The following is a 65799-nucleotide window of genomic DNA, read 5'->3' as shown; positions in this document are numbered from 1 at the left end:
ATCGGGTAGACTTTGAAGTAGAATTTCAGCACGTTCACCCGTCTCTATGTTATGCCCCATTGCTGTGAGCTGTGAAAATAAAGTGTTGAGGGTGTTGATGTGGTCTGTCGCTATAGTTGACTCCATCATCCGAAGAGTGTAGAGTTTTCTTCTCAAGAAAATTTCGTTGTGTAGTGATTTGGCCTCGTACAATTTTGTCAGAGTATCCCATATCTCTTTTGCTGTCTTTTTCTCCGCCACACTTGACAATACTCCATCAGCTAGTGCTAGGTGCAGATTAGCAATAGCATTGCCATTCATCTCGTTCTACTTGCCGTTGTCAGTGATCTCATCGGGCCTATCTCCAATTGCCGTCAAGCAATTATCTTTCCTCAAAATTGCTTTTATTCTCATTTTCCACAATGAGAAATTACTCCCATTGAACTTCTCTATTTCGTACTTCGTCGCCATTATTGAAGATGCCTCCTTTCCACTAACTGGATCTAACTGTAGCACGAAAAACGGCTATAAACCTGATGCTCTGATACCACTGTTAGGCAGTTGTGGTACGGGGCATACAATTACAATTGAAGTAGAAATGAGAAAGAATAAAAGAAATAATAAGAAACTCCAATTGTAGAAGAATTTCACTTATAGCAAAAGGATTACAATAATTTCTCTCTTGAATAAGGAGAGCACGATTGACAATACCCTCTCTTATAAAAGGAGAACACTCACTCTTTCTTATAAAAGGAGAGACAATATATAGGAGAAACCTTACTATTTTTCTCTCTAAAACTCTCTCTTTCTCTAAATTTTTCTTTCAAAATGGGATAGGTTTCTAAAAGCAAAAACATGTATTTATAAGAGTTAAAGGAGGTGGAAGATATATGGCGGAAGCAAGTGGAAGATGACGGAAGCAAATGTGAATGCAAGCTCAACTACTAGCCACCATTTTTGACCCATAAAAATCCATAAAAGTGGCTTTACCGCTACAACTTGGAATTTAGCATGTCCGGCCACATATTGTACGTATAAGCTGCGGCCAGTACTCATGCATTGTGAATATAATATGGGTGTTTTTTGTTGTATATATAGCAATATGTGCCTAGCTCCATCGAGCACTACTTCAACTGATAATTATATATATTTCATTTAATCTTGCAAACTTAATTTAAAAGGTCCCAAGAGATCGACAATATTGACATTGAATACGACAATATTAATCCAACCGATACATATTTTTACAATATAATATCTGACGATCCATCTCAATTAATTTAGAAATAAATGGAAACCAAATTTAGGTGCGAGTGTGAGGAGTGTATGGAACATTAATGTCCATGTTGCATGCAACTGAATACTGAGCTCATGATGCAGGGAGCACCTAACCTAATCGTTTTCCTTACAAGTAATAATAGATACAATTTTAGAATATGCAAATTTTATACATTTTTATATAAAAAAAAATGAACCCGCCATTATTAAAAAATAGATTTTTTTCATACGTAAGAGTTTTAAATTTATCTTTTTTTTTTTAATACGTGAGACTTACACATTAGCTTGAAACTGTACAAATCATTTTTTCTTCTTTATTAGCTAACATGATCCGTGTAAATTTTCTAAAATAGCTGCACAATATATAGTCAATATCACGATGAAGAGTGTACGTACTACGTAATCTAAAAGCTGCTTGAAGGTTTTCATGACTTGGTTGGTTACCTAAACATTTTCACATGCACTTTAATAATGGAGCACATGATGAAGAAACCCTAACCATGTGTATGAATGAAGTTCACGAGAGTACATACTCCAAAGTTCACGTGCATACAATAAGCACAAAAAGACGGCTACGAAGGTCATACTCCAAAGCCATTAATGGATCTTCCCAATTATTTGTATCATATTCACGAAGAAGATAAAAATATATATATTTTTTTTCAATTTAACTTCACGTAAATAGGGATATATGATGATAATTATTTATTTAAATTAAAAATATATAAAATGCAAAAATTAAGAAAATATATATGTGATCGAGGGTTATACGTACGTGTAACGTGACCCATGATAATTTCTATGATAATTTCAAATAGCTAGCTACGCTGAATATTTATAATTAATTATATTCATCATGTCACACCAACGAGATGTTATTACACAAAGATTTTCATCCTCTAATATTTCTAACGGTTTATGCAGCTTAATTATTAGTATCATTTACGTACGGTCGCATCCAAAAATGGCATCAACAATATTTTGGTTTTTGTACGCTAGCTGGGGCAGTAGTCAACAGGTGTGATTATTATAATTAATTAATATCAAGTACATATATATTAATATATATATATATATTTATATAATATCAGCGCAGAAAATAGACAATATATATATATATATATATATATGTATATGAGAGTACTCCTACATATGTCGTGCGTCCGGAAACAGAGACGTTCACGACAAATGCATATAAATTAATATTGCCTTTTAACTGTTTTTGCCAGAAAGAAATAAAGCAAGATTTATAAATTCTGATAAGGTAGGATAGTCTCCCATTTGCAATTAGATGTCAGCAGTGGTAAAAATTTTCTATTGAATTTTTTTTTTTTTCCTTGTAGCAGTTAGCAAATCACATGGCCCGTACAAATTCGTCATGGAGAATGCCTTTATTTATATATATATATATATTATAAAATTTACTTTTGTTGGGTTGTCTCACATCGTTTGTAGAAGGGGTTGATAGTCAGTTTATAAGTGTGAGAAAAAGTTCTACCTCTTGAACTAGTTTTAGAGATTGAGAGAGATTTAAAACTATCCAACATTGGTATTAGAGCTTCAACTTAAGACTCGATGTGTGAGGGAGTAATTGTGTAGGTTGTACCACATCGATCAATTATAGAAGGGACTAATAGTCAGTTTATAAATATGAGGAATGTCTCGTCCCCTGAGCTAGGTTTTAAAAGTAGAGAGAAGCCCACTTCATGCATTTATCTTTCTTTTCGCTTCAAGCCAGAATCTTAATTCTTATAATGATAATAATTTTAGTGATGATAAGGTTAATTTGGAAGCTCCCACGAATCAAAACTTGGGGATGACAAAGTACGTACATGCACAGACACGGAGAGTACTGATCAAAGGAGAATCGTGCATGTTCGATGGGAAATCTTGAGGGAAAGGGACTGGTGGAATGGAGAGGTCTAAGACTAGAAAGATAAACCTTGGTTTGTCATGGAAATAAAAGGTGTAAGTCCTCTTCCTCATTTATGGAAGACATCATGCGTACGTACGGCTGGCCTGATCATCATGAATTCAATAAGCTGAATGAACGAAACGGAAACTAACAGAAATTAATGATGTTTGCATATAGCAGCATTCCCACTATATTCTCGTCGTTTTCTTGAATTTTTTTTTGCCTGAGCATTTATGTCATATTCATCACAATTCGATTCTTTTGGGGTCGGATTTTCATCTCATTCATGAAGAAACATGAAAGAACTTATATAGACAAGCACTGATCACTAACCAAAGAAGTCATTGTGATCATCATTTTTGTTTCTATCATATAACAAGGTACGTACAAGGGGAGCATCTCCATATCTCAAGTTTGAATGTCCTGGTGTTTAGAGCCTTTTCCGAGAAGTGGATGGTAAAGAACAATACTAGTCTTTATTCCAAATCTTGTCATTTCATGATATATTTTAAATAGTTTTATATATGTGCCAATAACTCAAATGATAACCACTTAAAATGTGACACATAACAAGTGTGATTAGAGATGATAAAATATAAGATGAAAAACAACATTATACGTATATAAATGTATTATTATAAGAGAAATATCATTTTTTATCATTGATTTTACCATCCTAATTCACACTAACCAATTTTTAAGTAGCTTCATAGGTTAACCTTTTAAAATATGACACATAAGCTAGTGTGACTAAAGATAACAAAATTTAAGAGAAAGGACAACATTTGTCTTATTGATCACACTCATTAGAGAGTTTTTCCTTGTGGGTTTTCTTATATTTCTTACCCAACAAAATAAATAAATCAATCAATCAATGGTAAAATTGGCTTTTAGGCTGTGAGAATTCCTTCTTTGATCTTCAGTTTAGACTGAAGTTAGGAACTCCAACTCACTGACTGCAGTTCTTGGGATTGTGGGAATTTAACACAAACACTTTACAGGTACTTTGGTGAACAATTATTTTAGGGTTGATTCACCCAAATCCCAATTTTCAAAGCTGATGGGGTTTCCCTATTTTGCCATACCTCTCTTTTCATAAAGTAAAAAGTGCAAATTTTTTGAATGCTGCATCACAATGTTTTCTGTTTGTCCTTTCATCCTTTGTTTCTTTGTCAAAGGGTCACGTAGTATCCACAGGAATTAAACATGTGATCTGAAAGAAACCCATTTTCCCAAGCTTCTTTTGTGAATTAAATGGCAATTTAAGCCGGACACGAGGACACTTGTAGTCTTCCATTAATTATTACTACTCTACAGTACACTCATAAACCATAGATGTGAAATAGCATAACTATGGGCGCATGGAGGTTTCTTTCAAATCGTTTCCTTCGAGTACAAGTGCAAGAAAAGGAAAAAGAAAAAAAAAAAAATTTTTTAAAACCCTCATGGCCATATGTTCTGTTGGAAGACAGTTAGTTTCAGTTGCTTTTTACTCTATTTCTCTCTCTTCCATCATTGGGAAACAGGAATTTTTGATGGAAGAAAGGGAAAGGAGAAAGAGAAGCAAAGCATACCAAGAGACAGCCTCAAGTTTGTTGAAAGCCATACGGGAGCGGGTTAAGAGGACAAAGCACAAAAGTCCCAGCCCGTGAAGGCTTGCATGCATGTGACCGTATAGAGCTGTTATAATCAGTGCCGGCCCTTGACACCTTATAGAGCCACTCACGTGTCTCTTTTTGGATTTTACACCAGATTTTGGATTATTCTATTAGCACTAGTTAAATATGTTATTAAGCTATGAGACCTTGGAGGAAAGCCAAATAAATTAGGAAAGAAAGCATATTACTCTATTCAATACTTTCGAAACGAAGAATTTTAATTGTAAATCCGTTTATTGACACACTAAACACATTACTGCCGTAGAAATCTACAATATCAGTCAGTTAATTTCGCTATAAAAGACGTGGTCTTACAGTAAATGTTGTGTTTATACACCAACTTATGATGTAGTCTTACATGATTATTTTTCATAAATGGTAAACCACACCAATTTTCATAATGGAATGAGAAGATCATCTTTATTTTATTTTAAAGAAAGATTGTTTTATCTATGTTCATGTTATAGAAAGGAAAAGAAAACCAGATAGCAAAGGATAGCAAAGTTTGGCATATTTTGATAATTGATTGAGGACGTTTTTGGACAAGCAAGGCTGGACTGTGAGTCACAGACTCACATGCAACGAGGAATGCACAATGGGACCTATCTGGTAAGTAAACCAAATGCCAACCAAATTCACATAAAAGAAAACAAGATAATTAATAAATGAGAAGGAAAACAGAAAATGAAGGAAGAAGGATGAAACGCTAAAAGCCTACCAAAATATATGATCTGTGCTTATATGTCTGCAGCGTCTTCTGCAGCCTTGGAGTAGTACTTCGCTTCCTATATAAACCCAACCATCACTCATTTTGGCCATCTTAAGCAGCTCTCTCTCCATCTCTCTCTCTCTCTCTCTCTCTCTCTCTCTCTCTCTCTCTCTCTCCACAACAATTGCAAGCATGAGTGGGTTGAGCTACAGAAGCCTCACATTTATGCTCCTCATTGCTCTACTTCTTTGGTCATCAAAATTCGAGACTTGCAATGCAAGAAGAGGGAAGCATTGGAGGAGAAGTAGAGCTAGCTCAGGCTCTCTGTCTAGGAATAAACGAAAGAGTCACAGCAGTGGCAACGGCCACCACCATAGTAGTGGAGGATCAAAACCAAAACCTCCATCTCACAAAGCTCCCACAGTACCTCCATCTCCTGCACCAAAAAAGGGAAAACCGTCAAGCCCGCCGGTGCCGCTGCCTCCGCCGCCACAGAAAGGTCACAATGGCGGTGGGCACTCGGCAACCTTCAACGTGCTAGATTTTGAAGCCAAGGGTGATGGAAGCACCGATGACACACAGGTTATTCTCGAATTCTGTGACTAATTGAAGGGAAAAAAAAACATGCAAGGGAAAATGTCTTTTGTTGGTTGGCATTATATGGTTTACATGCAAAGATTCAAAATTATTCAGATAATTACAGAAAGTTCATTTCTTTTTTCCCACGAAAATTCGGGGAATGCAAGAATTACAACTGGAAAAAAATGTAGAAAAAATGTATATAATTCTTATGCCTAATTTGTTTTCACAACTATTTTCATCTTATTTCATTTAATCTAATTATTATAACTTTTTTAATTTTTCACACAAAATAAAATAAACAATATTTCAATTTTCACAAATCCCAAAACAAAAATAATATTAAAAGATATATTTTAACAATATCTTATTCAATTTTTAATTTTTATCTCAATTTATTTGCGAAAACAAACAAGATTGCATTGTTGAGTTAATTCATAATAAATATTCTGTTTTTCTTTTCCAAAATCTAAAAAAGAAAAAAAAAAAAAAAAAACGAAGGCACGAGGGAGATTAGAAATTTGAACTTGATCATATATAGCAACATTTGTGTCCATTGTCATTTAGAAAGCAATGCATGTTTTTCAGGACATTTTAAGGATCATAGGGTTACATAATCACAAATTAAAACGTTTGTTTGTAGTAACAAGATAAGACTGATCGAGCGTGGCTTAAAAAAGGGACACATTTAGTATAGATTACATCAAATAATTAGTTATACGAAAAAAGGTAGATGACAAAAGAAAGAACTAGCCAAGCAGTTGGTGACACCTGCACCAATAAAAATAAATAAAAAATAAAAAATTGATTCCCTTTACGGCAATTGAGCCAGTACGGTTCCAACAATTATTGTGTACAGTGCTGCACAAGCCAACACTAACCTTTCTTTTTTTATTACGAAATACAGTTGCTCTTGTACAGGTAACGATGCACTTATAATTAATATTTTATAGTTTAATCTGTAATTAACTAATGTAAATGTGTTATTACAATAAGATTAATTTTTCAGTGAATCGCAGGCATTCCAAGCTGCATGGGCTGCTGCGTGTAAAGTGGAGGCATCAATGATGATCATTCCTTCAAATTACGTATTCCTTGTGGGACCCATTTCGTTCTCTGGTCCATACTGTCAACCAAACATTGTATTTCAGGTATAAGTTGATCATTTAGATACAAATAACAAAGTCAGAATTGAAACTATTATCGAATTTTACAATCCGAAGTTGTTCAGGAACAATTCATGGGAGGGATCCGGGTTGGGTTGTTTGAATCTTGTATGAGCAGAATAATTAAAAGGCTAACAGGAAATGTCAACTCAGAACAATTCATTGTTGTAAAGGTCTGGAATCTGGATGTAATTTTAACTTAAATACTGAAGTGATGCTTTTTCTCAGCTGGATGGCACAATCATTGCTCCAACGAACTCCAAAGTTTGGGGTAATGGTCTGCTACAATGGCTTGAGTTCACAAAGCTAAAAGGAATTACCATCCAGGGAAAAGGTATCATTGATGGAAGAGGCTCAGTCTGGTGGCAAGATGCCCCTTTCGATGATCCTGTTGATGATGAAAAAGAACTCATTGTCCCATTAAATAGCACTGTTGAAAAGAACCTGTCAGCACCGGTAACAATTCACCTCACCTTGTATTTTCCCCTGCATTTACATTCTCATTTATCTGAAACTGATCATAATCATGATTCGCCAATAACTGGGTGGCAGATAAGAAGCCAGCTAGGGAGGATAATGCCAAGCATCAAGCCAACTGTAAGGACCACTTCGAAACTTGAAATTGGCTGCATACTTCATGGCCAAGCCATCCTCTAACAGAATTGCTGCATTCTCCTTGCACAGGCACTTAGGTTTTATGGGAGTTTTAATGTGACAGTCACAGGCATAACAATTCAAAGTAGTCCCCAGTGCCACCTGAAGTTTGACAACTGCATGGGAGTGTTGGTCCATGATTTAAGTGTTTCATCTCCTGGTGACAGTCCCAATACAGATGGAATCCATCTACAGAACTCCAAAGACGTTCTAATTTACAGCAGCAATCTTGCCTGTGGTAATTAATTACTTCTAGAATTTTTCATTTGACAATTGATTAGACACTAAGTGGTCACGAACTGAGCAAGAATCAAGAACACAACCTATAGTGTCATAGATCAAAATTACATTATTTGAATGAATATAGAAATAGCAGAGAGGAAAGATTTCTTAATTGAGATAACTGTGTTTGGGTAATGAAAACACAGACACAATCTTATCCTGCCAAAGCCTTATACCTCGGAGCAACAATCTCTGACCATTTACAGTCTGACACAAGGCTCTAGCAATTATATGACGTGTGTCATCTCTGGAATCACTAGTGGCACATCCAGCGGAGGATTAGGTCTTAACCCCGTAGATAACAAAAACACTTTGTTTTTTTCTTCTTCCTGTAGTTTCTTTGTCTTCATCAGCAACTAGAACATCTTCTTCCCAATCCTTCTACCCTTTGTTTATTAGTACTTATATAAGGGTGATGTAGCTAATATAGCATGAACTTTAAACAGGTCCATACATTTAGTATAAGCTAAATTTAGTTCTAGCTCCTTGGAACAGTAAATGACTGCATTTATATAAAAACTAAAAGCTCAAATCTTCTACATAAACAACGTGAAAAGTGAGCAGGGAGCACTAACCTTGAAATAAAATGTGACAAGATAAGCTGGCTACAATTAACAAAAAACAAAGGACTTGAATTTCTCATGGCACGTGCAGGAGATGACTGTGTTTCTATACAAACTGGATGTTCAAACATATACATACACAATGTGAACTGTGGGCCAGGACATGGAATCAGCATTGGAAGTCTAGGAAAGGATAGCACCAAAGCCTGCGTCTCTAACATTACTGTCCGAGACGTCACTATGCAGAACACTATGAATGGTGTCAGAATCAAGACATGGCAGGTATTGATACCATTTCTAATTATATGATTGAAAAAATCAAAAAGTTAAAAGTAACAAAATCAGGAATATCGTGAAGGAAGATCAAGTTCTTATTTCTAATTGCAAGGCATTCACGCACTTGGGATGCTTAAACCTGATCTCATCCACTATCCCCCAATATTTACGGGGTTGAAATTATCCTTTGACCGGAAGGCAAACATTGATATCTAAGCACTTCATCCTTTGATTGTTACTAACTTTGCCCAGCCAATGGTTCTCTTCTTTCAATATAATTCAACATGTCCATTTTGATTTCCAAAAGAGTGTCAACCATTTGTACTGTCTAGAAACTAATTTTAAAAAAATACTCACTGTCGTGAATTTGACCCAGTTCAACATATGGTTTCTAGGATTTCAAAAGTTTCTAAAGAATTTGGAAACCTTGAAAAGAAGTTTTGATGTTAACCAAAATACTAGAAGAAATCAAATCAAAATTTGAAACCTAAAGAACCCAATCTGAGTAATTATATCACAATGCATGTTGTTGCTAATGAATTCAAATACTAAATCTGCAGGGAGGATCAGGCTCTGTGCAGGGGGTACTCTTTTCAAACATTCAAGTTTCTGAAGTTCAAATCCCAATTGTGATTGACCAATACTATTGTGACAAAAGGACATGCAAAAACGAAACATCAGCTGTGGCTCTATCAGGAATCAACTATGAGAGGATAAGGGGGACATACACGGTCAAGCCCTTGCACTTTGCTTGCAGTGACAGTCTTCCATGTTTAGATGTAACACTAACTGCCATACAGCTAAAGCCACAGCAAGAGAAGTACCACATGTATAATCCCTTCTGCTGGCAGACTTTTGGAGAGTTGAGGACTCCCACTATACCACCAATAGATTGTTTACAAATTGGCAAGCCATCGAACAACGGCGTTCAATCATATCATGATATCTGTTGATCCTGACAATTGTAATTCAATGGTATAGAGAGTTGTGTGGTCGGCAAGACAGTCGGACCCCTTTCACACCATTAGCCAGTTAGGTAAAGCGTCCATATTATGATAGTCCTACTTTATAGGAATCATTCTCTACCAGCATTATATCCATTCCGTTTGTGAGAGAGTATACAGGCATTACTTTTATTGAGAGTGCCTTAATTGTATAAGGCAAGCTTGATTGTTAGCAGATTTCCCGATTATGAGATAGCATACAAATGCGATATAAAAGAATATCTTCTATACATATCCAGAATCTATGCATTACAACCAAGAAAGAGCATAGGAGGGCATACGCAGATCTGTGGGACAATGAATTATGAATGAGAAACATGTAATGCCGAAGCAATTTCCATGAATCATGCATAGAACACAAAGCAAGCAAATTTTGGTTACCGACTGAATAGCATCAACAAGCAACATCAAAGATGAACAGAACCTAACATAGAGCTCATAAAAAAATGTGAATCTCCGGCATTATAGCTCTAGCAAGTTATCAGGAACTCTGGAATCAAGAATGGTAATCAAAGCACACAAACTATGGGCAATGTTTAATTTAAGCAACTATTTAAACCTCAGAGAAATTATCAAAGCAGCAATGTTTACCGGTTAAAGCAACTAAAATGAATTAAACAAGTGATTTGAAGTATCGAACATGTGAATCGAGAAGAAGATTATGTGACATTTTTACTCTGTTTTCACTTCCCGGACCGATGCTTCAGCTTGGCTTCTCAGTGCTAGTAATCCCATTTTGCCTGGACTTCTGGAAGCGCATCGCCGCAACGATTCGTGTCTTTATCATGTTAGCGTTTTTCATCCACAATGAATGGGTTTATTTCTCTTATTTATTATCAATAAATCTCGACGGAGACCGTTCCCTATAGCACGCCGCACATCCCCTAACGTGGCAAATCGGATCTAATTCCCACGCTACGGTTCCTTCTGAAATTCTCTATGTCTCCATTTGAATTTATAAAATTATCTATCAATTTATTTAATACATTGGTTAGATGTCAATTTTATAATTATTTAATAAATCAAATATTTAAAGTAAATAAATAAATTTACATAACACAAAGATTGATTACGAATGAAAACCTTTTAAATAACTATTTAAAAATAAAACTTTACAAAATAGCCAAATCCTGAAAATTTATTTGAAAATCAATTTATAAGTAAGTTCTCAATTATAAAACATTTACTAATTGACTCTTTTACTTAACTAGACAAATAACCTATTTATCTTCTACTGCGGAAGCAGCCAGAACATCTAGTGTTATTCAAATATTGTCTCTTCTCTTGGAACTTCAGTGGCTGAGATCTAATCAACGATCTTTTTAACTTGAAGCACGATCACACTTAAGGAGTGATGAAAATTCTCAAGTGAATTTTCTCTCTCAAGCACTTTGGAATATACTCTCAATAATTCCTAGCTAAAACTCCTTAAAGAGTTATGAAACCGAATCTCTTTAAATAGAAAGCTTGGAAAGAGTTATAGTTGAGGTAGGACTTTGCTGACGGTTAGAATTTGTCGTGAAAACGTCTCCTGACGAATTGCTGACACTTTGCGATAACTCTTCTCTACAATAATTGATTTCTATTCAGCTTCTATTCTGGATAAGTGCAGATCCTTATGGACTCAAATTTCACATAAATAACTTATCTAAATAACTTTTAAGATTTCTAGATAAACTCAATGTTGTTATAGATAAAATCAATAATTATTTTACATTCATCCAAAATTACAAATATAATGATCAGATAAACTATATCATTTAGTCACCTAGTCTTACCCAAACTCTTGTATTTACAATCTCCTCTTTTGGCAAATTGGTGACGAAACTAGCTTGATGAATGTAAATTTCCTGTAACCATTTCAAATAGCAGACCTAGAAAAAACAAGTAGAAAATTCTGGACAATTGTAATTCAATAAACTGACTTAGAAATCAACTATACTGTCAAGGTCAATCAAGTTCTAAGTACAAGTTAAATGAAACATAACCAAATAAAAGAAATTATGTCTATCATCCTAATCAAAACATAACCAAATAAACATAACAAATTGTATTTGAATAAAAAAAGGGGAAATAAAAGTAGGATAACAAAATAGATTTTCTTCCAACAAAATAAATTTTCCTCTGTTGATTGCTGCAACTCTCCCCCTCTTTTGGTATTGTTGCTCTTGTCACTCTCTACTGCTCCCCCTCAGACTTTTCTCCCCCCTTTTGTCAGCAATTAGTCATGGAAGTCTATTGCACAGCATCTGAATCAACCACATTCTCCATGACTTGTTGCACATCCAAAGAGAGTTGAACCAATCTATCATTTGCTAATACACAATAAGAGCATACAACTGCTCTTTGCTGCTCTATTTTGGATTGACTCTCCTTCCATTTAGCTGTAAATACATCAATCTTTTGAGACGAAAGAGTGATTTGCTCAAGGACTTGAGAAACAGGTATGGTGCGCTCAGGGGGTGAAGATGGAGACTCAGTAATTTGGGACATCTTTTTAGTGAGCACTGCCTCAGACTTGACCACAGTTAAGGCTAAAATAGAACTAGCCAACTTCATCGTAGGCTCATTGTTTCGAAGAGGAACAATGGCTTTTATAGCCAACTTAGTGATCAAGTCTCCAAAAGGCAGATTCAACTCTTTTTCCACGTGAGATCGATGGATGATGTCGATAACATGACGTGGAAAATCAATAGATACCCCAGTGGCCAGAACATACATAAATTAAGCTTTCCCTAATGTGATCTTAGTGTGGCGGCTAATGAGCCATAGATTTGTGAGCACAATTTTGGCAAGTAGCCTAACTGAGAGAGCATGTGATTTAGAGGCAGTTTATATGTTTTGATAGTCCATTTGGGCCATCGAAACCAACAAAAAGATTTCGCATGATAGTCTTTGTGGGGGCCACCATGCCCTTTTATGGGTACAATGGTGCTTCTACCTCAGGAAGATTAAACAACTCTCTAAGGACAACCGAGGAAACTTCAATTTGTGTTTCCTGAATGATGGAAATTATGCTGTGATCATCAAAGTTGTAGTGTGTAATATTTAAGTAAAATTCCCGGACTACTTCAACACGAGGTGTGGGAGAGGCATGAGTGAGTTTCTCCCAACCTCGTTCAGTGAATATCCGACGGATGAGCTGAAAGGCATCCATAGGGAAATCATTTATGCTTACCTCACGTTCACCCAAAACAGGTCTTTTGGTAAACGTTGTCCTATATGCAGGTTTGACTTTAACATTTGTGAATTGTTCAAAGGTAGCTCCTGGTGGTGCAATCAAGGGTGGTGGAGGAGGAGTTGATGTTTCTCCTAACTGCACAGGTTCTTGTATGGGCTCATCCTCACTTGAGGAGCTCTCAGAAGGCACTGATGAAGTAAACTTATTTCTCTTTGCTCGTTTCATGAACCTCATCTTAATCATCATATCAACCAAATCAGAATAAAAATAGTCAAAATCAGAGTTGAAAGAATGTGATGACAGGGAAGACCATGACATTATCACCCCTCTATATTAGCTCAAACTCACACACATAGCACTCACATTTATGTTCTAGCAATATGGGTCAATAAATCACAGTAAATAAACACAAATAGGGAGTGTGAGTCAGTTTAGGAATTAACACAAACACTTGGTGTGCAATCATGAGAAACCGAAATTAAGAACCTCGCAACCCACACAAAAATGTCCTCAATACATACATAAGAAACTCTAATATGATCAAATACATCAATGCTCTGTCTGCCCACCCACAAATCCAAGCCCAAACTTCGCAGAATCAAACTCCACAAATGAATTTCCATAAATACATGTCGAGCCCTAGACTTAGAAAAGGAAAGGGATTTGATTTAAATAGGCTTACCGTGATGTTGAATCGGAGACTAGGATTGTTTGTTCTTAATCTAGAGAAAGTCAAAACCGATTTGAGTGATGTGGGTAAAAATTGAAAGTGAGTAGATGTGAGAGTTCCGTGGGCTGGGTTATCTCAAGGAAGGGGGAACTAATATCTGGATGAGGGGTTGGGCGCGTTTCAGAAGTGATTTAAGTCAAGTCACTTAAGTGACTGAAGGCTGTGCGAGGCATGCGCTAGAGAGTCCCTCCGGGATTTAGCCTGGTTATATTCTAGTGTCTTATTGGGATTTAGGCAAAACCAGTGTCACAATATCACCTAGACTTGTACCAATACCCAACACTTACCCAATTTTTTTTTAATATTTTCATCACTTTATTTATTTTATAAAATAATAAGTAAATAAAGTAAAATTAAAAATGATAAAAAATAAAAAAAATTAATCTTTTTCTTATTTATACAAACAATGAGACAAGTAACATGCTTAGATACATCTTAGTTCAAACATAGTATAGTTTCACAAAATAAATTCAATAAATTACACTCTCTTATTTGCAAAAATCACTATGAATGTTCATACCTCATAAAATCATCAATGTCAAAGTTCATGTGAGTGTGTGAGTGAGTAAACATATAATATTGTACTTTTTCTTTCTTTCTTTCTTCAATATATTTTTAATAATATCATTCATGAGTATTTACTTCTCATAGATGCTCACAAGAGTTTGTCACTCACCTCAAAAATCAAACTTTATTCTACAGCCTAAATACATGAGTATCTCCTCCATACACTAGTATGCACAAACCTTTTACATATCTATTTTTGTTGCTTATATTTTTTTCACAATAATTAGAGTAACGATTCACAATAATTACAGTAACGATTCTTTCTATAAAGATTTAAGGGATAGATCCGTGAAGGGTATTTGTCTTTTTCTACAATGATTTAACACCGACTTTGTCTATATGGATCAACTATTTTTGTTTAGCAAGGCGAGGTCTCTTTATTATTGCACTAGATTCAACTACTATTAGCCAATTCAAAGCATAAACTCCCTCTATGATGAGCATCTTAATAAACAATATCAACTTTAATTATAATATGTATATATATAAGTTCCTCATAGTATTTTGTAAATGAACTTTGCCAAGATGACCCATAGGGTTAGTATGCACAAAGTGAACTATACAAAGTTGAAAAATGCATAAGTTCAAGAATTCATTAAATCATAGCACACATGCTCAAAACTTTGACATATCAGACATGCACTTTGAAAAAAATATTTAAACCAACCAAAATACTTTGTATATTATATTTTTCTTATTTAAACAGAAAAACAGAAACAAAATAACAATAAAACAGAAAAATAAAATACAAGTCCTAGACTAATAAAATGAAATACCTCTCACTTGATATCACACACACCAACTGCCTTCCTTAAGAACTCAAACCTTAGTCCATTTAAAGATTTAGTAAACAAGTTAGCCAATTAATGTTTAATAGGTACATATTCCAAAGATACTATTTTAGACTCAACCAAGTCTCTAATAAAATGATGTCTAATATCAATTTGCTTGGTTCTAAAGTGTTGAACATGATTTTTTGAAATATTTATAGCACTAGAGTTATCACACTAAATTGTCATAGTATCTTAAGAAAAGCTATAATCTTCAAGCATTTTTTTCCATCCACAATAGTTGTGTACAGGAACTCCCTGTAGTTATGTATTCTGCTTTAGTAGTAGATAGGGAGATCGAGTTTTGCTTTTTAGACATCCAAGTTATAAGATTCCCACCTACATAAAAAATCTACCAGTAATACTCTTCCTATCATCAGCATTTCCAGTCTAATTAGCATCCGAATACCCAGCGAGTATTAGATTAGTGTCTTTAGAATATCATATCCCATAATCAATAGTTGCATTAAGATATTTTATGATTCTTTTTACTATTGTAAGATGAGATTCTTTAGGATTAGCTTGAAATCTAGCACGCGCACACCAACACTAAAGGTTATATAGGGTCTACTTGCTGTGATATATAATAGATTTTCTATCATGCTTTTGTAAAGAGTTGGATCAATGTTTTTACCTATAAGATCATTGCATATTTTTACTGATATGCTAATGGGAGTGCAAGCATTGCCTTTTCCTTCCATTCCAAACTTCTTAACAAGGTCTCTTGCATACTTAGATTGTGAGATAAACATTTTTTCTTTACATTGTTTTACTTGAATACCCAAGAAAAAATTTAACTTACCAATCATGCTTATTTCAAATTCAGATTTCATTTTATTTGTAAAGTCATATGCAAGAGACTCAAGTGTTGCTCCAAAAACAATATCATCAATATAGATTTGAGCAATTAAAAGTTCTTTACTTGATTTTCTTTTGAAAAGAGTCTTATTGGCTTGTCCTTTAATGAAACGATGATCAAGTAAGTAAGCTGTCAACCTTTCATACCAAGCATGAGGTGCTTGTTTTTAGTCTATAAAGAGCCTTCTTTAAACTATACACATATTCAGGATATAGGTGATTAATAAACCCTTTAGGTTATTCAACATATATCTCTCATGGTAATAATTTATTTAGGAAAGCACTCTTGACATCCATTTAATATAATCTGAAGTCTAGATGGCAAGCAAGTGTAAGGAGACTACGGACAAATTCCAAACGAGCCACGAGGACAAGTGTTTCATCAAAATCAATCCCCTCTACTTGTGTATATCCTTGTACTATCAGCCTTACTTTATTTCTCACAATGGTGCCATGCTCATCGGACTTGTTCTTGAAAATTCACTTAGTCTCAATAATTTTGTAATTTTTTGGTTTAGGAACTAACTCCTATACAATATTTCTAGTGAATTGATGGAGTTTTTCATGCATGGTGTTGACCCAACTTTCATACATAGTGAAAAGGTATGTGAAAAGTAATAATAAAATATTGAATAGTTGTAAAAAGTAATGAATAGTAGTAAAATGTAGGTGAAAAGTAATTATAAAGTAATAAATACTAATGAAGTATGTTGAGAAGTGTTGAAGTATCCTCAACACCCAAATACAACCTTAAGGGAGGGGAGAATGTAGCCGATGGTTGGTGATGGGCATAGTTGGCTGGTTGTGGTCAGAGATGGCTGTCAGGGGGAGGGGAGGGGAGAGGAAATTTAAAGTTAAGACACAAACACCAATACAAACTCGTCAACGACTCACCGCCATTCAAAAGACTCTTTGGAATAAATATATGTGCACGTAAACATATGCATACGCAAGGCACGCGTATGTGTAGGATCAAGAAGGAAAAATTAGGGAGAAACAATACCATATAGGCACCAACTTCGAATAAGACAATGGAAGGAACGAGTGTGATAGTTTGGACTTAGCTAAGTTTTCTCTATTTTTCATCACTAGTTTATGTTTAATTTTTGGGCCATGCAACATGTGTAGAGTACTTAACAACCTTGGATCCTATTTGGTTCTAATGCATTAGACATCTAAGCCCATAAGATAGGCCTTGCAAGGCCTTAGGGATTCGGCCAGTCCATTGGGTTAAAGCCTAAAACCCTAGTGGAACAAGGGAACACACGCCTAACACATCAAACATTTAGGCCGCTTGTTACACATTCAAGACCCATTGAATCTAGACAAGATTGTGGGAAGAAGGATTAAGAGACTTAGGGTTTCAGTAACCCAAAAGCCATAGCATGCCAACCAAGACAAAGGCCACCTGTTTTTGACACTTGTCACACATGTAGAAGGGTTCTAGAAGGAAAACAATCATGAGACACCAAGGGAAGACAAGAGATCACTCAGCCAATGCATCCACTCACCAACCACCTACATTTCTTGCCAATTGTCAAGGCCATGTGGGTTCCAAGAAGATTTGCATGGGAAAGTGGCACATGTGGGAGCTCAAGAGGCTAAGGCAGATTCCACCAAGAGATTAGGGTTTCGGTTTCAAGAGAGGTTCATGCCTACCTAAGGGATTCCAACCACATTTTTACCAAGTGTAGTTCATGCAAGGGATTTTCTAGAAGATGGATATGATTAGAATTGGAAGAGGAGCATGGGACAAAATAAAACCCTAGTCCCTAAAGCTAAAGGATACTAGAGCTTTAGAGATCCTTGTGGAAAGGATACTGGAGCGGGGTAGCACTTAAAGTTAGTGGGTGCAACATGTGTTATAGGCAGTGAAGGTGAAATGGCGAATTGCGGCATAGTTAAAAACTATAACGTAGTCACCTCGATCAAGTGGGCTGTTAGATGATTTAGTAACTAGTGGGGAACCAACGGTACATAGGGGAGCCATGAGGTATCCAAACTACATGTTACAAGAAGTAAATAAGACAATGAGTTAAAGCTGTGTTATATGTATATTTGTCCAATGTGAAAAAATGGAAAATATGTTTTATGGAAAAGTTAAATTGCATAAATCAAGTTTTGTGTCAAGTACATATCCATGCATTCATTTCATGGTTTGCCTTTATATGTCTATGTTATATGTGGTATGTTATCTGTTTACATACTGAGATTTCAAGACCAGGGTAGTTTCCACTACCATTTCTAGCCTGGAATTGTAGAAGTTGTTACAAGACATGAGACTAGATATGAGAAAGTGCAAGAGGCCAGCACCCTGGATAGTTAATGAGGTCTCGAAGAGCCCCGAGTTCTCGATAGAGCCATCCTTATTGAAGAGGCTAAAAGCAGCTGATCAGTTCATAACTAAAGTGTTGCAGCTCTTTGAAGAGCTAAGGAAGATAATCAACAAAGACAAGGCAAAATAAAGAAGGCCTTGTAGGATTTTGAGATGGATCTTAAAAAGTTGTAGTCAAAGACAAAAGAATTATGGTTTAGTTTTGGAGATCCCTCATGTTTTTGGGAGATTTTATAACACTTTATGATTTGAGGAAATTTGAACAATGAAATCTTTTGGGATATTTAGTTTCTATAGTACCATGGTATTTTGTAAAAATTGCTCTAAATCTTACTAGATTTATATATATTTTGTCTTGCAATTTATTACATATTGATAGAATACAATAGGTGCATTATATCTTAATTGTCATGTACATGGGTATGTAGGTTTGAGTTACATATCCCGATGCTTCAAACACCGTCTAATCCCAAGTGGGGGCTAGAGGTGTCACAACGAGCAAAGAAAGAGATTGAAGAAAAAGATGAGAATCACTTTTAAACCTTTTCACAAGTAGAGGCAACTGTGGAAAAGAAAAAGTGGAGGAGTTAAAAAGGGGAAAAGAAGAGGCCACACACACAAGGGGATTTTTTTTATAAAGATTTTGGTTAGTGGAAGGGTAGTACTTAGCCACACGTGGGGAGATTTGGGGGAGGGTAGAATGTGGTCAATGATTGGCTAAGGGCAGAGATAGTTGGCGCCGGGGGGGGGGGGGGGGGGGGGGGAAGATGAAATTTGAAGGGGTAGGAGGAGACATAATGTGTGTTTGAAGTTAGAGAAAAAAAAAAATTAAACCCACGATGGTAAAGCTTCTCCATTAAAGGACTTATTTTCAAAAAATCTAGACAAAGGCCAATCCCCCATAGCACAGCACACAACACACTCCTCTAACATGAAAAACTGTGTCTAACTATCATGTCACAGTTCCTTCCTCAAGGCCAAACACAAAATGAAATATCTCCATATTGTTATGCTTTTAACTTTCTCTCAGGTTGATTGTCTAAGATTACCCTGTTGGTAATGTGAAGACCTATAGAATAAAATAGATTGATCTTAGATTTATACAAGGCAATATAACCTACATTCTGTCATTCATTACAAGCTTTGTTTTGTATTGTTGACGAGTAAATTGAGCTGAAAGAAAGAACCTCTCTGTCTCTCAGGAACTCCCTAGAAAACTATTTTTTCCTCTCCCTTTAAAACTGCAAAATCCGAATCCGCTTCAAAAATACCAATTCTAGCTTAATGCTCAATCCAATAGGTAAGACACAATCACAAATGCAAACTCATTAGTTACTCACTGCTTTCCAGAAACACACTCAAAACTCTCTGAAAGTCATAGATGTGTATGTAAACACACGTATATGTATGACAGGAGTCTGTGTATGTAACACCCCATTCCCGTATGATAGAGATATTAATAACGTACATAACATATTGCCCGATAAAAATATTCATATCATGAATACCACATTTATTGAAAACATTAATTAAACTAAACAAACTATTTAGTTGAAAACTTAAAACTGAAAATGTAAAATAAAAACATAAACTAACCCTACGCGTGATTTTTTATCCAAAAACATAAAAGAACTAAGTCCTTGCTCTAGGTCTACTCCTGGTCCTCCAGCTTTACGTCCTTATAACCAACATCTGTGACATTTAAACATAGAAGAGAACAAACAAACAAACAAACAAACAAATAAAAATGAGTCGAATACTTAGTAAATTGTACATCATACCGTAAAATATAACTTAACAAGACTTAATTTTTAAAAGACTCTTCAAACAAACATTTATCATTCACAAATTCTAATAGCATGTCTATTCATCATCAACATGAGCGGAAACATACATAATCATGGCGAACATATAAATGTAAATGCATAATTTACTTATTTATCTTGTCTTTCACTTATTATATGGTGAACCACGCTTGAGTCCATGGCACTGCATTACATAACTTGTGAACACGCTTAGGTCCGTATCACTCTTAACATAACTTGTGGTAAACACGCTTAGGTCCGTCTCATCCTTAACATAACTTGTGATGAATATGCTTATGTCTGTGTCATCCTTAACATATCTTGTGATGAACACGCTTAGGTTTGTGTCATCCTTAACTTGTGATGAACACGCTTAGGTCCGTGTCATCCTTAACATAACTTGTGATAAACACGCTTAGATCCGTGTCATTCTTAACGTAACTTGAAGTGAAACACACTTAGGTCTGTGACACCATCTTAACATAGCTTGTGGTGAACACGCTTAGGTCCGTGTCACTCTTAATATCTTATCCTTCATAATGCATGAGATTTTATTTAATATCATGAACTTTTCTAGCATAGCTTATACTTGTAAATGGCATAGTATAACATGGCATATCCTTACACATGGCATATTCTTGTCATATGACACAATATGATCTAAACATAAACATTCATGGCATACATGATCTGAGATCTATATGAATTTTACGTAACATACCTGATCTAAATGCTTCATGACATTACATAACATATATGATTTAATCACTACATGAATATGGCATACATGATCTAGGTACTACATGAATATGGCATACATAATTTGACTATTTTATTACATGGTGTACTTGACTTAAATTACTATATGAACATTTCATGACTTCCATGTAATTTTAGAATCATTCACTTCATCAAACAACAAATTCATTCATACAAGCATAATGTCATAATTCATTAAATATGTGAAAGAAATCTAACATTGACTTACCTCGTAGCATAACGTAGACAATTATCATATTTTCATATACCATTAGAAAATTACAGTACACATGAAATTATATGATCATACTAATTACCTCTTAGTGTTGCTTCCAAACTCTCACGTTGTAGCTCGTGACCTATATTGGGCACTAGACGTTATTAAAATTTTATAGAAAACGTGTCGTAGCAATCTAAATATATAAAATAATACCAAAAGAATAATTTAATTAATATTCAAATATACAAAGATTTCATAAAATAATAATAGTTAAAACTCATATCATAATAATTAAAACATATATCTTAATACTTTAACAAAAAATAGTTAAAGGTCAATTGGAATATTAACTAAAATAATAGGCTGAAACAATATAAAAGAATATTTTAGAATATGCTTAAAAGCCCTTAAATATTTTCTATAAAAAGAGTCTAAGACTAATATATTTATTTAAGTAAAAATTTTGGTCTGATTTAAAACTCAGCCCAGCCCCAATTACAAAAAAACCCATTTAAAGTTACTGGAATAGTTTTTGTAAATATAACCAGCCCATTAAAAGAAAAGTACTTTGTTGAATGGGCTTAACGCCCAAGGACCCATTATAAATTAAAGAATCTGGTTAAGGATAAAAGAGGCTAAGGGTCAAAGGCATTTATGTGATTATGGAAACATTGAGTTTTTTTGGGAATTCTGGAACAAAATAATTAAAAGGGAGGAAGAAGCTTATGGGAGTGGCTCACATCGCGTACGGTATCAACTAAACAAGGAAGAAGAAAAACAAAGAAATGGTTGTGCAATGCTTATCGAAAGAAGGAGGCTGAGGCGATGATGGTTCTGATGGCTGGGAGTGACCAGCGACGCCACTGGCCTTCTCGGAAAGGTGGTGTGATACAATAGAGAGAGAGAGAGAGAGAGAGAGAGAGAGAGAGAGAGAGAGAGAGAGAGAGAGAGAGAGAGAGAGAGAGAGAGTAAAAATCTGTCAAACTGAAACAAAGAATGGAGGGAGAGAGAAAATTCCGGGTGGACTTACCAGAAGGGAATGTGTTCGACGAGATTGGGCTGGTCAGCACTTTCTGTGGCTGTTTCCGGCGAGTTGGTTGTCTCGGTTGGCTGTGAGAGTGGGTTTCTTTGTTGTAGGGGCTGTTACATTGGGCAGGTAAGTATATATTTTCTCCATATGTTTTTGTGTTTAAATTTGAGGGTTCGTGTAATTTATAGATGAGGGAGAGGGAGATAAAGTTTGGAGTTGGGAGTTTGAATTCAACTGAACTTTGGAGAACTACTCCCATGAGGAAAGAAAAACAGAAAGGATAAGAGTTTTGAAGTGCTTGAATAAATAGTTTTTTGATTAAGAAAAACAAACAGAGAATAAAAAGGGACTTATAGTTATCAAGATGAATCCTATTCAAAACCAAATTACTACCTCAAAACATATTTAATAAATAATAATAATAATAATAATAATAATAATAATAAACACACTGTGGGTCTGGGTGTTACAATGTAGGATCTAGAAGAAGGAAAAATCATGGAGAAAAGATAACGTATAGGTGCCAACTTTGGATAAGAGAATAAAAGCAACAAGCGAACTAGGAGATATAAGAGAGATGAGAATTGCTTTTAAGCCTTTTCATAGGCATAGGCAACAATGGAAATGAAAAAGTGGAGGATTTAAAAACATGAAAAGAAAATGTCACACACACACCCGAGGGGGGGGGGGGGGTGTTTAAGCTTTTAGTTAGTGAAATGGTAGTGCTCGTCCATGTTAGAGATTTGAGGGAGGGGAGAACGTGGTCAATGGCTGGCTAGGGGAGAGATGGCTTTCTGGGGACAAAGATGGCTGGCTGGTGTGGGACATAAGACAGAACATGCAATTTAAGTTAGAGAAATAAATTAAATCCACACTAGTAAGGCTGTACAATGTAAGACTTCTCTATATAAGGACTCATTATCAATAAATCAGGACGAAAGTTGATCCCCCACAACAAACCGCACACCCTTCTAATGTGGCAAAATGAATCTAACTTCCATGTCACAGTTCTTTCCTCCATGGCCAAACACAAAATAAAATAATTATTCCCTCATGTTATGCTCTTAGCTCTCTTTCAGATTAATTGTTTAAGATTTAAAAAAGGCAATATAACCTCCATTCAACAATTCATTAGACGCTTTGTTTTGTATTGTTGACAAGTAAATTGAGTTGAATGAAAGAACCTTTAGGCCGCATTTCACTTTCTTTTCCATCACATAGAAAACCATCTTTAACTTCTTTCTGACACCGCTTTCTTTTTCCTCCATCTCTTCGTCTCTTGATCTCTCATTCTCTTGCTCTCATAAGCTCTTTAGAAAACTATCTTCTCCTCTCCCTCTAAAATTGCAGAAGCCAAATCCGCTTCAAAATGATCAACTTTAGCTTCATTGCTCAAATTCAATATGCAAGACACAATCACAAATACAAGTTTGTCCGTAGCTCACTACCATTCAGAAACACACTCAAAACTATTTAAAACATATACATGTGTATGTAAACACAAACATACATACGACATGAGTCTATGTAGGATCTAGAAGAAGGAAAAATCATGGAGAAACAATACCATATAGGTGTTGACTTTGTATAAGAGAATATAAGCAACGAGTGAATTAGGAGATAGAAGAGAAAGATGAGAACCACTTTTAAACCTTTTCACAAGTAGAGGCAATAATGGAAACGAAAAAGTGGAGGATTTAAAAATGGGAAAAGAAAATGTCACACACATATGGGGAGATTTTTTTGTAACTTTGAATCGATGGAAGGGTAATGCTTGTCCACACACGGGGGAAATTTGGGAAATGGGAGAACGCAGCCACATGGTGGCTATGGGAAAGATTGCTAGTGGGAGGGAGAGAAAATTCAAAATAACGTTAAAATAGGAGGAGACAAAATGTGCGTTTTAGGTTATAGAGAAAAATAATTAAATCCACACTCGTAAGGGTGTTTAATGTAAGGCTTCTCTATAGAAGGACTCATTATCAAATAATTTGGACGGAGGTCAGTCCCCCACAACACACTGCACACCCCTCTAATGTGGCAAACTGGGTCTCCTAGCTACGTCACGGTTCTTTTCTCCATGTCCGAACATGGAATGAAATTCCTTTCTCCCGTTATGCTCTTAACTCTCTCTTAGATTGATCATTTAAGATTTAAACAAGATAATATAAGCTACATTTAGCAATTCATTACATGCTTTGTTTTGTATTGTTGACGAGTAAACTGAGCTAAATGAAAAAACTTCTAGGTTGCATTTCACTTACTTTTCCATCACACAGACTCCAATCGTGAACTTCTTTCCGAACACCACCTCCTTTCACCTTGATGTTTTCATCTCTCTTTCTTTCATGTTGTATTTCTCGCTCTCATGAACTCTCTAGAAAACTATCTTCTCCTCTCCATCTAAAATTATAGAATCTGAATCTGCTTCAAATTTATAGATTCCAGCTTAACTACTCAATCTAATATACAAGACAGAAACACAAATACAAACTTGTTAGCGAGTCACTACCATTTAGAAACACACTCAAAACTCTCTAAAACACATACATTTTTACATAAATGCATGTATACTATAACATGCGTATGTGTAGGATCTAGAAGAATGAAAAACCATGGAGAAACGATACCTTATAGGTGATGACTTCAGATAAGAGGATAGAAGCAATGAGTGAAGAATGAGATATAAAAGAAAGATGAGAACTTCTTTTAAGCCTTCCCACAGGCAGGGCAATAGTAGAAATAGAAAAGTGGAGAATTTAGAAAGGGAAAGAAAATGGCACACACATGAGAGGATTTTTTTGAAGCTTTCCATTAGTGGAAGGGTAGCGCTTGGCCATACAGTGATTTTGGGGCAGAAAAAATATAATCCACACTGCAATTATATGTGGGGTAAGGCCTCTCTACAAGACTGATTTATTATTTTATTTTTAATATGGTTGGTCATTCATATCCAGTGATCATGTCAGATTATTTAAGTTGGTATGATCAATATGTCAATTCTAATATAATTACTTTCAATCTCATGACAATACATTTGAGGCATATATTTCTCTCATCTTCAGCACTTTTTATCTTTATGTAATATGTACGCATCACCCTTGATGATATAATGGTTGACTTCTCACGTGGCGATTACTTTTATGGCTTCTACATCTCTTTTTATTTCTAAAAAGAATTTTCTTTAAAAGTTTTAACTCTTTTGCAGGTATTAAAGTCCTTGGGCCTACAAACTTAACAGCTTGGGCTAAACTTTACCAGCCTTTTATTAAAGAAAACTTTAATGAGAGAAAGTAGTGAGAAGCCCATTTGGGAAAATGGCTTCAAGACCCACTTTGACATAGACATGCTGTTTCCAGCTTTTCCCTCTCTTCCAGGTTAAGGTCTTCAAGCCCACCTTAGTTAGATGGTTAACCCCCTCCTGTGGTTAGACTACAACGTAATATAGATGGAGCTTCTAAAGGTAATCCTAATTATACTTGATGTGGGTTTGTCCTCAAAACTTCTACGGGGTCTTTCTTGTTTGCCTTCTCATGACTTTTGTCGAATTGTTTGGACTTAAATATGGTTTGCGTCTATGCTACCAATGTTTAGGAATAAATTCTACATTACATGTGGACAAGGTCTTAGACATATTCATAAGTAATGAGTAATCTTTTATTGTAGAATTGGTTTTATGAGATAAGTTAGGCCCATGAATTTCTTCATGATATTAGAGTCTGACACAAGATAAATGAGTTTATACTACTTAACTCCTGACAAGGATCTGAAGAAATAATAGCCTAGACGTGATGGATGGTGTTAAGAAATAAATCTCATATTACCTATGGACAAGATTTTGAATATGTTTATAAGTATTGAACAACTATTTTTTGTAGAACTGGTTTTATGAGATGAGTTAAACCCGTGAATTTCTTCAACCAACTGAATGTAGTGAATCTGATGGTGGAATCTAGCTAACTCACTCACTGATTTAAGACTTAACTTCCCCAACCAATACCCCAGCAGTATTATGAATTATGGAATGACATTGTGAACCTTACAACTTCTCTCTTTTGAAATCAACCATGTATATAGGGAATTAGGTAACTACTTAACCGACGGTTTGGCTAACTTTGGGGCAGCTGGAAATGATGCATTTGTTTCTACGTACGCAACTTTCAAAAAGCTAATTGGAATCCTTGCAATGGAGCCAGTTGGCCTACCAGCTTTTAGACATGATTATTGGCTTAGTACTTTTACCTTGCATATGGTCATATATATTACAAATGTTATAGCAATATATATATATATATATATATATATTACTTGATGAAATAAAGAAATAAAAATAATGCAGTACAGAATTAAGCAATAATCAGAATAGCAATTTTATTACTTGCCATAGTCTTAATCATTAATTAATTTTAATGGAGCTTCATCTCCTTATTGACAACATGCAAACTCATCACAGAACACAAAATATTACAACTCCACTACTGCATGCATTATTCAAATCTCCTCCCTCACAACCCGAAAGAGCCTCTAACCATAATAATCATGTTCACAACAACAGCTAGCTGGTAATTAAACTACCATAAAAAAAAAAACTGTAGAAGCTCAAGGTCTCCACGGAAATTTCGAGAAATCAGGGCGTCTATGTTCCAGGTATGCTGTCTTTCCTGCAATACCTTCCTCAGAGCCATAAAACAAGAGTGTGGCATCCCCGGCAAGTTGCTGAACCAGAGAAGGAAAAAGATAAATAATTAGATAAAAAGCTTGGATATTGTTCAACGGAAAACAAGAACCACAAAAAGAAAACTGGCATGACAAGATTCAGGACTCGAGCATTCTGAATCAGATCGGAGAACACTGTATTGCCAAGGCATGTGCATATATATTTTTCAATGTAACTTGATAAATGGGTACTGAAGTAGGTACCTGAAGCCCAGCATGACCATCATCAATTGCGTTAAGAGCTGACTTCAGCACCCGAATTGCAGTTGGGCTGTTTCTTACGATCTCGCGACACCATTTAACTGTTTCTTGCTCTAATTTCTCTAGCTGGATAAAAGAAAGTATGAACATTAACTATTTGAGAAATGTTATAATTTTCAAACACATAATACTGCAGAAATTTTGAAGATTTAAAAAGAAAATGATCTCGGCTAGATCATTCCGAGTACTCGAGGTTCTGTTTGATTGGAAATGAACTCACCGGCACAATAGTGTTAACGAGTCCCATCTTCTCTGCTTCAGGAGCTGTGTAGAACCTTGCCAAAAACCACATTTCACGTGCTCTCTTAGGGCCAATCTGTTTGAAAATATACAATTTCCAAATTATAAATACATGAAATATACATATAGCAAAAAAACAAACTTCTCTTAAGAAAATTTCCTAACAAAAGGTATCCTCATTATTAATATCTTACCAGACGGGCCATGACGGAACTTCCATAACCGGCGTCAAAGCTTCCAACCTGCCATTCATTTGCAAAATAATTAGGATTATAATAGAAGGAAAACACAATCATGAACAGAACAAGACGGAAACAGAGAATAAAATCATAAGACAGAACATCCAGGTTGGTGGGGTCAACATAAGATAATCACCAACAATCTTTAATTCATATGAACAATGGAGAACAAAAGTATAAACCTATTTTATATATATGTACCTTGGGACCAGTTTGACCAAACACAGCATTATCTGCTGCAATGGTTAGATCGCAGACCATGTGTAATATGTGTCCTCCTCCAATAGCGTAACCTGCCACCTATTTTTTGGAAAAACAAACGATTTCATCGAAGTGTGAGCAACATATTAAATTGTAAATAGCAATGTGATGAACATAGTTTTACAGTCTTATTACAATATGCAAAAATTGATTCAAACGATTTCCCTCAGTAGAAAATGGATGGGAGTCAAATTTTTTATTTTAGATCTCTGTTTTTTTTTTCTTTATTTTTTAATAATTTATCCTGCGTTGTATTTACTTGTTTTGGAATGATTGTTGGAGATTTCCACCTTCATTGAATCTAATAACTTGTAATTACTTAGTTAAGAGTGACATCTGATGAGCGCAAAAATGGTGAAAAGAAAGACTTTTTGCCGTATTTTTTTATGCATATTTGCCATGCAGCAGCAAACAGGCATTCAACAGTTTACTACAGCATTAGCTTTTAAGAAGATTACATACCATTGCAATCACTGGCTTAGGAAGACGACGGATCTGCACCTGGTGTTGATGAAACGAAATAAAAGAATGAGAAACACAACCAAATAATTAGAAGACTACATGAGTTATAATGTACTAATGCCGTATATGAAGATAAACCCAGGTAGGTACCTGCAAATCTAAGACATTAAGACGACCAAATTTGTCATAATCAGCATAACCGTCTGCCTTTCTCACAGCCTGGTCACCCCCACTACAGAATGCCTGGGTTCCCTGCACAACGTTAAATGGCCAGCAACAGTAAATCAATGAATTCATTATGCATGGTTAGAGAATGAGATGAGATAATTTTGTGAATAGTAGAAAGATAGTTTGTAAATATTAGTGAGATAGTTTGAGTTAAATATTTTTTAAGTTTTAAAAAAAATGAGAGAAGAAAATGTTGAATAAAACATATTATCAAATTAAAATATTATTAAAATATACATATGATGAAGATACTATTGCGCAGACACACATAATTTCTTGTCGGTTAAACTCTCATGATCAAAGATATTAAACATTATTGGCACGCTCAACTCTGATAAGAAATATATATAGTTATTTAAAATGTTACTCTGAACAAAATGACAATAACTATTAATAAATACTCTTCAATATGCATGGATACCATAGTATTAATAATAGAAGATGAATATAATATAATGGAATTAGTGTATTGTCACGAGCACAAGCAGCATATATTTAAAAAAAAAAAAAAAGTGTAGAGACATATAAATATTAACACGTACGGTGGCATTGTATGCAGAGAGAGTATTGAGTACGGGAAGTCAAATATACCTTGCCGGTAAAAATGATAGCTCCGATAGCATTATCATCCCTAGCATCATTAAACGCTACAATCAGCTCCTTTATTGTCAGCGGCCTGAACGCATTTCGTCTCTCTGGCCTATTGATCGTAATCTACAACGAAAGAATAGCAGAGAATAATGATTAAAATGCACCTAATTAATGAACTTTCAGCCAGAACAGGGTATAAGCTCGCTCAGTACCCCTACTCCTGGCTGCATAACATAGTAATTAAGCTAAACTGACCTTTGCAATCCCCTCACCGACGGCCTTCTCGTAGATGATGTCGGTGAACTGGTATTCCTTGCCGGAGTCATCGCGGGCAATTCTCCAGACAGCCGGGTGAGTCGGGACTTCGCCGTGTACCCGATGGTAGCTGTCGTTTAAATTGGAGGTGTTTGATAACCCAAGGGAGCCGGATTCATTGGAAGGCGAATGAACAGGAATGAAGTGTTGGGCCACAGAAGCCACTCTTCTGGATACGGTGTTCATGTCATTCTCTGCCATTTTTGCCATGGAAGGAAGGAGCTGGGTGGGTAGGTGACCGTACTAGTCTTAGAGATCTTAGTGGGATTACAGTATGAAGCACATTGATTGAAAACGAATTGGAACAGCTTTTATAAGTGTCGCAGCGGCCGAGGAACGTCGATAAGCGGGTAGTTGGAGAACGGTAGCTGGGATTCCCATTGGCCACTGGGAGGCCGCATACGCAGAGCAAGAGCTAGCCAGAGGTAGATGGTAGCTGGGATTCCCACGCACACTACGAGACACGTGGCTGTTGGATAAGATAAGGTCCAGCATGAAGAAGCAAGGCAAATAAAAATGCCGCATAATGATCTTCATCTTGAACAAGTAATTGGAGCATTGGATTTGCGAATAACGTCAGATACAGCGTAAATTTTATTTTATTTATTTATTTTTAAGGAGTCTACGATTAAAAAACTAATTTTCCATAAATCTTCATCAAAAATAATTATTCAAAATTTTAATTAATAATTTTTAATATGTAATTCAATTTATCGATCCTTTTGCTTATATCATTTAAATATCTTTATTTTTTATTTTTTGTTTTTCAAAATAATGTGACCATGAGAAACAATGAAAGGCAGGAAGTCAGAGAAAAAGTGAAAGAAATAATAAAAAATTTATACATAAATGAACAGTGCTTAATACAAAATAAATGTATTTTGCATGTCTTTTTACATAAAGTATGATAGCCTATTTTGGAAGCATTGTTATATATGACTTTGCATAATTCACATGCAAAATGATCATCAAATCATTGTGCATGTTTGCTCTTGGGTTGGGTACGTACTTCTTCAAGATTTGGTGGCGTTTCTAATGGGTGGTTACAGTACTACATACTATTTAACCTTTTCTTTGTTTTTTTAATTCGCAGATGTTTGGTTAGGTACATAAAATAACTCAATATATATATACATACATACATACATACACATATATATACACGTATATAGTTCTACCCATGTCTCTTGTTTGATCGGTGGTTACACATACAGAAATAAATTGAAGTACCAGATGAGTTGGATGTAGAGCCCCAACAATGGTCCGAGTAGTCTGACCCCGAGATCTGATCCCCCAGGATTTTAGCCGAATCCAATATATATATTATATATTTACATGAGTATGTCCCACGCAGCTAGCTAGCTAGCTTTACCATTCAAAGAGGCAGGGGTCGTTGAGTGAGAATGCGATTCACCACCCAAATTTGGAGCCATATCATGTATATAAAATATAAGCAATGGTCATGCGCATGGGGTAGAAATTATAATCGTTTATTTTAAATAACTTAGAAAATATTATCAGGAAGGTTGGACAAGAAATATGTGGTATCAAAGAGAGAATATGAGAGAAAAAGAAGTGTTTTTATTCTGAAGCCAGGTTCTCTTTTTATAGATCAAGTTGGTGCCTTTACAATTATTTCAATAGTAGTGAACATTAGTTAACAGTAGTGATTAGTAAATACAAGTACAATGAACAATAGTGAACGTTAAATTTGACTTTGTTTTACTATTCATTTAACCATAGGAAAGTTATTAAAAAAACAAGATTTCATTCAAAGGAATTGAATTTCTGTTTTTGCAGGAACTACTGGCTAGCGGGAATCAAGGGGTCATTATCGAGGGTCTTCAATATTTTTTATTGGCTTGTACCAACGTCAATAATTTCATCATTTCTGAATAGAGGATCAATTACTAGATAGCCTTGGGGTAGTTTCCAGTTCATGTACAAATATGTTATCACAAGGATTAGTATTATCACCAGAGGCTTTAGAGGATCTTTAGACTAATCATCAGAATTATCATTGTCATTTTAGAGGGACTTCCTCAATAAATAAATCAAGCCTTTTTTCTTGAGTCTTTGAAGAACAGACTTCTTCTTAGACTTAGAAGATTTATTTGATTGATCGGATCTAGTAGAGGAAGTAGCAAATTTAGCAATCTGTTTAGTAGATGCAGTGGCCTGAGTAATTGGGTATTCAGGCAAGATTAATTGTTTAAAAGTAGGGAATTCTTCAATGCTCTTGAGATTTGGAGTAGTTTGAAGAAAAGCTATGGCAACATTATTCAAGATGTAGGCACTATGATAACTGGTTCCTGCTGCTGGTTCCCCTACTTCACTACCATTAACTATTGTTGAAATAATTATAAAAGCGCATCCTTAATATATAAAAGGAGAACCTGACTTTAGAAGAAAAACACTTGATCTTTTTCTCCCATCTCTATCTGATACCACCAGTTTCTTGTCCAACATTCCTGATAATATTTTGTAAGTTATTTTGAATAAATGACAATAATTTCTACTTACATTCATCTTCCATTTATCATTATTTTCATTTGATTCCATTTATCTGGTCTTGGTTTCATTATTATTACTACATATTTTAATAGTGAAATGGGTTAATGAATTGAAAATATCATTCAGAATGTAATGGAATTCACTATGGGCATTTTTGAGTCCAAAAGACATTACATTCCACTCATAATATCCAAATGGGATAGTAAAGGTAGTTGAGGTATACTAGATCTAGACCTAATAGATGAATTAGATCTAAACAACTTATTTATTATGAAATCAATCAAAACTAAACTTACTCACTAATCCTATCTTCACTCATGTGACTGTTACATTTTGTAACACATATCCTAGGGTCGACCATTTACCCACTTATGCCCTAAATGCTCTCTCGAGCAAAACGAGCCTTATAGACATTGTTCTTGGGATTCTTTACAACTGGGGTAGCACCAACAGAAACACGAATTGAATAAGATTAATAAAGTATGAAGTAAAGAATGAGATGTGAGGATTTATCAGCAATAAATGAGATGAACATATATATATATATATATATATTTATATAAATCATAACCATGTTCGAGACATATTCTGAAAGAAGTAAAAGTAGGAATACCGAGATTCGAAAGAGTTTTAATATGTGCCTTGACCTGTTTAATAAGATGGGTATGAATTTCAGTCCTAGGAGGAGGGTTAGCATGTAGTCGCTCAAAGTGTGATGCCCCCAACACCCGTATACGGACACGTGGAAATTGAGACGTCGGGATGATGACAACACGGGTTACGCATCCCATTGCCAATTATCGAGTGTGTGTACATGCAATAAGTGTATGCCGCAGTTAATAAAAGTCTTATAACTAAGTATTAGAATTTTTGTTTAAATACAAACTCGCTTAAAACACACATAATAAAATATTACAAGTCTCAAATATTGTTTTAAAACCAAATTACAAGACATAAAAACTAGTAGAGATAATTTTTAACATAAAAGACTCCAAGTCAAAACTCTGGCGGAGCCGCCTCCTCGGGCTCAGCCTCCTCCTCCTCCTCAACCTCTGCATCAAAATCTACGTTAACAAAAATGGTGCCGCAGGTAAGTAATAATCCAAACGCCACAAGATAAAAATATATTATACTCACAATATGCATGAAAGATGCCGAATGTACATGTATCAAAAATCTACATTTTTCCACACATGCCAAAAGTCTCATTTGGCTTAAAATATTTCCTTTAACCAAACCTCGCCATTTTTTTAGAAAATGGCCCAAAATCTAAGTCTCAAATCTATTTCCATTTTTATTAACCGAATGCACCATGACCTCCCCTAGGGGTCATCCACACACCCTGGTTCCCTTCGTCACACCACGGGTAACGACCATGCATGTGACTTCGTAACGAGCAATGTCCAGTTCTGCGCCCAGCGCTTACATAACCAAGCATCCTCTAGCCCTCGCTAGTAGAGGGGCCACGGAGTCGGTACGAGAGCGTTATCATCCCGTATGCTTCCGTTGTCGCCCAATGACAACTCAAGGGACGTCACTCAATATATTATGCTACCGAGTGACCAGAGGAACTCCATCAAGATAATACCTCATCTCGACTTGGGGTCGTGATACACATGCACCTAAAAATCCATTTACGCATGAAAACCCAGTTTTCATTATTCAACACATGTACATGTATGTCATTATGCGAAAAAAATACAATTTTTCCTTTTTAAACATGAACATGCATGCTCCATGCAATGCACACCTCAAGACACAATTTATCCAATAAATCTCAACATCAACAACAAACAAATAACTTCTTCCTCAAATCCATCTGACCCCCGACTCCTTAGACTCAGTCTGAAATAACCAACTAGTTACAAATTTATTGTAAAAGCAATAATATATTTAAATCTAAAATGAAGTTTCGAAAATATTTACAGTGCTGTATAATAATTTTTGAATGATCAACGAGTTGAAAAGAGTGAAGAAAAAATAACGTAACAGTGTAAAAACACTGTGGCGGTGGGTTGTAAAATACCCACTTTTGAATGGGGACGAACCAAGATTTGAGATTGGTAGGAAATGACTTAGAGGTGTTTATGAAGCTAGTGGAAGCGAGGGTTGGCTGTGGGTGGCAGCGAAAATGGCGGTGGAAGGCCAAAAAATCCAAAATGAAAAAGGGTGGTAGTGTGGGCTGCTTCAGCGACGGATCAGAGCTGGAAATGAGTGGTTTAGGAAGACAAGAGGTTGGTGATGAACCTGTAAAGAGGTGGTGGCTGGAGGTAGAACGATGGCGGCGTTGGAGGGAAAAGACACCACGGCTTGGAGGAGCTCGTGGTGGTTAATGGTGGCTCGGATGGAGGTGAAATTTGGTGGGATGATCACCGGCCGGAGGAGAAGAAAATTGGGTGGGTGGTGTAGTACTAGTCAACTGCAGGTGGCGGTTCTGGGCAGCTGAAGGCAAATGGGGAAAATGGAGGAGAGAGAGACTTCGTGTGCGCAGGAGGAAAACCGGAGGAAAAGAGAAGAAGAAGAAAAAGAAAGAAAAAGAGAAAAGAAAGGGAAAGGAGAAAAAGGAAAAAGATGAAAAGAAAAGATGGGAAAAAGAAATGAGGTCCAATCCTCACCTCTGAAATCTAGACATTGATCCGACGAAAATAACTTTAAAAGTTATAAAACGAATTAAAATAAATTAAACAACAATTTAAACACAAAACAATAATTAATACTAAGAAAGCTCTACAAAATAATTTTCACATCTAAATAAATCTAATTAAAATACGATAATTTAAAATAAAAGAACCAATATTTTAATTAAATTAAAATACTCATTCAGTAAAAATACACGTAAAAACGGGGTATCACGCAAAGAATAGATGACATTGTTTCCTCATATTCTTGTAGAATTTTGCAAAATAGTTGAAAGAACCAAGGAATCTCTGCAAGTGGGTTTTATCAAGAATAACATTGAGAAATTTGTCAGCAAACTCAATAGCATGCTAATAGGTCAAATTTTACTTTTAGAAATGTCATAACCTAGAAATCTAATCTTGATTTGGAACAATTTGATTTTCTTTGCAGAAACAATAAGACTATTTCATCTAATAATATCTAGAAACAAATGTAAATATTTTCAGTATTCATTAATGGACTTTCAGGAAATAAGGACATCATTAATGTAAAAAATAATGAAATGGGTGAATGAATTTAAAATATCATTCATAATGTTTTGGAATTTATTAGGGGCATTTTTTAATCCAAAAGGCATTATATTCCACTTATAATTTTCAAAGGGGGTAGTAAAGGCAATCTTAAATTCATCTAACTCACTAATATGAATTTGCTAAAATCCTTATTTTAGGTCACACTTGGAGAAGACTATTGTGTTACTAAGCCTATGAATCAAATCATTCTTATTGGGGATAGGGTACCTAATCTACTTTAAGATTTTGTTCAATGGCTTGTGATTAATTAATAACTAGGTGAGGTATCTTTCTCTCAAATTTTTGCATTTTACTACACATAAAATACAGTACAAGACTAAGGAGACTTACTATATCTAATAATATTCTTAGCAAACAAATCTTGTGTTTCATATTTGCAAAATTCTAAAGTCCCATTATTGATTTGAATATGTCGAGCTTTAGTAAGAATATTTTTTTTAGAAAAATTTTTAACATAAGATAAAGTAACAACATGTTTCTTCCTATGCTATAATGCATTTGGAAGATCAGAACATACATCATCAATCAGTTTTTTTTCTTATTAAAAAAAATATTCTTTACAAGAAAATCCTGCATTTCAGTTTTGCAAAATTCTAAAGTCCTATTATTTATTTGAATAGGTCAAGGTTTAGTGGAAATATTTTTATCAGAAAAATCTTTAATATAAGGTAAAGTAACAATATTTTTTCCTATGCTAGAAAGCATTTAGAAGATCAAAACAAACATCATCAACAAGTTTTTTATTTTATTAAAATCACTGATTTTTTACTGTAACAATATACCAAACACTTGTTCATCAATTTTTTTATATTTGATTTCCTGTTATAGGAAATTCAAATGTTTTAGTTTAGCAAAGATCAATGATTTCAAACTTTTATTAGTATCATAATAGAATTTTGAAACAAATTTAAACTTTACCTTGGGACCTTGCCTATTTGCCGGTAAAATAATCAAAAGTTTTTCAATAATTACCAGTAGTGAATATTAAATACAAGTATAATGTACAGTAATTATCAGTAAATAATCGGTCGGCATTTATGATAGTTAGAGGTATATATAGTTAATTTAGTGAATACTGACAATCAATCAAATAATGTATGTAGACACTTACATAAAAGAGATTGGTGATCGGTCGGAATTGGATTTTTGTTCTGTGACATTACCTAGATATGGGATTAATGTCCTTTTAGTCGCGTTTATATAAATTAGGATCCCATGCATGCATGACTAATGCAGCATTATATCACTTTAGAGCCTTTTTTTAAAAAGGCACCGATCATTAATCTTTGTTTCATATGTTGATTTTTTAAACCGCTCACGCACTGAAGAGTTCAGCCTGACATGATCAAGTACCATTATCCCATAAGGGATGAAAAAGAAAAAAAATTTGACCAAGAGAAAAATAAAGTACTTGTACGGAATCAGACGAAATATTATGGAAGCTCATCCTTTTTTTTTGTCTCTAAAATGGCTTAAAAACAGTTTGGACATTAATGAGTCGAGATAAAAATTTAAAATATTATTATTTTTTTGAAATTTTAAAATATTAAATTATTTATTATATTTTATATAAAAGTTTAAAAATTTATAATGATAAGATGTGATTAAATGAAATGAAACATTTCGTGTATTCAAACAGGACATGCAAATAGTTTGAAAAATGAGGAAAGATAAGAAGTCTGTTAATTGTAATGAAATAGTTTATGAATATTAATGAAATAATTTGAATTAAGATATTTTATTGAGTTTTAAAAAAAGAAACAGAAAAATTTGAATAAAAATATATTATAAAAATAAAACATATTGTTAGAAACTTATAATATAATTTTTATTTTGAAATTTGAAAAAGTCAAATTATTTTTTTTTTGAAGTTGGAAAAAGTTATAATAATTAAGTAATGATTAGATAAAAAAGTTAAAAATTTAAAGTTAAAAAATATTTGTATTTAAGTGATATTTAAAAAAAAAAAAATTTAAGATGAGATAAAATTGGATGAGATCATCTTATTTCCCAAATAAATCTTAAGATAATCAAAATTTGGAATGTTTTAGGAACACATGCAAACGTATCTGTAATTAGAAATTAATGCATGCATGTTGGTATACCAATGGAAGATAGAAGCCATTCTTGTGCTATTACACTCTTCACGAATCAGACTTGACTTCCTTTAATATGGAAGTCATTATAATTAATGCTAGATATAAACTGGCTTTATCTCTTGCACACGAATTCAATTCCACAAACTGCAGAGGTGGTACTCTTCTTAGCCATTCAAGTCTCGAAAGTTTAAGTCCCAATTGTGATTGTCATTGTTAATGCATAAAATCTCCCCACAGGTTGAAATACGAGAAATAGTCATTCCTAACCAATAGAGGTGGCATAGGCCTTGATGAGGTGGTCTGAAGCCTACGATGGCAGTTTGGGATGTCGATTCGGTACTCGTACGTACATACATACATAGCAATGACAATAAATAGAGAGAGAGAATATAGAAAATGTGAATAGAGAAGGAGACGTACAAATTTATATAATTTGGCATAGGGCCTACATCCACGGGTGTTTGGAGGGCAAATCTATGATGATAGAAGTATTTTACAGTCTCTCATAATTTCTGTGTGTCTCACTATACGATGGGGGTCAGAACCCCTTAGACCTAGAGAAGATAAAAATAGTGTCTCTCATTGTGAGGTTAAAGAAGATCTCTCACTTTTCAATTTGTAGTCACCCAAAAGTTTTTCCAAAAAATCCCCACTTTCATCAAATCAAATTCCTTTTATTATGGTCATGTCAGTGGTCGGTCGAAAAATCAGTTTTACGACCAACAGTCATGCTTATCAGTATTCTTGTGCCAAAAATACATGTAAAAACCATATTTTAGCTAGAAGAGGATAAGGGAGTCAAGCATGCAAACTTTAGTTGTATGAGAGTAGTCTACCATATCATGTACATATAAATATAAAGGTAATAATTATATAACTAAAATCATTGCAAGCATGTATGAGTTTCACTTCTGTTGGCAAACTTTTGGAGACTATGGTATCTCATTGCCAGCCAGCATCCCTCTAATCACCCCTAAAACATTCATACCCAAGACATGGAGAGTAGAGAAAAGAGAAATATAGTGGGGGGAAATGGGACTAGTGGAGTGGTCATTCATAGTCTCTTGTTCTCATGGCCCAATAGACTGTTCATGGGGAAGAGTAAGGTTACCTAAAGGTGGTTTGAGTTGACAGTTCTGCAAAAACAATTGCAAGGGCCTTTACTGCAATTATTACAATTGATCATCAAGACCATAATAGAGATTGTTGCATGCATTGTTTCTAAATGAGTTGAAACAATTGAACCTATCAAGGGAGAGCTTCTTCTTCACAACCTTGGATAGGAAAGCAGGTACTGAAACTGCAATAAAGAATAGACAACCTAAGGACAAGGACAACATTGTGCAATGTGGCATTATGTGGCATGCATCCACACGCATCTAAGAAGACTCATTTGGCTTTTGAACTAATTGGAGCTAATGCAGTATGACAACTAGGAGCGCTCGAGGCTAGATTATCATGTGCATGATAATTGTTTGTGTGTGGCTACAGATCTTACCTTTAACATATCTTCCTAAGTGAAAAAAAAAAAACTTGTAAATAAATTAAAAAGGAAAATATAAAGATGATAGAGAAGTTAATCAATTAAAAAGAAGTCGAGGTGACAACGCTTATTGCAGATCAACACTTCAGCTCCAACTATGGCAACAAGATCACAACATCCCCACATCAAAGCAGCATTCTTGCATTAAAGGACATTAGTGAAGATCAAGACTCACAAGGAAATATCCAACCATTGAATTCTGTACTAATAGTGTGACGCCTTCAACTCCCACATATGGAAATGCAAGAACAATAATGTCGGAATACTAACAACATGGGTCACGCACCCCAATAACAAGTGTTATGTGTGTGCATATGCAACACATGTAAAACAAAAGTCGAAGTGGATAAGTTAAATTTAGTCAACTAAGTACCATAATTTGCTTAATATAGAATCACTTAAAATACAAGTGTTTTAAAAAGTATTACAGTTATCTAGTGAAAATATAATAAAACCAAATTACAAGATCTAAAAGCAGGAAACCAATCCCAACACATGAGAAAGCGACCCCAGGTCACTCTTCTAATGGAGTCGAAGCCTCAGGCTTTGCTTCATCATTATTTGCATCAAAATCTAAGATTCTATAAAATGGATGCTCAGGGTGTCGAATACCACGTGAGATATGAATCTCAGTAAGTAACCAACCAAAAAAGCCACAAGATAAAAATACAGTACATACACATACCGAAATATGCATGAGTTAGAAACCATCATTTTTCCAAAATGATTATTTTCCAACGTACACCAAAATTCCATTTGGCCCAAAACAAGTCCATTAAATAAACAATCGCCATTTTCTCAGAAAATGGCCAATTATCCAAATTATCACGTTCTCACCATGATCTTCCATAGGGACCATCCGCACACCCTGACTCCCTTCGTCACACCACAGGTAAGAACCATGTGTGTGACTTCTTAATTAGCGATAGCACGTTCGTGACCAAGAATCCTCTAACCCTCGCCAGTAGAAGGGCCATGGAGTCGGTACGAGAGCATTATCATCCCATCTGATCTTGTGGTGGCCTAGCGACAACTCAGGGGACGTCACTTAGTATATTACACTCTTGAGTAACTAGATGAGCTTCACTGAGATAATGCCCCATCTTGGGTTGGGGTCGTGGCACAGGCACACCTAAAAATTCATTTCTCACATGAAAACTTAGTTTTCATTCAATACACATGAAAATGCATGAAATTATGCAATGAGTATCATGATACCAAACACCTCACAAAAATACCGAACATATACTAATTTCCACAAACAGTCCCATCCTTCAATCCAACTTGACGTCCATACTCCTCGAACTCAAGGTTCGGTATAACCAACAAACTGCACAAAAAGTGTTAGAATAAAAATATATTTAAATCTCAAAAGTTCTTTGAAAAATTAATTACAATGACGAAAGGCAACTCTGCAAGATCAAAGATTATGCTAAAAGTGGTGGAGCAGTGGTAGACATTGTTTTCAAAGCAATGGTCGTGGGTCTCAAAGTGGAAAATGGAGAGGAGAGCTAGGGGAAGCATTGGCTAGGCAAGGAGCAGCTAAATAAGGCTAGTGGAGCTGGTGATGGTGGCTGGAGGCCATGGGTGGCGTGGGCGACGGTTGGAGGCCAAAATGCTCAAATCGAAAATGGAGATGGTGGGGCTTCAAGGGTGGCGAATCGGGACTGAGGAAGGGTGAGATAGGTAGCTAGGAAGTTGCCTATGAGGTGGTAAACAAATGGCAGCCAAAGGTGGTGCCAGGACACTGGAAAGCAAAAACCGTGTGAATTGAAGCCATATGCAGAGGCTAACGGCAGCGTTGGGGGGTTGAGAATGGATGGGCGAGGTCACCGACTGGTGGGAAAGAGAATGGAAGGAGCGTCAGAGGCCACAGATGGTGCATGGCGACATGCTGGGTAGACAAAAAAAATGAACAAGGGAGAGAGGGGGCTGTCGTGCTCAGGAAGGAGGTGTAGCGGAAAAGAAGAAAGAAAAAGAAAAAAGAAAGAGGAAAGAGAAAAGAGAAAAAGGAAAAGAGGAAAAAGAAAATGGAAGTAAAAGAAATAAGGTCCAGTCTTTTTAATTTGGATCTCAAAACTGATCCAACAAAAATAATTTCAAAATGAAGAATTAAATAAAATAATTTAAACGCAATGACTAAATAAAAAAATAATAAAATCCAATAATAAAATAATAAAATAATTTAGGATAAAAGGCAATTTAAATAATGAATAATATTTAATAACAACAAAACATATTAAATTAAATTTCACAGTTAAAAGTCTTAAAATAATATTATGTAAATCATCTAAAATTTAAAACAAGAAAGCCCATAATCTTAATTAAATAAATAATTATTTAATTAAAATACACGTAAATACGGGGTATCACATTCTCCATTCCTTAAATAAAATTTCGTACTCAAAATTGGTAAGGTCAGACATTAATACCAAGACAAAATACAAGTTACAACTTAGAACAAGACACCTTTGAGAGAAACATACCATCAAAGACGCCCAAACAACTATGGGTACTGCTCTCTCATGTCTACTCCTATAGGCGGCTCTATCATAGTCGCACTAGTCCCCCAGTGGCACATCACATCTAGTACTCCGAGTGCGGCTATGTAAATCTGAAAGCTCCATTTCCACAGGAACCCCCAACTATATCACAAAATATCAAGTTTTTGTGCACACTCTGATAACTCGCCAAAATGCATAAAATTAAGTCCACATAAATTAACACCATCAAGTGTAACCTAGCACAACACCTACTAACAAGAAAACACTTACCACATTTTGGTAGAAAATGCTCTACCCCTCAAAACTATAAATTATCATACCCATTCCTTAATTAGTTCTCGCTGCCTTAATCAAAATCATTGTTCCACAAAATACATCCATGATCATTGACAGAAAATCAGTATCAAACAATCTCAACGTCTCAAATTGAAAACAAGTAACGTCATCTCAAAAAATGCATAGGCCCTATCTAAGATAAAGAACAAACCCTAAAAGGCTTGAATCCATCCCAACCAACCAATAAGAGCGCCTATAAACTTTTACCCGACAACCTATACTTAAAGGTTCAACACCTAAATTTCAAATATTATCTAATCTGGCAAGGACTAAACTCATTACGAACCATCATTAAATTCACCAAAATATTATTGTAACTTTCTTGGTAACTTGCTTACTTGCTTCTACTCTTATAAACTCTAGTATTAGCACGACTAGTTCCTTCAATAGCACATTACAATTAAACCTCAAAGCAAGCCAAGTTGTTCAAATCTCCGATCCACCAAAAACTAATGCACAACACTCTTGGATCCTAATGCTTATTACCTTATAAATCTAATTATGTTATCCACCGTTGATGCCTAAGTTTCAACTTCCAAGACTTTATCATACACCATACAAGGTGACCCAACAATCTCTCTTCAAGTTAAATAACAATGTCCATAATTCTCCCAACCGGACACTCGATCTCCAAGGGAAAGTATAGCCTCAAAATTTTAAATTCCTATGTTACCTCAAGTCATAACTAATTCTTGAGGATAATCACAATAATTACCACCAACCATCACTTCATTGAGTATCATGCTTCGAGTGAACACTTCAATCAACTTACCAAAATCTAAGGCTAAGACTTCTTGAATTTAATACTATTGTATTGACTCCACTTTAACACCTACCAAAGCCACTTCCTCCAAGCCAAAGATGAAACTAGGACCTGTACTCTTCTAAATGCATACACACTCACCACTATTACGCATCAACCTCATGCACCCTGAGCCAAAACCAATAATCCTCTAAACGTGCAAGTGATCCATCACTACCATTTTCATCGTCTGGACCTATATCCTCAAAATCAACAAGAATCATTTCTTAAATTTGCACCATCTATTATCCTTAAAACTGATGTAGATCAAATCCTAAACCTGCCACTATAACCTCAAGCTAAAAAGAATTATTTTTTAAATTAGATCAATATCTTCAATTCTTAGAGAAATACACAAACTAAAACAATACCTTCAATCCACAAAGAAATGCGCTTTTTTGAAATGCCTATATCAATAACTCAATTCTGGTCAATCTCATTTTAATGGTTATAGACTAATCAATCTCCAAAATAAATCAATCTAGTACACCAAGTCTACAGAACTAAAAACTCAAATCTTATTACAAATTAATCCTTAAAATCTAAAATTCTAAAACTTAAACTATATAAGAATAATTTTCCGAAATCCTCAAGATCGATGAACCTAGATATAAAAACAATCGCCTTATAAGTTTTGTAAATTCCAAAGACCCAAATGTTATCAAATGGCTTAGCAGAGTCGGCAAAATCTAAAACTTCTAATTTAAGTAATCACTCAAATGCTTGTTGAACCTACCACTTTAAATCCCAGGAACTTGTTTCAAAAAATCTATAGGGCCTCAAATCTTAGATGAAATTCTCATAAATCTATCCATGAAGTTCGTTGAACTTATACCCTCTCATTCTATAAACTCTATGGAATCTAAGACCTCAAGTATCCTAGATAATTTAAAGCTATTTCCCTTCTCAATTGTGACTTTAGTTGATACTCCATAGAGATCACCTAGACTATGTTGTTCTCTTCAAGTCTCGATATCATAAAAGTAAACCACATCGATAAAAGTTCAAGCCTACTACACTAAATATTCATACCTAACAATGACATTTTCAGTCATACCATCTTCTTGCTATAGCGTAACTCTTAACCCATTTTTCAACTCTAGACAAAATAAAAAATAAAATAAAATAAAACAAAATAAAATCAAATCAAATCAAATCCATAAATAAAATAATATAGTTTCAATTCAAATAAAATAAGTTTGAATTAAATAAAAATAATTTCAAATTAAACCTTTAAAATTTTCTAATACTGCTCCTATGGGACATGTGGCTTAACTCAGAGCCTAACTGCTCTGATACTACTTGTGACGTCCTTGAGTCCCATGTATGGAAACACGGGAATCGTGACTTTGAAATGCTAACAACACGGGTCATGCACCCTAACAACAAATGCTAAGTGTGTGTACATACAACACATGTAAAACAAAAGTCACAGCGGATAAGTTAAATTTAGTCAACTAAGTACCGAAATTTGCTTAATACAAATAACTTAAATACAAGCGTTTCAAAAAACATTACAATTATCCAGTGAAAATATAATAAAACCAAATTACAAGATCCAAAAGCTGGAAACCAATCTCAACACACGAGAAAGTGACCCCAAGTCACTTCTACAGTGGAGCCAAAGCCGTAGGCTCTGTTTCATCATTATCTGCATCAAAATCTACGGTTTCATAAAATAGAACCGCAGGGTGTTGAATACCACGTGAGATAAGAATCTTAGTAAGTAACCAACCAAACAACCCACGAGATAAAAATATATTCAAACAACTAACAGGAGTGCATGCACATGCCGAAATATGCATGAGCTTGAAACCATCATCTTTTCAAGATGATTATTTTCCAACGCATGCCAAAATTCCATTTGGCTCACAACAAGTCCATTAAATAAACAACGGTCATTTTTCTAGAAAATGGCCCTAGTATAAAACTACAATTTTTCCAAAAAATGGTCCACGGAGTTGGCACGAGAGCATAACTATCTCGTCTGATCCCGTTGTCGTCTAGTGACAACTCAGAAGATGTCACTTAATATATTACCCTCCTGAATAACTAGAGGAGCTCGACCAAAATAATGCCTCATCTCGGCTTGGGATTGTGACATACACGCACCCCAAAAATTTATTTTTCACATGAAAACCCAATTTTCATTCAATACACATGAAAATGCATGAAATTATGCAATGAGTATCATGATACCAAACACATTAAAAAAACACTGAACATATACCAATTTTCACAAACAGTCTCATCCTCCAATCCAACTTGAGCCCCATACTCCTCAGACTCAAGGTTTGGTACAACCAACAGACTGTAGAAAAATTATTAGTATAAAAATATATTTAAATTTCAAAATTTCTTTGAAAAATTACTTACAATGACAAAAGAAAACTCTGGAAGATCAAAGGTCACGCAAAAAGTGGTGGAGCAGTGGCGGATAGTGTTTTCCAAGTGTTGGCCGTGGGTTTCAAAGCGGAAAATGAAGAGGAGAGCTAGAGGAAGCTTGGGCTGTGTAAGGAGGAGCTAAGGGAGGCTAGTGGAGCTGGTGGTGGTGGCTGGAGGCCATGGGTGGTGGTTGGAGTTCAAAATGTTCAAATCAGAAATAGAGATAGTGGGGTTTCAAGAGTGGTGGATTAGGGTTGAGGAAGGGTGTGTTAGGTAGCTAGGAGGTTACTAGTGAGGTGGTGAATAATTAATTAAAATACACGTAAATAATGGATATTACAAATAGTTAGATTTATATCTAGTTGTACATGATCCAGAATATACATAGTTACTTTTTTGATTGTATATTTTATATTCTTGTACACTGCACTTTTGTATAAACTTACTATCAATAACACATTCAATGGTCATTGGATCTCAAGATGGCTCTCAAAAAACCAAAGACTTCTCAAGTACCACATGTACTACTCTACCAAGCATCCTTTGCAAGCTTTTCACTCAACTATCCCACCTATAGCACCAAAACATTTCTCACAAGTAGCAAAATCTCTTCAATGGTGCCAAGCTATGGAATAAGAGTTTGGAGCACTCTAGGCCAATCAACCATGGACCATGTGTCCTAGGCTAATTAACAAAAATATCATTAGTAGTGGCAATATGTGACATGATCCATAAACCCAACATGAAACAACACGAATTAGTGAGTTTGGGTTTGATATAAATGGGTTTGGGTCAAAACATGTTGACTGGTTAAAACACGATTAATTAACGGGTCAATCTGCTTAACTCGAAATCAACCCGTTTAAATTTTATTTCAAAATTACAATTTTATTATGGTTGTATTGTAAAATATTGGCATTTCTTAATATGTTTATGTTTTTATTATTTAAAATTTAAGTATAGACCTATACTCATATTTATTATTGTATAGTCTGTAATATTAGTTTTATTATAGGTTAAAATTCAAAAAATATTGATATTTTTTGTTAATAGGTTGTCTTATTATTATTTTGATAGATATTGTTGCTACTAATAAATATAAATTTTAACTTTTATATAAAATTATGTTTATCATATCAAATGGGTTATGTGTATTAGTTCAACCCATTTACATAAAACGAGGTTAACCCATGTAGTTGAATGTCCATGACTTGATATGACATGAACACGACCTACAAACATGAACTGTCACCCCTAAACGTACATCATCACCTACAAGTGGGTTTTTTGAGTAAAGCAAAAGACTATTATACGTGTGGATAGATTCAAGGCCAGATTAGTGGCTAAGAGCTTTAAAGCAAAAGGATTGTATTAATTTCACTAAAACATTCAGCCTAGTGGTCAAAGCCTCAACTATTAGAGCCATCTTGGCTATTGTAGTCCACTTTAATTGGCCAATAAGAAAATTGAATATATCCAATGCCTTCCTCCATGGTTCCCTTGAAATAGAAGTATACATAGAGCAACCTACTAGCTTTATCAACAAACAATTCCCACTACATGTTTGTAAGCTTAATGAGGCCATATACAACCCTAAACAAGGCCCTCGAGCTTGGTTTAATAAGCTGGTAGACACACTCTTGAGTCTCGAGTTCAATGAGTCAAAGGTTGATTACTCTCATTTTATTTTTTAGAAGTCCAAGATCCATATATTCTTTCTCATTTGTTTGAAGCAAACATTTGCCATGAAGGATTTAGAGCCCTTAAGTTTCTTATTAGGCATTCATATGTATAGAAATGATGTTGGCTTTCACCTCTCACAAGCCAAATACATTTTGAGATTCTTGATTATGTTAAAATGATTGGAGCCAAACTTGCCAAGAGTTCAATTCATGCAGGCAACAAGCTGTCTTAATGTGATAGTGACCCTTTAGAGAATGCAACTGAATATCGTCACTTGGTTGGAGCACTGCAATATTGTACATTAACAAGGCTTAATATAACCTTCACTATGAACCAATTATGAAAATTTATGCATAACCCATCAACTACACACTGGGCAACAACCAAGAGTGTCATTTATTACCTGAAAGGCTCCATAACTTAAGGACTATTTTTTGGCAAAGGCTTCCTCAATCTAAATGCATATAGTAACTTGGATTGGGTAGACAATCCCAATGATAGAAGGTCCACAACGGGCTATGTTATTTTTCTTGGGCCCTATCTCATTAACCTAAGTCCAAAGAAGCGGCCAATTGTCTCCAAGTCCAACACTAAAGCTGAAATAGAGATCCCTTGCTCTTACCATAATTAGGTTGTTTTGGTTTCGCATCCCATTTCATGATATTAAAATTTCACTTAGCACCACTACTTTTATATAGTGTGACAACCTCAGAGGCTTTCATTGACATCAAACCTTGTCTTCCATGCTGGCACTAAGCATGTCGAGATTGATTTCAAATAGACATATCAATTGAGTACATTCCAACTACTCAAGATATTGCAAACATATTCACCAAAATCCAACCTCTACTCGATTTCTGCTACTAAAGACAAGCTAAAAGTGTGTGTCTCGCCTGTCAGCTTGTTGGGGGATGTTAACAAATATGCCTATCAACACTTCATCTCCAGCTATGGCAACAAGATTATAGCATCCATGCATCAATGGACAGTAGTGCAGATCGCAACTCATAAGAAAATATCCAACCATTACTTTCTTCATTAATAGTATTTATATTTAGCTATACAACATCTAGAATATACATAGTTACTCTTTTGAATGTACGTTCCCATATTTTTGTATATTTCACTTTTGTATATTTCTAAAAGGAAGGCAAGGAACCCTCAACAGTGTGTGAACATTTTATAAAAATATATAAATATTCGTTAAGTGACCCAAAAGTGAGGTGTATTACTGCCACAAAATTCATTCTTGTTACCCGAAAAAATATTACATCAAGTATGTTGCATCATGTTAATGTTTGTAAGCAAAACCCTAATAGAGTCAGATACATGGATCAACAAACTATGAGTTGTGAGGGTGATAATGATATGAGTAACATAGGGACTGCACATAAGTTTGATTGAAAAAAAATGTAGGAATGACAATTGCAGAGATCACTTAGGTTAGTATAAGTCCAAGGATTGAGGAAGGTATGGAGATCACTTGAACCTAGGTTCCAAGTGTCATCTCAAACTACTATAGCAAGAGACTGTATTAAACTATTTAAAATGTAGAAGTAGAAGTTGAGGAAAATATTTAATGCAGTTGGGTGGGTTAGTTTAACTATTGACACTTGGACATCCATTCAAAACTTAAATTATATGCATCTTACTACACACTTTATCGATTGTGAATGAAAATTACAGTAAAATTAGAAAATTTTGTATGATTCATAATCAGTACAAATGAGATACTATTAAAAAGAATGTAGATTTATGTCTAGAAGATTGAGGTATTGACAAAATCTTTACTGTTATAGTTGACAATGCTTCATTAAACGATATAACTATCGAATATATAAAAATGTTTGTGAGAAGTCATTTGTCGGAAGAGACTGTATTAAACTATTTAAAATGTAGAAGTAGAAGTTGAGGAAAATATTTAATGCAGTTGGGTGGGTTAGTTTAACTATTGACACTTGGACATCCATTCAAAACTTAAATTATATGCATCTTACTACACACTTTATCGATTGTGAATGAAAATTACAGTAAAATTAGAAAATTTTGTATGATTATAATCAGTACAAATGAGATACTATTAAAAAGAATGTAGATTTATGTCTAGAAGATTGAGGTATTGACAAAATCTTTACTGTTATAGTTGACAATGCTTCATTAAACGATATAACTATCGAATATATAAAAATGTTTGTGAGAAGTCATTTGTCGGAAGGGAAGTATATATACATAAGGTATTGTGCCCATATTATGAACCCAATTGTGAATGATGAGCTAAAAGATTGTGATATATCGATCATATTCACATAAGGTGTTGCACCCATATTATGAATCTCATTATCAATGATGGCTAAAAGAGTGTGATTATTCAATCACAAGCATGCACAATATGGTTAAGTATGTTAGATAATCTCTAACAAAAATGGAAGAATTCAAAAAGTATATAGAAAAGGAGAAAATCGGTTGTTCAAAATTTGTGTGTCTTGATATTCTCACCAGATGGAACTCGACTTATCTCATGTTTGAAGTGGCAAAAACATTTCAAAATCCATTTTGGCGATTGAAGAAGGATTATAATTATTTTTCTCGCTATGTCATAGTATGAACTTAAGACCTCTAGACTCTAGTGATTGGAAGAGAGTTAGAGTATTGGTAAAGTTTTTGAAAATTTTTTATGATACTACCATAAGACTTTATGGATTTGTATATGTCACATCTAATGCTTATTTTCAGAAGTTTTATCATATCCAATCACATTTATTGAAAATGAGTCAAAGTAATGATCAAGTGTAGAGATGCATGACGGCAAATATAAACATAAAGTATGACAAATATTGGGAATCAATTGAAAAGATTAACTTGATGATATTCATTGTTGTTGTTCTTGATCCAAGATGCAAATTTAGTTTTTTACATTTTTGGTTCAAAAAACTATATGGTGGTAATTTAGTAGAACAAATAATTGTAAAAGTGAAACAATTGATGATTGACATGTATGGGGAGTATAGTATTATGTATGGTAGTTCAAATAGAGTTTACTATTGTGAGTCTCCTTCCTCAGTTGATCTTAGTATGATTGATTCTGATTCTCGCCAGAGTTTTTTAGGTTGAGTGTAAGCAAGAAATTATTGAATCTAATTTAATGAACAAATTGGAGATTATTTAATACTTGGAACATAGTTTTGAGGCATGAGCTCCAAATTTTGACAACCTAGATTGGTGGAAGATCAATGAAGTAAAGTATCATATTTTGGTGAGAGTTGCCCAGGATGTAATGGCCATTCCTGTCTCCACTATTTGTTCTAAGTCGGCCTCTAGTGCAGGGGGTCGTATGCTTGACACATTTCATAGTTCACTATTTCTAAGAATAATTGAGGCACTTGTTTGTATGCAAAATTGGTTGAAAGATACAATATATATTGATCTTCGTGCCTCATTGGATAATGTTGAAAGCTTTGAGACGAAATTGGGTAATGAACTTATTTTTTTATTTACATATTTATTAAAATTTAATGATTATCATGTGTTTTTATTTAGAGTTTGATCCAAAATCAAGTTTTACTTATGTTTATGAGGAGTGATCAAGGCTTATGGTCTCAATGATGGTATGACTTTCATTTTCACTCATTTGTTAGAGAAACCAAACCACTTTCATGTTGATTTGTATCATTTGTTGGGGATGTCGTGTGTTTGATTTGTTATCTTTCCATCTCTTTTCATTCCTTTTTTGGGAAGTTGTCTCCTGTTTGTTTTGGTGGATGATTTTTAATTTGTAGGAGTAAAAGGATGGTGGAATGGGATTTTTGGGGTTGTGGCATTTTGATGAGTAATGAGTTAATGGGAAGAGGGCTCAAGATTATCATAATGTGGAATTATGGTCTTGTCTGTTATATTTTCTGCTTGGTTGGTATTAGGGTGAATGCATTTACTATGGTAGGTGTTTGATTTTTGTGGAGTTTCTATTTCAGGGTGTTTGATTGGGTCTTGTGAAGTTGTTGCTACAGTGGTGATTACTACAGTGGTCATTTGATATGATTGTTGGTATACTTCTTCATGTCATATGATTGTTGATATACTACTCCATTTGATATGATTTTTTATATAACACTCCTATGTCAGTAATAATGTGCACATTGCCTGAAAAAGATTTCAATGATGTACACATTTTAATATACAGTGAGATTAGGTACAGAACTAACCAAATACCAAAATCTTAAAGATCAAATATGTCATTCGTGACAGACTTGGTTCTATACTTTATCAAACATCCACTCAAAATGCAATTTATTCCTTTACAAGTTCTTTCTTTCGATTCATGATTATTTTATAGAAACAATATTTAGGACTAGACCATTCTAAAAGAAAAATGACTAGAATTTCCACCCAACTCTAATTGGTCGGATTGGGTTAGGTTAGTTTGGTATGTCCTGGTTGGTGGGTTGGGTTAGGCCCAAATCCAACTTGGGCATGCCGGGTTGTAGGCCTAATGGTATATGCTAAAAAACTAACCATATTAATTACATTAACAGGCATAATGGAGATTTTTGTTTCCAAGGAGAAATACAACAAGATCATCACCCTAATCTTGATGGTCAATGTTCATTTTTATTTACCTGTAACGAACAAAAGGATAATATGCAATATTAAACTAGGAATGTGAAATTTTCCAAAGCAACATGGCTAAGAACTTGGCACTGGTGGGACTTCTCTAGTCGCTTTTATTCCTAGACCGCATTATTTGGACTGAAATTAATACAGATCACGACGTTCCTCATTCACAATGTGGTTGGGATGTTATATATTATTATGGTAGTACTGGATCGTCTTTAAAGAGAGGTGCTAAATCTACCAAAAGATCACAAAAGTAGACCTACAAACTGTCATGGTTTCATATAATACGTTAAATCTATTTTACAATAAAAATAGTTTTATAATCTATGCACTATATTAAGTCATGTAATTTTGTATGTTTATTTTTGTAGAGTCTATTTGTGGTTAAAATATTTTTCATTTTCTAATATATAGGACTAATTAATGACACTTTGAGGTGGGTGATTGGGATTATAACCACAAAGGCAAATGAAACTTCTTGTAAAGAAATTTGAGGTTATCACTGCATGGCGTTACCATAGGCCATTGTGCAACGGATTGGTGCATTTTATTATAGGCAGATGTAGCAGCAATAATGTAACGCTCATCCTTGTAGTGGATCTTTTAGAAAATGATTTTATGAAAAGAGACGGGAATTACTGTTTGTTTTGAAATTTCTTTACCTTGCATGTCAGGATATAAAAGACTCAATGTTTATAAATAAAACGTGTTTCTTAATTTAAAGGGTTACAGTGAAAAACATTAAATTTTATAATTAAAGTCTCTCATACAAAATGTTATGCATATGCTTCCTTGCTCTTCCCATTGGGCCGTGTCCGTCCTGATACATCATGCTCATCTTATCCATAAGAGGACACATGTAAAAATTAAAATAAGTCAATGACTCATAAGCATTACTTCATACAGTTAAAATATAATAATATAGGTTTTTAGTCATGCATTGATCATTCCATACATATCATACATAGACATTCATTTATTTAAAATGTTATAAGGAGGGGTTTTTCTTTTGTAAAACAGTTCTACATGCCTCGCTGTCTTCATTTTTTAAAGAGTCTGACCATACATGCATTATTTTTTAACATGCATATATTCTTTCTTATCACTTCTATTGGCCATTGCACACTGTTACGCCCTGTGTGTGAGGGTTAACAGTCTTTTGGACCTTGATTCCACTTGTGGCCACGGGTTAGGAATCCATTCCGCTAGGGTGCAGTACTGGGTATACTATCAGTACTACTTACCAGGCATTGCAATCTACCTACTCTAGTCCTTCAGTACCATCATTCATTCAGTCATAGCCGTTAAGTATTTTCATACATTAAACATTCAGTTCTTTCATTCAGTTCAGTCCTTTCAATTCTTTTCAGTTCTTTTAGTCCTTCAGTCCGTTCATTCATAAAAGTCATTTAAAACTATGAGCTTAAATATCATCTTTTCAAATATTAGGTCATGGCATTGTTTAAAGCATCAGTTCGTAGGGACTTTTAAAAACACTTTATTTGCGTCCTTTAAAGCACGAGGCCTTAGCCTCGCATTTCATCTAGTGAAAGTACATCCGATACTTACATCGTATACCATTTATTCACATGCATACACTTAATAACTTGGGTGCATAAAAATGGGCTACCAAGGAGGGCCATTACATACTTATGTTTGAAAATTTAAACTTAGCATTCTTTCTTTAAACATTGTTTGTTTCATTTCGTAAAGCATTGTAAAGGAAAATCATTTCATTTTCATTTTCATATATTTAGAAAACTTTAGAGAGTATGAACGTAATATTTATCTGGACTCCATGCTATACTCATTCCATGCAGTTCATTCTTGTGCGTGTCAGATGGCAATCCACATGCATACAAATAACCTTAACGTCATTCTCAATTTAGTGCATAAACAACTAAACTAGAAATAGAACTGCACTTCACTTGGAACACTCTCCATCTATCCCTATGTTATTACGTACCATTTACTATGCTAAAACCTTTGAGGTCCATTTATCGTTACTACCTCCGTCTTCTATGTCTTCCTTATCACGTTTCCTCTTTCTGGGACCCACTTGGGTCACATTTTCCAAATTCAGCTTTCTACTTTGCGATCTTATCCTTTAAAGTGAACCTCCATGATTCACCTTAGGGTTAAGACACTAAGACTTTCATCTTACTTTCCTATTAACTACATTTCAATGTATAACTTAGACCAATTAAGTGAAGCATCACAATCCTAGACAACATACACATTATTACCTTCATGCATCCTAGCCCATACTCAATCCTCATTCACATCCATACATGCCACATGACTTTAAGCCAACTTTGAGACTTAAACATCGTGTAACTATGCTTAGAACATATTACCTATTATATATGGTAAATCTATTCAGTACACTTGTCTCATCAGATGCACTGTATCTTACCCCTTTATCACCTAAGATCAACTTATAATTCGTTGAACGCCCGCTTGTATAGACAAGCTCTATACTCCGATACCAACTTCTATTCAAACTCGGTAGGTAGGATCTTCCTATTTCCCAGCCTTTTACAAGTTCATCCCAACATTTGATACGATAGGGCTCCATTCACAACTACGACTCTGTCACATTGTATAGCTCGAGACTACTCCCAAGCTACATCGTGACCTTGTCACATCACCTCACATCCCGCTACTTCATTCTTACACTAACTTCTCATCCATTACAAGCACGACTACTTGTTTAACCATGTCACTTCGTGACATACCCCCGTCATGCTTCTGCTATGCTACTTTTACATTATTCTGCCACTTTACACATATTTTCAGCCATAAGTCAACTACAATGTGACACCTGTCACCTAGGACTACAGGTCACATTACAGCTATTTTGAGACACTGTTCCACAGTTTCCGACACTGCTCACACGCTCTACGCTCCTTAACTACACCATACAAACCTTTGTGACATGCCATTTGGTGCATCACGATACCACACAAAGCATCACTTCACATCATAGAGTTCACTCCATGTGTAGTCCCTTCACAACACTATGCCACATCACAACTACGGCACACGCCTCGCACCCATACTTCACAACACAGTCCACAACACTACGCAACACACTACACAATTAAGCCCAACAGTTCACTACACAACAAACTCTACAATACTAACAACACAGTCCACAACCTATCAATTAATATCTAACATAATTAATGAGGGAGAGAGGGTTATACTATTGACAGGGTAACTCGTGCGTTTCTCGCTACTTGTCATGGTAGAGGAATTTGAAGGGTCATACGTGGCGGTTAAATCGCGTACGATGGCTGTTTTGGCTATTGAAAGTGGCAATAAGTGTGGATTTGAGTGGATAAGGGTTTGGTTGTAGTCCTAGAGTGGTGACCTCATAGTGGTGTCGAGGTGGCACACTGTGGAGGTACGTTGGCTCGGGGAGGAGTTTAGGCCATGGGTCTCAACCAAGGGAAATGGAGAGGGAGAGTTAAGGGAACTTGGCCTGGCATGGAGGAGCTTGAGGGATGTGTGGTGGAGTTGCGGTGGCGAGGTGGTGGAGGTACGGTGGTCCACAGAGACAGATCAAGCCACGTAAGGTGGGAAACCCATGTGAGAGAGTGGGGGAGAGTGAGAGAGGTGGGGACTTCGGGTACGCATGGGAATAGGTAGGGGAGGTCGTGGGTGGCTGAGGATCATGGTGGTGCGGTGGCCTGGTTGCCTTGTACGACTGCGTGGGTGGAGGAACCGGTATGGGTTTCATGCGATGGAGAAAGGGGAGCTGCGGTGGAGGAAGGGACTGTGGGGGAAAGGGAGGCTATGGAGGTTGAGCTGATGAGGTGGTGGTGCCAGTGGAGGTGCTCGGAGGCCCTGTTGACCGTGTACAGCTGTGTTAGGAGGAAGAATAGGTTTTGAAACCCATTTTGGTTGGGCTGCCATAGGAAGAGAGAGTGGGTGTCATGGAGCACACTGGTGGGAGGAGGGGCTCGCCGGCGTGAGAGGAAGCTGCCGGTGGTGGCGGTGGTGAAGGGTGGCTGGCGTTGGGGTTGAGTTGGGAGGAGAAGATAATCGGCTAGGGGGAGGGGAGTTGGATGCGTGAGTTGAAGTAGAAGGAAGAGAGAGAAGGAAAAGAGAAAAGTGAGGGAAAAATGGTAGGGGGTTGAATATTTAATCTAGGCATGTTGTCTCGGAATTTACAAAACGATTTAACGATGGAGATTCAAATACTGATTTAAAAATGCGTAAACATTAATTTAATTGAAAACACTAAGAGGAAATAAGATATAATATTATTTTATAAGCTAAAGTTTATAAATTAATATTCCTTCATCATTAATTAAAATGATGAATTTTTGTTAATTATTTGAAGAGAATAAAACCATTTAAATTAATTTAGAGTTTTCAACATAATTTAAATCTCGTAATATTTTTAAATGTCTGAAATTATTTAAATTAAATAATTTTTCACAATTATAATATTTTTAGAGCTCTTCAAAAATATTATAATTGTGTTATTTAAAATCAATCTTAGTCCACCTATAAAAAAAAAAAAAAATCAATCTTAGTCCAATAACATTGAAAATATCCTATATATATTTCTAAGACATTTAAAATATTTGCAAATTTTAAAATATTGAGCTTACTTTAAAAATTACTTAATATTTTTTAAAACATGTTATCCAGATTCGGTATACAGAACAAGATTTATATAACTATAAGTGAAAGGAGTGAGATGTTACAAATAATGCATGTGTTGTTGTTACCAATTTACCATCCTAGAACGTGGAATTTATATATATATATATATATAGATAAATTATTAATACGAGTCTTGGGAACGTAATTGATTCTTTTTTCTTGGTATATAGCTACGCCGTCTAGCTAGGTGACGGGTAGGTGTTTGGTCAAATATTTCATGTATATATGAGTTTGACACCTGCATGTACCAAGCATTTTTGTCTATATATTTGAAGTCTTGCTATCAAATGTTCCTTTGAAGATCGAGCTCGCGCGATCCCTCGACGCAGCTACCCTAACAGCTCTTGTAAAAATAAAATAAAATAAATATAGTTTAGCATACACGTGACAAAACACACCACAGCTGGATCAGAGAAGTGGTTGTGTTGCCTGCAGAGTGCAGAGCATGTCCGATTTGCTTGCACTCTGGCTCTTCCTCAAGCGCAACGTTTCGTGTTGGCCGAGTGTAACAGATATCCATACTCTTCTAATTTACTTCTCCAACTACCGCGCGCCTTCTCTTCTCCTCCCCACAGTACTCCTCCAACTACTCTATTAGTCTTTAGACCGACCAATCAAATAGTTTTTATGCAACGGCAGGCCTTGTCTTTTCACCCCCAACAACCCTCTCCCTGACGCTCCGGTGGCCGCGTGGGTATCCTATCTACCCCTTTTCCACCCACCCATTTTTACTCTGCGACAACAGATATAAAAGATGGTCCCCAGTCCTTTTCAGTAGATACGCTATAGCTTGAAAGCTTCCAGCTAAAAAACTCCAAGCTAAACCAAGCATACAGTCATCTCGAAGAGCGTCTTCAATGGCACAAATGGCAGAGAAGGACATGAACACCGTGTCCAGAAGAGTGGCTTCTGTGGCCCAACACTTCATTCCGGTTCATTTGCCTTCCAATGAATCCGGTTCCCTCGGGTTATCTAACACCTCCAATATAAACGACAGCTACCATCGGGTACATGGTGAAGTTCCAACTCACCCGGCTGTGTGGAGATCAGTTGCCCGTGATGACTCCGGCAAGGAGTTTCAGTTCACCGACATTATCTACGAGAAAGCCGAGGGCGAGGGGATCGCAAAGGTCAGTCTTGCTTAAATACCATATATGTCATGCAGCCAGCTAGGAGTAGTACGTACTGATCGAGCTTAAACCCTGGGCTGACACTTGTTAACCCCTGGGGTCAGCATACGTGTTGTTCCTACATATGCATTAGATGCGTTTTAATCAATTATTCTCTGCTTTTTGTCTGCTTTCCCTTGTAGATTACCATCAATAGGCCAGAGAGACGTAATGCGTTCAGGCCACAGACAATAAAGGAGCTGATTGTGGCGTTTAATGATGCTAGGGATGATAATAGTATCGGAGCTATCATTTTTACCGGCAAGGTATCTATATATATCCTAACTTTTTGCATCCAATTATAACTCTGCTCTTGCAAACAATATACAATGCCTTTGTACGTTTTGTATTTCATCGAAACACTTGTTCTTCTTGTCTCGGTATATATATACACTAAATTATGAAACTTTCAATGGCCAATCCTCGTTAATAGTAGTAGTGAATAGTAAGCTAATATAATCGTACAAGCTCCTCATAAATACCGAAGAGACTTCACAAACGGCTAAAAATATAATATAAATAATAAAATTCACATTTTTTTTAACAATTTAATTTTTTAGTATAATTGATAATTTCACATAGTGTCGGAATAAAAGTTTTGAATTTGAATCTTAACTCTACACTTTATTTCATTTAATTAAATATTTTACGTATTGAATCTATTCATTAAAGGATCGAGAGTTTGACCCATAAGTGAGGGAAAATATGAAAAATACAATATAAATAATAAAATCTATATCTTTCCATTACATGAGTTGAGATGAGATGATATGAAAGTTGAAAGTGAAAATTGAATAAAATATTATTAAAATATTATTTTTAATATTATTTTTGTTTTAAAATTTAAAAAAATTAAATTGTTTATTATATTTTTTATTGGAGTTTGAAAAAATTATCATGATTAGATGAGATGAGATAAGATATTGTTAGAAATTATCTTTATTCTATTCTAATAAGCAGAGTTCAAAATAAAGATATTAAGCAAGATTTAACAAGAATATATTCACGTACATCAACCAAACAGATTCAAAACTAATCAACAGATTAGATCTAACAGCAGAATCAGGTTATATACAGATTCAGACCATAAACAGATTCAGTCTAACAAGATATTCAACCTAACAAATGGATTCAGATTATCTATAGATTGTAACAGAACAAGATTAACAAGAAACTAAACCGTAGCAAGATCAATAATCACAGGAATAACAGAAATGACAGAAATAAACAAGAAATAAGCAAGAAAAAAACAACACAACCGATTTACGTGGTTCGACCCTAATGGTCTACGTCCACGGCAGGAATGGCCTCAAATCTTTATTGATAATCAGTGTCCTTCACAGAGAAGCCTTAGAAACACTCAAAAATTTACAAATCTCTCATCTCACTGTAAGAATCGCACAGATTTTCTTCACAACAGTGAAACCCTAGTTTCTCCTTACTGCTCTCTCTCGAAGACTCTCTCTCTCTCTCAATCGGCTAAAACATACACAAATGAAGATTAGGTCTTCAGAAAGACCCATAGCGATACATATATATGGTGACACAGATTGCTCCACGTGTACAGATCCTGCGGCTGAAGTTTAACTTCTCTTGATGCTGCTTACGAGTCACGTGCTGATCACGTGATCACCAACTCAGGCTCTTAAACTTCACCACTTCAGAATCTTCTACTTATTTATTTTGTTCAATGAAAAAAGGAGAAAAGGGTCAGATCACATATAATAATAAAAATAAATTAATTGCCATAATACACTACAGATATGATAAGAGGCTTCTTGTATTCAAACAACCCCTAAACTTTTGAAAATAAGGGTGATTTTACAATAACATTTCTTGTCATTTTGTATTGTTAGAATATAATTTATATTTCTTAGTTTGAGTGCTAGATTTTAGAAATATCTCGTATACGAGTCTCAAGTATACGTTTCACAGATGAGTATTAGTACAAGTACAAATATACGAGTCTTGAGAAAGTCCTTTCCCAAAATAAAAAAAAAAAAAAGCCACTACCATAAAAATATAAAAAATTCATTTTATTTTTTATTTTTTCTAGTGGGGCTATATTAATTTTGTAAAAAGCTTATCCAAAACTTATAAACATACGTTTGAAATTAGATATTCTTAAATCATTTTATTATTATTTATTATTTATTATTAATATTTTTATATTAATTTATTATTATTTATAAATTATTTTACTATTATTTATAAATATTAAATTACTTCAATATTATTCATAAACATTATAAGATATTCTTACCAAATACCGTTGTACCCAAAATTACTCTATTTTGAAACAAAATATTAAATTATTGATAAAAAAAAAATACGTCAAATAGAATATTCTAATTATAAAAGTATAGTAAGTACACGTTTTTTTTTTATAATAAATAATGGAACTGATCAGTACGGTTAACGACCCAATAATTATTTTATCACTCTTTTATTACTGTCATTATAGAGTAGTAAGTGTATCATTATTACCGGTTAGTATATTCATACTAGCTAGTTCCTGATCACGATATATAATGCACCTGGCTGATGCCTACCCTCTAGCTGTCTCTCGTGAATGCTGAACAGTATTCAGAAATATTTCTGGTCATTTTTTACTGTTAGAGTAACGTTTCAAATAACTATATTTCTTATCAAAGTTGTCTGTGGCACTAATACCCTATGTTTTCATGTTTCCCCATTCTCATAGAACTTCATTAATGAATTCACTGATTTACTGTTGTTGGCAATTCATTGTTGTGCAGGGAACCCAGGCATTTTGTAGTGGGGGTGACCAAGCTGTGCGAAAGGCAGATGGTTATGCTGATTATGACAAATTTGGTCGTCTTAATGTTTTGGATTTGCAGGTACCTACCTGGGTTTAGCTTCATATACAGCAGTTGTATATTATAACTCATGTAGTCTTGTAATTATTTGGTTGTGTTTCTCATTCTTTTATTTCGTTTCATCAATACCAGGTGCAGATCCGTCGTCTTCCTAAGCCAGTGATTGCAATGGTATGTAATCTTCTTAAAACCGCCAACTTTGCTAAGATAGCCATGCTGTAGTAAACTGTCGAAAGCCTACTTGCTGCATGCTGTATGGCAAATCGGCATAAAAAATACGGCGAAGAGTCTTATCTTTTCGCCATTATTGCGCGCATCAGATGGCACTTTTTCTGTAGAGTATTAAAAAACGAAAAATGGCGGCGGATAGTTATTTCACATGGCCATATACGTACCCGGCAAATAGTCTAACTTGCATTACTTCTTGACTAGTTGATCGATCACGGTACTACTATTTAAAATTTAATATGTTTAATATGTTGCTCACACTTCGATGAAATCATTTGTTTTTCCAAAAAAACAGGTTGCAGGCTATGCTATTGGAGGAGGACATATACTACACATGGTCTGCGATATTACCATTGCAGCCGATAATGCTATTTTTGGCCAAACTGGTCCTAAGGTATAAGATCTATATATATATCTATCCTATTTTTCTGAAATATTATTTTATTGATTGGAGATATAACTAAGGTTTCAAACCTCACCATATATCATGTGATTTCTACTTTTGATAGCATTGTCATCTTATGATGTTTGGTAAATGTAACTTTGTTCATGCTGCTTTCCTTTAATTGCCATTGCAATTATAATTGGGCAAATAATGGCAGGTTGGAAGCTTTGATGCTGGTTATGGAAGTTCCATCATGGCTACTTTGGTAAGACATAATACATTGAGGGTGAAGATGCCTTCTGTCTTGTATGAGACTGGTATCACATTACTCTTTCATTATTTCATTGTCACGTCTAAGTTCTACTTGATATGTTGTGGGATCTGAATTTTGAAACCAAATGTTGTTGAACAGATTGGCCCTAAAAGAGCACGTGAAATGTGGTTTTTGGCAAGGTTCTACACAGCTCCTGAAGCGGAGAAAATGGGACTCGTTAACACTATTGTGCCGGTGAGTTCATTTCCAATCAAACAGACCCTGATCAACCAGTACAACAGTATACATTGTTAATGTTCAGAATTTCTTGTATTTTCTCAGCTAGAGAGTTTAGAGCAAGAAACAGTTAAATGGTGCCGGGAGATCGTAAGAAACAGCCCAACTTCAATTCGGGTGATGAAATCAGCTCTTAATGCAGTTGATGATGGCCATGCTGGGCTTCAGGTACGTCTGAAATGTGACTTGAATTTCTCTAAGATCCTAATTACAGCTACACTATATATAAGCACAACGGGGTTGCACTAATCCAGAGTGCAGGACTACTCTTGAATCCTATGATGCCAGTAGCTTTCCTTTTCTTTTGCTTGTTTTCCTTTGAATATGCATAAGCTTTTAACTAATTTATTTTGTTCTTGCTTGTTTTTCTTTTGCAGCAACTTGCTGGAGATGCTACACTCCTATTTTATGGCTCCGAAGAAGGCATTGCAGGGAAGACAGCATATCTGGAACACAAACGCCCCGATTTCTCAAAATTTCCATGGAGGCCTTGATTTTGTGCAACTCCGGTCCTTTCCATGGCTCTACCAGCATCATTTATAGATCACTCGGTCGCTAGGTGCTGATATGACCTAATTCTTTCCTTGCAAGCTGGGAGGGAATTTCAGATTATTGCATGCCCACGAATCTTGTCTGCTTTTTATTTCTTAGTCAATATTGCTGATTTTGTTTTTGTCATTTAGATAACCTTTTTTTTTTTTCAATAAGTCATTTAGATAACTTGTTTAGGAGACGAACCTCCATTCCCAATAAAAAGATCGAGACTGTGGCAATTTGTTTTTTACAGTTATTTCGGAACCTGGTGGCCACTTACTATTAAATTAGAATTTCATCAATATGATGATCTACTAAACATGATGAAAAATGATGAAAAATGAAATTAATTATAATTGTCAATAACTTGCTATTACATGATCTGTTTTATCAAATTCAACTAGTGAGAGAAATCTCAAAATGACTTTCAGTACGTGGTGGTACGGATGCATATGCACCTATGCCATATTATAAAAGGAAAAGATAATATATTATACATTCATCTAACTTCTATGATATTGTAAAGCTGTAGTATATATATGTATGAGTAGTCCTTGAATTCGTCATTTCGAAAAGTGAGAATTGGTTTAATGATGGATGAATAGTACTAATACGTACCATGTCAACATATAGGTGTGAAAGTGAGATGAGACGACTGTAATCTTATCTTAACATAAAAATATATATAGTGATGGTAGTTATGATATAGACTTTACTCTCATCTCCCCGTATTGATATAAGTTATGCATCTACCAGCCTTTGCCACCAAACCAGTAGTAGGACCAGAAAAGGAGCTGCCATGCACCTCACGTGTGATGGTGTGTGGGGACCACACCCTATCTGCACTTTTCAATTTTGTTCTATTCGAGAGAATTTTTTATTTTTTTTATTTTTTTTTCAAATGAAAAATAGATATCAGTCTTCTCATCTCTATGATCTAGACATTACAATAGATTTCATATTTTGTGACGGACGAAACCATCACAAAAAATTAACAAATTGTCATAGAAATTTTTTGGTGTTCGAATGTGACCACTACAACAAATATGGCTTTTAGTGACAGATTATAAATAGTGACGGGTTCCAAACTGTGACTAAAACGTCTTTACTGTGACCGTTTGTGAGAATTGTTATTAAATATTGGGCAAGAATTTTAAAACGTTCGGACTTTTCACATAATACGTTCGCACGTCACAATAACGTTCGAATGTTATGTATATTGACGTGCGAACGTAAAAATTTTAGCGCGAACGTTCGAATGTTTTAACTAATTACGTGCGAACGTTAATATATTAGCGCCAATGTTCAAACGTTAAAGTGATAAGGTTCGAACTTTATATGTTAATTTGCATAAATTAACCATAATATATATATTTTTTTAATTGTAAGGTTGAGTAACGTTATATTAAAAAAATATTAAGAGTAGAAATTAAGCTACACAATACATACATTAAATATTTGTGTCCATTACATATGTCGAAATAAAAAATAAAATATGATAAATTTTTACAAATCACTTTCAGAACTGCTAGTTTACAAAAGATCGAAACTCCTCAGTCAATGTCTCAACCTTATTGTTTAGCACATCTACATGATGTGCAAGATGTGCGACAGCCTAATCTATATGCGCAATCTGTCTATCGATCTGTCGGTCTATATGCGCCTTCATATCTGTCATCACTGCATCAATTCAAGCAGGTCGCACATCCCAGCAGATGTAACTCTCAGCTACTGACTAGTACTCGCCGATGGGCGAGCAATATCGGCCCCAGACTTAGTCGGGGGAACAAGATCTAGCGTAGGACCAGACTGATGCCGAGCTGAGCCTCTCCCCTGTCCAATGCTCCGGCGGTGTGTGGTCATGTCGATGGCACTCATCTGGTTTATCATCATCTTCTCCGCTTGGAGTGGCACTCCCCGGGCTAGTAATAAGCGGCTGATGATGACTCTGTACGAGAGATTATCCGTGGTAACGATGCTGGCCTCATAACGGATCCGCTCAAATATAACAAGGGGCAAGTCAATGGGCTCACCATGTGCCAAACAAATCAGGAACTGTGCACGAACCCGACTGAATGTGCTCTTATGTGCCACTGGGTCTACATTTATTGCAACAAAAATGTGCAACATGCGAAAGAAAGGCAGCAGCTGATTCTGGCTAAAGGAGTTCGGCCTATCGAGCTTCATGCGGTCTGTGCCAGTGAGGATGTAGAAATCCTAGTCCCGCTCATCAGCAGCAATAGGATTGCCCTCGGGTCGATCTTCTTCATGACTGGGCATCAACTCAATAGGGCCCGAAGATGAAGCAGACGCGGCTGGATCTGCCTCGAATATGCCTGGAGAAAATGCAACTGCTGTGTCACCAGCCTGAGCAGCTGTCGACTCAGGTAGTATACGCGGAATCTAGAGTAAGTCGACGATAAGATCCACCGAGAACTGAAACTGTACACCGCGTACACTGAAAGTATGGGATGATGCATCGTTAGGCATGGTGGCCATCCCAATGTAAAACTCTCGAACCATTGAGGGGTAAATCTTTCCCCTCAATGTGCATATGGGGCCCAGCCTCTGGTGATGAAGACGTCTCTCAGCGTCTTCTGCTCCCAGCTGAGCTCATCAAACTCATTAATGAGGATTTCTCGTTCCCCCATAACAGTTCGTGCCCCCAGTCCAGCAATGTCCAGATTGCCTCCATCCCTCCCTGGCTTCCTTGTCGTCATATATTGAGCCATATCTTGAAAATTAAAAAAAATATATATAAGTTATAATATTTAAAAAAATGATTAGAATCACAGATACATACATATTATGACATATATAGATTATACAGAAAATTAAAATATCATCCTTATAAATTTACATAATTTTGGCAGTAAAATTTTTAAATAATTTCACCTTTCAATATCTAAAATAATAATAATAAAAAGAAACAATATAAAAATATTTTAATAGGAAACGTTCGAACGTCATTGAAAGTACGTTCGCACGTTAAAATTAAAACTGTCACGTGCGAATTTACAAAGATGATACGTTTGGACGTTTTATCGAATGTATCATTCAAACGTTTGATAAAAACGTACGAATGAGTTCATTACGTCCAAACGTATGATATAAACGTTCGGACGTAATGAATTTGAACCGTCATATGTTCGAACGTTCTTACTAGTCGAAGAAGACCAACGGTTTAAGTTCGAACTTTTTATCCAACGTTCTGTTAAAGCGTTGGATAAAAATATTCGCACGTAAAAAAATACGTTTGCACGTTACAATTTAACGTGCAAACGTAAAGAATACAAAAGGTCACACGTTCGGACGTTGTGTCGTGACGTCCGAACGTCACGACACGGAATCGCTGAGTTGACTCAGCCATTACTGAAAGCTTCGAAACGCATGGTTCGAAGCCACAAACAACCAAAATAAGCATCTACTAATAGTGGAAAATATTTCTACGGTCCTATTTTATCAATTTACGGCAAATGGTGGCCGGAAATGCAACGAACAATAACCGGCCTACAGTGGGTTTCAAATTTTTGAAATCCACCGATTAAAATGGTACTAAATAGAAGAGGGAGAGGGCACATTACCTTTTAGTGACGGTTACGGTGGCATATGATGACGGTTGCGGCGGCGTGCGTGGCAGAGAGGAAGAGAGAGTGAGAGTTTTAGTGCGAGAAATGCTATGGAAACCGTCTGGCTTTATATACAGTTAACGTTCGAACGTTCATTAATTAACGTTCGAACGTTTCATCTACATGCGAACGTTATGTATTATACGTTCGGATTGAGAATCATACGTGCGAACGTATAACATATACGTTCGGATGTTATATTAACATGCGAACATATAACGTATACGTTCGGACGTTAATCAATACGTCCAAACGTTTGAATTATAACATTCGAACATTTTTTACACTATAGTTATTACATAATAAATAGTAATATATTATATTATATATATTATATAATATATTAATATAATATATATTATATATAAAGTTATAATATATATAGTACGTTCTTATATAATACT

General features: G+C 35.2%; 4 protein-coding genes and 1 long non-coding RNA gene across 5 annotated transcripts; 2 read left to right on the top strand and 3 right to left on the bottom strand.

The window, feature by feature from the left end:
* Positions 1 to 5527: 5527 nt before the first annotated feature.
* LOC122309872 (polygalacturonase At1g48100-like) lies at positions 5528 to 10295 on the top strand. Its single transcript, XM_043123614.1, has 7 exons — positions 5528 to 6121; positions 7138 to 7269; positions 7513 to 7740; positions 7837 to 7881; positions 7969 to 8176; positions 8875 to 9065; positions 9620 to 10295. Exons 1-7 carry the CDS (start codon positions 5732 to 5734, stop codon positions 10010 to 10012), a joined length of 1587 nt encoding a protein of 528 aa, XP_042979548.1. The 5' UTR covers positions 5528 to 5731; the 3' UTR covers positions 10013 to 10295.
* Positions 7284 to 14218, bottom strand: LOC122309875. The gene is made up of 2 exons (XR_006242543.1): positions 13927 to 14218; positions 7284 to 11937 (listed from the first exon to the last, which is right to left on the bottom strand). It is a non-coding gene; the product is annotated as an uncharacterized LOC122309875 (long non-coding RNA).
* LOC122309873 lies at positions 11959 to 13929 on the bottom strand. Its single transcript, XM_043123615.1, has 2 exons — positions 13242 to 13929; positions 11959 to 12447 (listed from the first exon to the last, which is right to left on the bottom strand). The coding sequence occupies exons 1-2, from the start codon at positions 13560 to 13562 to the stop codon at positions 12418 to 12420; spliced, it is 351 nt and encodes a 116-aa protein (XP_042979549.1). The 5' UTR covers positions 13563 to 13929; the 3' UTR covers positions 11959 to 12417.
* Positions 14219 to 26724: 12506 nt separating the features above from the next.
* Positions 26725 to 30143, bottom strand: LOC122308757 (1,4-dihydroxy-2-naphthoyl-CoA synthase, peroxisomal-like). Its single transcript, XM_043121965.1, has 9 exons — positions 29632 to 30143; positions 29377 to 29499; positions 28708 to 28809; positions 28558 to 28596; positions 28036 to 28134; positions 27790 to 27837; positions 27576 to 27671; positions 27299 to 27421; positions 26725 to 27094 (listed from the first exon to the last, which is right to left on the bottom strand). Exons 1-9 carry the CDS (start codon positions 29899 to 29901, stop codon positions 26978 to 26980), a joined length of 1017 nt encoding a protein of 338 aa, XP_042977899.1. The 5' UTR covers positions 29902 to 30143; the 3' UTR covers positions 26725 to 26977.
* Positions 30144 to 56835: 26692 nt separating this feature from the next.
* Positions 56836 to 62030, top strand: LOC122309482 (1,4-dihydroxy-2-naphthoyl-CoA synthase, peroxisomal-like). Its single transcript, XM_043122986.1, has 9 exons — positions 56836 to 57190; positions 57373 to 57495; positions 59989 to 60090; positions 60202 to 60240; positions 60593 to 60691; positions 60900 to 60947; positions 61095 to 61190; positions 61278 to 61400; positions 61610 to 62030. Exons 1-9 carry the CDS (start codon positions 56918 to 56920, stop codon positions 61724 to 61726), a joined length of 1020 nt encoding a protein of 339 aa, XP_042978920.1. The 5' UTR covers positions 56836 to 56917; the 3' UTR covers positions 61727 to 62030.
* Positions 62031 to 65799: the final 3769 nt, after the last annotated feature.

The sequence above is a fragment of the Carya illinoinensis genome, chromosome 5 (genome assembly GCF_018687715.1).
Source record: "Carya illinoinensis cultivar Pawnee chromosome 5, C.illinoinensisPawnee_v1, whole genome shotgun sequence".
In the NCBI taxonomy this organism is placed as follows: domain Eukaryota; kingdom Viridiplantae; phylum Streptophyta; class Magnoliopsida; order Fagales; family Juglandaceae; genus Carya; species Carya illinoinensis.
The sequence above is the reverse complement of the archived record's forward strand: the minus strand, read 5'-3'. Positions and strand labels throughout refer to the sequence as shown.

Coding starts and splice junctions, on each gene's coding strand:
- LOC122309482 (XM_043122986.1), top strand. CDS start 56,918: ATGGCACAAATGGCAGAGAAGGACATGAACACCGTGTCCAGAAGAGTG. Junction 60,241..60,592: donor CTAAGCCAGTGATTGCAATG/GTATGTAATCTT, acceptor CCAAAAAAACAG/GTTGCAGGCTATGCTATTGG. Junction 61,191..61,277: donor TCGTTAACACTATTGTGCCG/GTGAGTTCATTT, acceptor GTATTTTCTCAG/CTAGAGAGTTTAGAGCAAGA.
- LOC122309873 (XM_043123615.1), bottom strand. CDS start 13,562: ATGTCATGGTCTTCCCTGTCATCACATTCTTTCAACTCTGATTTTGAC. Junction 12,448..13,241: donor CTGTTTTGGGTGAACGTGAG/GTAAGCATAAAT, acceptor ATGTATTTACAG/CTAAATGGAAGGAGAGTCAA.
- LOC122308757 (XM_043121965.1), bottom strand. CDS start 29,901: ATGGCAAAAATGGCAGAGAATGACATGAACACCGTATCCAGAAGAGTG. Junction 28,135..28,557: donor CTAAGCCAGTGATTGCAATG/GTATGTAATCTT, acceptor TCCAAAAAATAG/GTGGCAGGTTACGCTATTGG. Junction 27,095..27,298: donor ATGGTCATGCTGGGCTTCAG/GTACCTACTTCA, acceptor TCTCTGGTTCAG/CAACTTGCCGGGGATGCCAC.
- LOC122309872 (XM_043123614.1), top strand. CDS start 5,732: ATGAGTGGGTTGAGCTACAGAAGCCTCACATTTATGCTCCTCATTGCT. Junction 7,741..7,836: donor AAAAGAACCTGTCAGCACCG/GTAACAATTCAC, acceptor ACTGGGTGGCAG/ATAAGAAGCCAGCTAGGGAG. Junction 9,066..9,619: donor TCAGAATCAAGACATGGCAG/GTATTGATACCA, acceptor CTAAATCTGCAG/GGAGGATCAGGCTCTGTGCA.